Source organism: Heterocephalus glaber, unplaced genomic scaffold, assembly GCF_053883595.1.
Source record: "Heterocephalus glaber isolate CG9 unplaced genomic scaffold, H.glaber_assembly_v1.0 deba00001593, whole genome shotgun sequence".
Taxonomy (NCBI): Eukaryota; Metazoa; Chordata; class Mammalia; order Rodentia; family Bathyergidae; genus Heterocephalus; species Heterocephalus glaber.
The window spans coordinates 9,852,055-9,923,663 of NW_028258368.1; the positions used below are offsets into that span (position 1 = coordinate 9,852,055).

Genomic DNA, 71,609 nt, shown 5'->3' on the forward strand with positions numbered 1-71,609 from the left:
AGCTTCCTTATCAGTCAGCCTCACAATAAAGCTCTTCCATTTTGTAAAGTCTGATCACCAACTATGGCTCAGTGGGTGTCCACAGCAGCCCTTACAGAGTAGAGTAGCCAGAGTGCCTTGAAATTCAGAATAAAAAGCCAGAGAACCAGCATGATATTGGGCTCAGGCCAACCGACCTGCCCTGGACATAGACCTGTGTGGGTTGTGTACCTTTAGGCTATGGCCCAGACAGCTATATATTCACCAAATCCATGTCCCTTCCCTCCCGACTGCCAGGCAAGGCTGCATCCCCAGCTTTTCTTGGCACAGCCCTGGATGTGAGCAGTGCTCAGTGCTCCATGAAAGTTGCTTCTAGAACTTTTCAGTTGGTCATCAAGCCTCTCTTTCTCATTCGCCATTCCCCACCCGAATGGGAAGAATGCTGGAAAGTGGGAGATACAGAACAGGGACCCGGAAGGGTCTGCAGAGAGTTGCTTTGTAATCAGGAACATGAATGTAAAAAAAGTGAACTCAGTGAAGTGAACTTTTTCTGAGCAAAAGTTAACTTCTTGGGCAACTTAGTGACTTATGGAGGCCCTGTCTCAAAATAAGTTTTTTAAAAAAGCCTGCAGATGTAACTCAGCACAAAAACCCTGGGTTCAATGCCTAGTAATTCTTTAGGATCAGGTCAGTGAAAATTAGAGTCCAGGAGCCACTGGAGGCCTGGATACTGCATATCTGCCTGGGGTCCAGGAGTGACACGTACTTTCTGCACTCAGGTCAGGACTGAAAGACCTGAGGTTTGTAGGTGCTGATAGGCCATGTCCTCAGTAGGTGCTGAATAAATATTTTTCTCTTCTCCTTTAATGCAACCTTCCATCTCTGACCTCCTTTGCTGCCTATCTCATTTCCCTGAGATAACAGTCACTGTAACTGCCCAGAATGCTACAGCCATGGTGGTGCCAGAACTGAGCATTGGGTCATACCTTTCTTCGGCCATTATAATTTTTCTGTAACATTCTGTCCTCTGGGTCAGAGCACCAGGGTGAACAGATCTGTCCATCAAACTTCTACCAATAACAGAAGAGCTCAAGTCCCATAATTACCAGGTTGGTGAACTCTCTCCTGGTTGGAATAGACTGAAATTATGCTCTAAAAACTCCTAATTATACATCTCTGCCTCTGTTCAACCAGCTAGGAGCATGCTGGGTGCCAGCTCCTTGGAGGAAGCAAAGACTCCTACTGGGAACGGACAGCCCTGATACCCAAGATGGCTGTGTGCAGTCCCTGTTCCTGCGACATGTCAGATACAGGAGACTCCGTGTGCCAGCCACAGCTGGGTCCCCTGGTACAAGGCTTTGAGTGAATGTACAGAGCAGGCACAGAGGTCTGTCCTTGAAAACAGAGCACCCTGGAAGCCGAGTGCTCCCTTTCATGGCAGGAACCGGGGGAGAACTCCAGGCCCAGTGAGCTCCAGGACCACACTTGGCAAGTGATCACTAACAAAATGGAGTTGTGTGAACACTCACACACACACCTGTTATTAATCATGCACTATGTGCCAGGGCCGTGCCACACAGTGTATGCCACCTTGTTGCACACTGCCACAGCCAGCTCAAAGATGAGAACCTACTGAATCTCAGTGACTGGTCATAGGTGGAGTGGGAAGCTGAACATGGGTCTGATCCACAGTCACACCCCGTCCCATCCACGCTGTGGGTGCAGCACTGGATAGAACTGCATAGATAGTTCAGGTCTCAGGATGGCTCAGAGAGAAGCCAAACTTGTTGACACAGCCATTATGGGGACCTGAAAGCAGTGACATCTAGTCAGTGAATGTTGGTACTTAGCAACTGCTGTTCACAAGGGGCTTTCCCCTGCAAAAGCCAGGCTGGGCAGAAGTCCACCTCTCTGGGGTCAGTGTGAATTTATGGGAAAAAGTAAGCAATTTAAGTGTGGAGTTTAACTAACTGGATGTTTGCAAAAACACCATGAATCCTTGGTGGCTGATTTGGAGACCAGGACAGGCTGGTTAGAGGCCCCAACATGTCCTGAGTGAGTACCACGTGGCCTGACAGAGTGGCATGCCTGTAGTCCCAGCTGTCTGGTAGGGACACTGAAAGCAGGAGTTCAAGAACAGCTGGAAAAATAGCAAGTCTTTGGCTCAAGAAAAAAGTGGGCACAAAGCAGTCAATTAAGAAGCTGAAGGGGAAGCAGGCTGGAAATGTTCAGAAAGACATGAACCCTACAGAGGTGCCCACTAGAGATGGGAGGGTGAGGGCAAGGTGGATCATCAGGGGACCTGATGAGGGAGGATGGACCTGTTCAGGTCAGAGTGAACATCCAGGCCTCTGTACTTTAGGCCCCAGAGACCATGGCCGAAGGGACCAACTTCCTTGTGACCAGGATGGGCTGATTGCTGTGACCAGGCTGGGGGCTGGAGAAGGCACAGCAGAAGGAGTTGATATCACAGGGTCCATTGTGCATCCCTCTGCCCCTGATGGAAAGGCCGCTCATTTGGCTTGACGCCCTGCTACTACCTTCAAGCTCCTTTCACCTTTTCTTTTTTGATCAGTATTAGAGATTGAACTTAGGATCTTTGCACTGAGCTACATCCCCAGATTTTTTATTTTTTTATTTTGAGATAGGGTCTCACCAAGTCACTAAATTGTGCAGGCTGGGCTAGAACTTGCAATCCTCCTGCCCTAGCCCCCGAATGCTAGGATTATTAGCATGAGCCCCCATACTCAGCTTCACTTCATCTTTGTCTTGTGTTCTATAAGTGACATCAGCTGGGACAGTGATGCACACGGGGGAAGAGGAGGTAGATGCCACCCCCTCCCCCATGCGTGGCTACTACAGCTCTTGCTACCCCATCCCCAGGGCGATGCTGGTGCCCGTGAGCATAGATCCAACCAGCTCACAGAGAGGGCCCAAGACAAGTGGAGGGCAGCCAGCTGTGGCCCCTAAGTCCATGCTGCATGAGGAGGATGTCCAGAGGAGGCCAGTGAGATGCAGCTTTTGGAAGGAAAGCTCTGTCCTTCCTCTGAAGGATACTCACTGGTAAAGGAGGGACAGAAGTCACTTGCCAGAGACAACTCTGGACCCTTTCCATCCTGACACAGCATCAGAGGAGGCCCCTATAGCAAGGGTCATTCAGAACCATCCCCATGTGTCCCTCCTCATAGCTCCCACCCCAGGTCCTCACCGTTTCCCCTTGGTCCTGTCACTTTCCAGGGCACGTGGTGCTTCATAATGAACTGATATGAACCCAGGTTCTCCCCACCTGGGGCCATCCTCATCGCTGAGTGCTCCCCTGGGTGTGGGCAGCACATCTGGTGATGAACTTGTTTGTTTCTCTCCCATTAACCTGTCTATTGTGGGTCAAGGGTGCCAGGTGCCAATCAAGGAGGCTGCATGGGAAGAAGAAAGGAGATGTGTGGGTCGCCTGTGGCTAAGAAATGAGGGCACAGATGCCTTGAAAGAACAACTTCCCACCTGAGCCACAACTTCCTAGGATCATAGACTGGAAACACAGACAGCTAAGGACTCTACCTAGGCCTGCCTGGCTCACAATACTCCCTCATTGGCCATGTCACTAGCACCAAGTACCATACACAGGAAGGACGGAGAGAGTGGCCCAGGGTTCCTTTGCCTCAGTTTCTCCTGACTGCCAGTGAGAGACACAGGTGTCTAGTATTGGTAGAGTGCACATTTCAGGCCTCAGGAGAAATAGCTGAGTCAGTAGTGTTTCACATGCTGATCAGAAAATAAATTATGTATGTATGTATGAGCTACAAAATACACACGGAGGGATTTGGACGATATTGCATTTAAAATTCGCATTGCACAAAATAAAGTTGACTGATAATTTTTAATTTTTCTCCTTGGGATGACTTTAAACAACCAATGAAAGAATACAGTGACAGGCAAGATCAACTACAAGAAGGGTGAAAGGCTTTACATCCTAGATCTTTAGTGGCACGTTTTCCCTGAATTTTAGACAAGGAGTCCCACATTTTTAGTTGGCCCTGGGACTGTAAATTTTGCAGTTGGCTGTAAGGACAAGGGACTCCCTACTGGCGGCCACACAGCAGGACATACATGTGATCCTGAAATCTGATATGCCTGCTGGGTTTCTTGATATGGCACTTAGGGATCTGTGGGATCTGGGACAGATGACTGCATCAGCTTGTGCCTCCCTGTTCCCATCTACAAAGTGGAGACAATTCTAGGACACTGCTCCAAAGTGGCTGCTGAGGTTTGTGTCAGTTCTTAACATAGAACTTGTCACAGTCAGTCCACTCCTTAAACTCCAGGTGATGGAGTCATCAATGTGGGGACAGGGTCTCCCTATGTAAATCAGACTGGCCTTGAACTTCTAGTCCTCCAGTCTGAGCCTCTCGAGTGCTGGGATTACAGGCACTCACCGGCATGTCCGGCTCTGGGGCAGTCATTTAACCACATGTCGCCCTCGCTCTGCGAGCAGAGAGTGTAATGCCATGGGTCCTGAGAACACAAAGAGGAACAAGACACAATCCTGCCCCTCAGGAAGCCACAGTCTAATGGTGGGGGAAGATGATGTCATGGATCCTGGAGGCTGTGGGAGCTCTCCAGGAGGGAGTTCCTTCCCATTTGGGGGACTTAGGGAAGACTTCATGAATGAAAGGAATTGTGGGGTGAGTTGTACTCCCTCCCAAAAGATACACTGAAGCCTTGAGCCCAATAATTGAGAATGATTTTATTTACAGACATGATCAAGTTATGATGAGGTCATGCTTGTATATAGTAGGGGGAGCCTTAAACCCTACATGATTGGTATCCTCATAAGATGAGGAGACCTCCAGGGAGATGGCCAATTAGGTGACAAAGGCAGAGACTGGGCTGAAGTCCTACAAACCAAGAATGGCCAAGGATGGTCCCCAAATGTCACTAGCAAGAGAAGGCATTGTGCTACCTGGCAGTCACTAACCTGCCACTACTGGAACTGAAGTCCCATGGGCTGTTGTGTCTGTGTCTGCAGGCAATTGGGATGCAGACTGGAATTGGACACCAGCAGTAAGCAGAGGACAGTGTCCCCAGTGTGGTGTCTACCAAGAGGAACGGTGGACAGAACTGAGAGCAGTAGGGCTGGAGGAAATCACAGAAGCCTGGAAACCCCACTAAGGAATCAGTACCTTACAAGATGGGAAAGAAAGAGTCAGGCAGGCTGGAAGACCAGTGACAGTGAGGGACCTATCAGAAGCAGAAGGGACAGAGGGGAGCAGTTTGCAGGGGTGAGGCAGAACCCACAAGCTACAGGCAGGGACAGGAGGTGATGGCTTCAGGGGCCCCTTGGAGATGGATGCTGGAACAACAAAGCCTTAGAATGACCTGGGGAGGGGAGGACAGTCAGTTTTTTGATTAGCCTCAGTGACTCTCTTGGCTGACCTGTAGCCAGCTAGAAAAAGGTTCAAACCCAGATCCCACTGTGGGCCAGCAGTGTGACATGGGACTCTTTGTGGCCTTGCTGAACTTTGTCTCATCCTTTCAAACAGTAGCCATAGCCACCCCAGCAGGCACAGCATTCCCACAGTGCTGCTGTGCCTCACACAAAGGCCAGTAAGGCAGGAAGCAGAATGTGAGCTGTCACTGTCTGTGAACTGTGCTCCTGTTGGGCTCAGATCATCCTCAGGACTGCTCCTGTCAGCTTCCCTGATCGGAGCATTCCCTTTACTCCTGAGAAGCCAGCATCTCCTAGATGGGGAGAGAAAGCCAGTCTTTCACACAGTGACTGGTGCTACCTTACATGGCCATTGCATCTGAGGACTCGGCCCTGAGTGTGGCCAGCTCAGTGCACAGAGGCCACAAGAATGCTCAGTGCCTGAGCAGGCAGCCTGAGTGCTTGCTCGGGGCATGGGCAGGAGCACACAGGAGATGTGAGGTCTGGCATCTCCCTTTTCTCTCTTGGCCACTCTGTCATACTTCTGTGGAGGAGGCATTGAAACTCCCAGTCTCAGGATTCCTGTTGGACTGGTTGAGCCTGTCACTTGCTGCCACCTCCTCCTTACCTGTTGGAAAGCTTTCTGGGAATCCTGTACTCAACTCACCTATCAGCAGGGTGAGTGACACTAAGGAGCTGTATAACTTGGCTTTCTTAGGCACTCTTTGCCAGCCAGTGAGGTGACATGCTGAAATGTCCACACAAACATGACAGGGTATTTACCGCCAGCACATTACACCCACAGGGCACAGCCTAGCTCTGCAGGAGGCACTTGTGCATGCCAACCACACAAACAGCTGGGCACCACCAGCTCCCAGATCCATCCCACCTGTCCCTGAGAACCAGGAGCTGCTTCTGCTCAGGGCCAACATAACGCGCTGTTCCAGTCCTCTGTAGCTTGTTCCTCTGCTTGCGTTCATGGTCAGCTCTGACACAAACGGTATGCTCCTCTTGGGTCCCATTATGCCATGTTCCTCATGAAGATCCAGAAAATGAGACTCCTTTTAGATTTGGGGCTGAGCTAAATTCTCTCACTTTAGGAATAAGGGGAAGAAGTATGAATCCTAAGCATATTCAGGTTGGAAGGAGAAAAGAGTATGAGCGGTTGCAGGGAAGAACTTTTGCAAAACTCACTCAACAGGGCTTTTCCCTATGCTGTTGAAAACCTCTTAACCTGGGCAGAAACCTTGGGGGAACCTGGGCAGTTTGTTTAAGGAGTTCTGTCTGGTCAGCTGGCTGGTGTAACTAGTTACCATAGCCTGGATGCTTAAAAACAACAGGCATTTGTGACTTGTGGTTGGGGACTATGGGTAGCTTAGGGTTGGTTCTTGTGAGGACCCTCTCTGAGTTTGCTGACTGCTGCCCACTGTGTCTGCACTTGGCAACGAGGGAGCTGTCTGGTTCCTAAAATAAGGGCACTAAGGCCACTCATGAAGGTCCTAATGGTTGACCTAATTAGGTTGACCTAATCAATCCTCAGGGCCCAATCACTGGAGATTGTCACTCACCCCAGGTGAGTATTTCAGCACGAATTTGGAGGACACAGACATGCAGCCTGTTGCAAATTCCCAAATGACAGTGGTCAGTTCAGGCTTCTCCCAGGCTGAAAGTCTCAACTAAGGAACAGGGCCCACAGCTCAACCTCCTGTCAGGGGAGAGAGGAAGGTGGAGAAGGCAGGACCAGGGCAGGGTTTCACATTTGGGACCGGGGGACAGCTGCTGTCAGATCCCCTGGGATGTTATTACTGTGCATTCTCCATATGCACCCTGTGGGTCTGGAGCTGCTGGAGGGAGCTGGGGAGGATGTGCCTTTTGGGGAGTCCTCCTTAGGGACACACAGAGCCACACATCTGAGGACAACCATAGCAAAAAGGCCACGAAAGGGCGGTGTTCTTCTAATTGTCATTAACTTTTGTTTCCAAGGGAATGTTGTATTCAAATTAGGAAAATGGAGGAAGGAAAATGAGTAAAATGAGGATGTTTTAATGCTGAGGGCACTATTACTTTTTAAATCAATAAGTTGCAGTTTTCATACTGGAGCTTCATGATGGGGACAATGGTGAGGGCCGAGACCCACCCCCGCCCGGCAAGGCAGCAGCCCCCTTCCGGGTCAGGGCGGTGTCCAGTGCCACCAGCCAAAAACCAGCACAAAAAGAGGTCCCAGTAGCTTCGGGGCAACACCCAGCGAGGATGGTATACATGTTGGGGACAAGCTGGGAGCCACACTGAGGCATGTTTTTGGGGGAAAACACATTAAGAGGATAGTCTCTTTCCAATGATTCTTCATGAGGCAACATGCTCAGGCTTTGTGAGTGATCCTTTGTTCTTCTTCAGAATGTAGTGCTCTGAAAAGAGGTTAGACTCAGTGATAATGCAAACGGAGGAAAACAGTATCGTTATTCTACTGTGTGTACTTATTTGTTTGGATTTTTTGTCACTGTTGTTACTTGGGATTGAATTTAGAGCCTTTTCACTAGCTACACCCTCATCTCTTTTTATTTTTAAACTGTCCAGACTGGGCTTCAGCTTGCAATCCTCCTGCCTCGGCTTCCCAGAGTACTGGGATTGCAAACACATGCCATCTTGCCCAACTTTGTTTGGATTTTCAACAGTTCAGCTCAGCTGTATCAGTGTTTAGCACTTCCTACTCCAAAGGGAAAGATAACTTCTTTCACTAGATCCTCTGCAGAAGTCATGCTTGGCCCGGGGTCCCTTTCCTTGTGAGGCCCCTCTCTGTTGGTGACTCAGACTTTCCTCAGGACGAGACCAAAACTTGTCCATCCCTACAGGCCTCTCTTCTCTGCTCATCCACACCTCACTGCACCTTGGATCTCAAAGAAAAGACTTGCTTCTCCTCATAGATTGAGGAAGAAGAAGCCTTTGTCCTGCCCCTGGATTCTCTGCAGTGACCCTGCAAAACAGACTGACCTGGCACAGGTGAAGGAGAGAGGACCAAACAGAAGTTCATTACCAGGAGCATCGAGCACTCCCAGAGGAGCGACCAGTGGTAAGGGACTGAAGGGGCTTGGACTTGGCCTACACAGCCTCTTAACAAGGAGTGATGAATTCCAGGCAGTGACAGCACAAAGGAAAAGGCCTCGGACTCTCCAGGGCAGCAACTGAGCAGGCGTCACCCTGGAACAAAACCAACCTTGTTGAGAACAAAGCAAGTCACATCATTTGGGGCTAATTAGGATTGCAATCAGCTAAAGCAGGTTCAAGCAGTCTTGGGAATGTGCTCTGTGTTTTCCCAAAGTGCCAGCTGCATGCATAGCTCTGTACCACAAGGGGAGGGAGCTGTGCCGCCTGTTGGGCAGGAATGATGGCTGTGCTGGCAAAAGGTGAAAGCGGAGCCTCCATTAAGAAAGGGACCTGGTGCAGCCTTGGTCTCTGAATGGTCAGGGGAGGAAACTGGTTTGGCCCAGTCTCAAGGTCAGCCTGCACCCAGGTGGGAGGCATCTGTGGCTGTGTGTGATATCTGATTGGCTACGGTCTCCCAGCTCTGTGTTGAGTGTCCTGATCCAATGCCACTGTACTCTGAGTTGAGTTTCTTCAAAAAGATAACACATGGGGAACCATGGAAAATAAGGGCAGCTAGTAAGTTCTGACCATGTAGGCTCTGTCCTGCTGCCTTGCCACCTACCTTCATGGCATAGCTGTTATCCTTTCCTGGCTCAGGAAGCGGGGCTGGAAGGACTTGTTCACGGGTGAGTTCATACTGCCTGTTCACTCGGATGGAGGAGGGCAGAGGACCTTCCTGGATGCACTTTGTCTCATTGACCATCGGCTCTGAACAACCTCTACTCCAGAGTGGGATGTCTTAGAAGGCGTATTCCGAGCCCGCTCAGGAGCAAGAGTGTCTCATAGGAATGTCCTTAGTTACAAGTATCTCCAGCCTAACCAGGAGAGATCTTGAAACACAGGGCCTTGTTTCTCACCTGTAACATGAAGATGGTTGTGTGTGTGTGTGTGTGTGCGCGCGCGCACGTGCGCACACACACACACACACACACACTGCCTCTGGAATGTCCCCAAGTATCACCAAGAACCTTGGCTACTCCTCCCTTTCTGCTCTGGGATCCGGTGTGGCTTTGGCCTAACGGTCATCAGAAGAGGAAGGGGAAGGGCAGGAGGCAAGGAACATGCTAGTCCAACGTCCCTGCTGCTATTGGTCCTGGGCACCCCAGCTGGAAGTCAGCTGAGACTGGTGCACCTGTCCTCTGGCCCATTCCTGCTTCAGCTTTGAGGTTCTGTGGGGCAGGGAATGAGAGAATGGGCTTGAGAAGGCAGAGAGCACTGTTTAGCAGGGGACAGGGACTCACAACAGCCAGTGCAGCCTCACAGTCTCTGCCCTTCCCAGGGTCCCTGCTCCTCTGATGCCATTGGCAAACTTGAGGTTACACAGTGGCAGAGTTCCCCAATGTCTGTTCCATTTGGACCCTACCTGTCACTCAGGTGATGGCACAGGAACCTTCGACCCCAAGGTTTCGTTGCTCTCAAGTGTTAAGGGTCACTTCCTGAAAGACACTGCTTTATCTACAATTTCTGTGACCTTGCCCAGACTATTATTCTTCCCATTTTATAACAAGGGAATCAAGACTCAGACACTTAAGGAATTCACTGCTGAAAGCACTGTTCAAATACTGGCTGACTAAACTTGCCCCAGTCCAGGAGCTTTCAGAGCCATCGTTCCCCTGGTTATGTTCTCTCTCTGATCAGACCCCGAGGTTCAGTCTACTCCCCTCCTCTCACATGTTAAAGGTTCACAGCACAAAATTTTGATTATTTCTCCTCCCTTTCCAAGTTGAAGTGAAAGATTCCAGGAATAGCTTCCTCTGGAAATTGGACATGCAAACGATAAGAAGTTAGACTCTGTCAGTTTCAAAGAAGAAAAGATTACAGAGTCAGGATGGTTCCCCTGGGCTGTCTGGCTGGTGGGTCAGACAGACGGGCTGTGGGAGCCTCTGGACCATTTATGGCTCAGTGAGGCTGCCTGATCCGTGTCGTGACATTCAGTCACTCCGCCCAGGCTGCATGGCACAGAGACTGTGGAGATGCAGTGCGATCTCTGATCACGAGGGGAGACAGTCCTTTTCCATCCCCCTCTTTTTAGCAGAGTTACATCATCAACAACAGGTGTGTTACCCTGAGAGTTATCAGCTCCAGGCAAAGTTGAGATTGGTGGAAGTTGCTCATTTGGGTTTTGGTGTTCGATTTTTAGTCATTTCCAGGGAACATAATTTAATGAAAATCTTTTGATATTTTTTAAAACGTAGACAAGTTTTAACATACAGGGATATTATCAGTTAAAGGAAGTTAAAGATAATCTCCTAGTGAGTTAAGATAATTATTAGATATGTAGAAAAAATCTTTGTATTTTAGTTGAAAACTATAGCAGACACATCTTCTGATACTGTCTTTGAAGTATTCTGCAGCTCTGTGCATCGCATACGTGGCCCTGACCAACAGAGGTTTACTTCCCTTCCTTCCCTCAAGGAAAACTCAGCCTTGCCTGCATTTGTAGTACATTTCAAATTCCTTTCCTCACACATTTGTGTCATTTTCACCTTTCCTTTGAAGCAAGTCTAGCATCTACCTGATGTCCTCCTATCATATACATACATTTTTAAACACATGCTCTTTTTTTATATCTGGAGGCAAATCATGATTTAACCTGATTCTGAAAGTTACTTTTCAGATAATATCCAGGTATGATATACAGAATGTGTCATGCTGCTCAGTTTTTCAATCTTTTGCTAATATTCTGTGGTGTGCAGATGACCACTCATTCTTTGGCTTCAGGGTGTCAGGAGACAACCCCTCCCCCAACCAGCACTGCATAAGCAGCACCAGGCCACATCCACAGAAAATACATAGATGTGGTGCTGCCTCAGGCAACACAATGCAACAGGAAAATCAAGGGCAGACATTCAGCTACCAGTGACTGTGTGTCCAGAGCGGTAAAGGGTAGTAGAACCACAGCCCCATCCTTGGAGTTGTTGGACTCAGAGAATGACTTTCCTACTATGTCCCTTTTGCATGCTGAGCAACTGGACCTCAAGAGAATTAGTGGTGTGAAGAGCAGGCTCAGAACCAGGCTGCTCTGAACTTATCTGCCCTCCCACTAAGTCCAGACAGAGCCTCTCTCTGTGAGCCCCTGGTCAGCATTAAGAACCTGCAGGCCAAGGGAATACTGCCTCTCTCACACCCAGAGACCCTGTGCTGTCCAGGGAGGATGGAGAGCTCTGTCCACGCCTGTAGGGACCTCTTCCCAGGATATTGTTGTCACTTGGGCTCCTGCAGACTCCACAGAGAATTGTTCTGCAAGCTGATTTCTGGCTACAGAACCATTCATTCCCCTAATAAACATTCACAAGCCCTTAAAATTGTCTATACTTTCCATTCTCTGCCTCCTCCATGGAAAGACAGGGTGGTGCTTTGAATAATCTTGGATGGTTGGTAATTGCAGTTTATTCCATTGAAACCTTAGAGAGAGGAGAGGACATTTTCTTTTGTCTCTACACCTGTCATATGGTGCTCAGTGATCAGTGAAGATGTTCTTCACTTCAGCAGGAGTGAAAATCATCTCACCTGGGAATAAGTACAGTCATAAAATGCTATCCTTTACTAAACAATTAAAACGGTAAAATCTGTCTTCATATTAACAGTTAGAAGATAAATTTTATTCATCAACTGAACTTTGATGTGCACTCTGCCTATCCAGAAATCTGTTTTTGTGGCATACTAAGTTAATACGTAAATTCATACACTCTCAGTAAAAATATCAGCAGGCCTTTCAGCATAAAATTCTATAATAAATTAGATAACAAAAATGAGAAATGTTTAAAACATTTGCACACTCCAGCTCAGTATTGCTGTCTACTACCCTTCAGGAAGAATAATCAAAGTCCAATTAATGTAGGGCACTGTCGCAGCCATGGTGCTTTGCCACGGTCCCCTTCTGAACAGGAAGACCTGTTCACTCAGCTCTGAGAGTGCTGTGGTGGCCAGTCAGTCATGGCCCCAATACTGACCTGGGCTGGATCCCTTCTTGGTCACTCTGAAGAGCCACCCAGAGGCAGGCAGAGCCTTGTGTAATTGGCTGAGGCATCTGTGAGGGGCATTTTTGTGACAATTCTAGAGTTACCTCCCCAGACCAGTCTACGAAGAAAGGTTGAATAAGCCCTAAGAAAGGTCCTGGAGAAGACCTTAGTCAGTCCTTCTTGGAGGGAGACATGGAGAAAGGCAAATGTTATATTTATTTGAATATTTTTTATTGGAAGAGCCCGTTGGTGATTACTTCCCAGGATTCTCACCTGTGGGATCCACTTGGACTGAGTCTCTCAATGTCAATGTCAACCTGGGGCAGGACCCTCAGGGCTAGAAGCCCTGTGATGCTAGGATGAGTAAGGTCCCCACAGGCTCACTCTGAGTGACCTCAGCAGGACAACAGGGTCACAGGCTGCAGCCTCCTTTCTGACCACCTGTATGTGGTATTTCTGTTTCTCCTTCCCTTTTCGCTTCTTTTGTTTCCCTTTTGCCCAGGCCTGTGTCTACCCTTCTCCTCCCAGGTGATAATCTTGACAGTTCCTGAGAAAACTTCCTGCTCTCTGGTCTCTATCTAGGCTACTTCTGGAAACCCTGAACAATAAGGACATTGAGAAGATTGTGCCTTTCAAGATACTAGGCTAAACTGTATGACACTGCTGTGGGAACAGAAAGGACATGTAAATAAAATAGAATCCAGAAGTTTATTCTGAGCATAAAAGTATATGTATTAATGCAATGCATGATAAATCGACATTGCAAAATGATGTGAAAAGATCAGGCTACTCAATATATCATGTTGAAGCAAAAGTCTAATGATTTTAAAAAATAAAGTTGGCCCAGAGTCCTTCTGCTTTTAGCAACATAAGTTCCATGTTGGTCAAAGATTTAAAAGTTTAAAAAAATTACAGGGTAAGGGACAGGAGTGCCCCTCACACCATCCAGCTGAGCAGACCCAATGGCTGAGTCACAGGGACACACAGGGTGATGTCATGTCATCAAGCACGCTGGCTGGGACAAGCATGGGGTGCTCCAGCCTTCAGAAGGCCGATGAGCCCAGTGGGTGTTGCCAAACCTCAGCTGTTTGAGAGCATTCAGAGGTGTCACCACTGAGGCTCTGGGGGGCTCACTTTGGGCAGGTGCATGCGGGAACAGCTGGTGGGACCCAGGGCTCTTGCCCAGTCCTCCTGTAGCTTCACACTGGGACCACAGAACTGTCATTCCTTGTAAGTCACAATCCCGCCTGACCTCTCAGAGTCATCAGCCTGACCATCTCCTTAGTGAGCAGCACCAGGCTCCCTGTCCCCTGGCCATCTCGGCCTTAGGGCCAGCTGGACAGGACACCAGTAGAGAGCAGGATTGAGCAGGTGGACAGTTATGTAGCACCTCTCAGAGGGAGGGCACGGACAGTGCTGGTGGCCACCCCAGGCAGCCTCAAAGCCAAGCATTAAGTCAAGGAGAGGGGGCCGCAGCTTCTCTTTGCACCATCCCTGTCCACTTGGCTCTTCTGGGGGCTCGCCCAGTGTCCCAGCCACACTCCTGGCTTCTTTTCAGTCTATCATGAACAGGCCAGGCTGAAAGTTGTTGTCTATCTGCAGGGGAAGCAAGCTGGCACCCAAAGGAGCCCTGAGCAGTGGAGAGCCTGTAGCACCACCTACCCGAGGGTGGCCTCAGCCTGCCTTGAGAATAAAAGAGGAAGGCCAAGCAGGATCTGAAGCATAGGGTCCCTGCTCCCTCTGCCACCTCCACTCTCAGGGGCTGAAGGACCTCAGAGGGGAAACAGGTGAACCTGAAAACAGGTGGCCCAGGAGGAAGTTGGTGTTCAACGTCTAGAGTTCTTTGTAAGAAAATTTCTCTAGAAAATTATCTTTAACTTTAAAAATTTTTACCCTTTTAAAATTAGATGCTTCTGCTACATGTATGGAAATAGTATACAGGTGAGACAAATGCTACATATGTCTCTTTCCTCCCACAAATTATATTATCCAGAGAACTTTTGTGTGAATGTACTTAGACCGACTGTGTGTCGGCATGTACACATACACACAGTGTGGATGTTCACACAGGCATATACACTTACCTACAAGGAGTCTATGATGTAATATGGATATGTTTATGTGTATGTGTATGTATATGGATCTAGTATAAACAGGTACACATAGACACATATATGTGATTTTTCATAAAAATAAATTGGTCCTGCTTTTTAAAAAATTTTATTAGTGTAGTTTAGATATACATAATGATCACATTCATCGAAGGGAGTTTGTACCTATACATGATATATCTTGATTCCTCTTTTTTCCCCATTCCCCTCCCCTCCCTTCTTATACTTAAGAGTATAGTCTCAAAGTGCACCCATTTAGCTATAAATTTCTCAAGTTTATCTTACTTTATGGCTGAGTAGTACTCCATTTTATATCAAAAAAAAAAACCCTACTTGTGTCTTGATGTCCCCCAAAGCCTCATGCAGTTATAGGTAGGGCTTTTTCTGGAATTGATTTATTGGTGCAATGCTAGGATTGAGGGTGTAAGTGTTATCTGTCCCAAGTAATCTACATAAGATAAAAAGGGCAGAAAGGTGTTGTGGGCCCCTCCCTTGCTCCCTTGTTGCTTTTGTTACTTTCTAGCTGCCTTGAACTGTTTCTCTTCTGCAAGGCCTGTCTGCCACCCCACCCTACCTTGGAGCCATCGGATTATGCACTGAAACCTCTATGAACTGTAAGCTAAATAAACCTTTCCCCCTTTAACTTTGGGTGTCAGGTATTTTGTCTCAGCAGTGAGAGAAAAGTAACTAAGACAGTATCTATTTATAATAGATCCATATACATACACACATATATGTGATTTTTTCATGAAAATAAATTGATCCTGCTCTTTTAAGAACTTTTTAGTATAGTTTAGATATACATAACAATCACATTCATCATAGGGAGTTTATACCTGTACGTGATATAACTTGATTCCTCTTTTTTCCCCCTTCCCCTCCCCTCCCTTCAACCCCTCTTCCCCTCCTTATTTACAAAAACTTTCTATTTTTTCTTCCTTTTTGATTTTTCTTTCTTTCTCCCCCCCCACCCATTAAGTTTATTGGTACATTTTCAGTATAAAATACAGTTACATTCATCATTGGGATCTTGTACCATTACATGAGTCTCTTGGTTCTTATATTTTTCCCTTTCCCCTGCCCTCCCTTCACCCCTTCCACCCTTCCCTATTTGCAAAGACCTTGTTTCCATTTTTTTCCTCTTCTCATATTTTTTCCTTTCCCCTACCCCTCACAATTCCCCTGCTCTTTAAGACCTTTTCTTCCTGTTACACAATATCAGTTATACATTTTTTAAATTACAATATTAAGATCTAGGAGACATTACCACAGATTTTGCAGAATTTAAAAGCATATAGAAAGCATATTACAAAAGTCTGTTTTGAAATAAATTTGACAACTTCTAAGAAGTACCTTGGAAGACAAATTAATGACACTAACTGTGGAGGAAATATAAAATTTGAATAGCACCTATTAAAGAAAGTATATTCCTAGCTTGAAAATCTACCTATGTGACAACAGCAGGCTCATATACATTTTAACTGATAAATTATATCAAACAATTAAAGCAGAACAAAGAAGGAACACTTCTCCCCTCATTTTAGGAAATCAACATTGTGCTAATCCTAAAACTGGATAAAGATAACAGAAGAAAAAAGTATGAACATAGATAGAAATTTGCTTAACAAAACAAACTATTGGAAGTCAGATCTAGCAGAATGTAGAAAGTGGTTTTGTTATAGGGATGGCAGTGTTGGTTCAGCATTGGAAGATCCACTCCCAAAAGTCATCATTTAAACAGAGGAAAGGAAAAAGCCATATGATCCTGTCACTAGTTGGAGAAAAAGTATTGGACTAAATTCTACAGCTGTTCATGGTAAAAGCTATCAGGAGACTAGAAGTAGAACAGAACCTTCTCAACAGATTAAAGACATGTACTCCATACTTCCAGCGAGAACACCTTGTATAAATGGAGACGATACAATGTTTTCTCCTTAAGGTGGGAAACAAGGGCAGATATGCTTACTCTTCATCTGTCCATTAAACTTTGAAACCTAGTCCCCATCAAAATAGTCTGGCAATAAAATGACACAACTAGGATAGGATTGGCACAGCAGAAGCAAAATCTTTATATGTAGATGAAATGATCATCTACAGAGAAAATACTAAGAAATCTCTAGGAGCCCCTAGAACTTGTATTTGAATTTAGCAGGATTAGAAAACACAAGGTATATATAAAAAGTTCAGGTCTGTGTATACTTGCTATAAATGAAGAATTGGATATTGAAATTTAAAAGTTATGTAGGAGTACAAAGGACCTAGAAAAATTAAAAACAAAAACAAAAACAAAAACAGTGTTGTAAGACATTTAGTACCTAATTTTAAGACTTCTTCTAAAGCTACAGTAATCAAGGCAGTGTTGGTGTAAGGAAAGACATATAGATCATTGGAATAAAACAGAGAATCTAGAAATAGAACCACACATATATGGCCCATAGAGTTTTGAAAGATTATTTAACATTAGCATTTTATAGAATATAAACTCAATTCAAGAGCCGGGGAAGAGATAGTGTTTTCAGCAAATGGCACTAGAACACCTGGTATCCATATATAAAACATTAACCTCAACCCTTTTTTTCCATACATGAAAATAACTTGAAGGGATCTATGAACCTAAATAAGAAAGCCTAAAAGTACAAAACTTTCAGAAGAAATTATAAGGGAAAATATTTATGAATTCAGGATAGGCAAGAACTATCTAGGATACAAAAAACATGATGTATAAAAGAAAAAACTTGATAATTGAGATTCCATCAAAATTTAGAACTTTAAATGACATCATTAAAATGAAAAGTAGTCCTTAAACAGACCATATTTACAATGCATATAACCCATGACGAGAATATGTAAAGAATTCTTAGAGCTCATTAATAGACAACCCAATTAAAATGTAGACATAAGAAGATGATAAATAGCCAGTATAGTACAAGCAATGGTGTGCAATTCTAGAATCAGAAAAATAATAATCAGTGCAATAATAAGATTGAATTATACATTCATTAGGGAGATGAAGTTCAAAGTTTTAAAAGCCTTGTCATGACTTTTTCTTTTTGTTGGATTCTCCCCCTTTGCATTTAATTTGTCACGCTCAATGGATTCATTCTGCTGGGTTTCCTGGGGTCATGATCCTCATTGTCTTTTCCTAAGGTATTGTCTAAAATTTTTTGGAGTGCCGGTTTGGTATTCATGAAGTTCCTGAGGTGCTCTTTATCATGAAAGTATCTTATTTCTCCATCAATTTTGAAAGAGAGTTTTGCAGGGTACATCAGTCTGGGTTGGAGGCTGTTTTCCTTTAGGGCTTGAAATACATCACTCTAAGCTCTTCTTGCCTTGAGGGTTTGCATTGAGAAGTCTGCTGTGATTCTGATGGGCTTTCCTTTGTATGTGATTTGTTTCTTTTCTCTCACTGCTTGTAGAATTTTGTTCTTCTGTTGGATTTCTGGAATCCTAACTATTATATGCCTATGTGTAGATTTTTTTTTGATCAACGCTAGCTGGAGTCCTATATGCCTCACTTATCTGTATGTCAAGTTCTTTTCCCCTCTTTTAGAAGTTTTCTGCCATCACTTCTGTGAACAGTTTTTTTATGTCATCTGCACTCTCTCCTCTTTCTTCATTGACTCTAATCAGTCTTATGTTATTCTTTTATGCATCGTCTAGCAGCTGCTGGATTGATTTCTCGTGTTCCCTTACAATTTTAAAGCAATTTTTCTTTTCCTCCTCACTAATTGTAATCTTATGTTCTATATGTGAAATTCTATCCTCACATTGGTTCATTCTGCTGTGCACACTTTCAATGGAGTTTTTAATGTCTTGGAAATCTGTTTATATCTGTTTTATGGATTCCATTTGTTTCCTATGTTGGAATTCCATCATGTTCCTCAGATCCTCAATTTTTTTTATCTGTGTCCTCTCTAGATTTATTAATCATGTCTTGAACCATGAACAAAATCTTTGCTGCTATCTGAGTAATTATTTCTGATTTCATTTTTCCCAGATCCTCTTTTGTTGCCAGTTCAGAGAGTCCAGGTGGTTGAGTATCACATTGTTCCATCTCATTTCCCTTTGGGGTTGCTATAGGTGATCTGGAACTCTGTTTTTGAGGCTCGCTTAGGTGTTTTCTCATTTCCACAGGGCAGGGGGTGCTTCTGGCACCCACGTGACTCACCTTCTCTGCCCTAGGAGCTTGGGAAGGCAGCGGGGGAGCTTTCTTCTGGGTGCTGGGACTGGCTGAGCTTCTCTGCCCCAGGAGCCTGGGATAGAGGTGGGCAGCTTCCTTCTAGGTGCTGGGACCGGCTCACCTTCTCTGCCCTAGGAGACTGGGATGGTAGCGGGGGAGCTTCCTTCCTGGTCCTGGGACTGGCTGAGCTTCTCTGCCCTAGGAGCCTGGGATGGAGGCAGGGAGCTTCCTTCTGGGTTCTGGGACCTGCTCTGATTTTTCTTTCTTTTCCCTTCTTTCCTTTCTCCTTCCCCCCTCCCTAGTACCCTTTTCCTTGGAATAATTTCTTCATATTTCTCATTATCTATTATACATTTTGGTCCTTATTTACACTTTCAGTTTCTCACACCTTGGGGAGAATGTGATATTTACACATGTGTCTAATATATTTCACTTAAGTGTATAGTCTCAAAGTGCATCCATTTAGCTACACATGTCTCAAGTTTATCCTTTATGGCTGAGTAGTACTCCATCATATAAAAAAACCCACATCTTTTTTATACATTCATCAGTTGATGGGATTTGGGATGTTTCCAAGATTAGGTATTATAAACTGTGCTGTTATGAATATGGATATGCATTTATCACTGTGGTATGATACTTTTAATTATTTTGGGAAGATACCCAGAAGAGAAAAAGCTGGGTCAAATGCAACCTCTATTCCTAGTTTTTTGAGGAATTTCCACAGTGGTTGCACCAGTCTACACTCGCACCAACAGTGGAGAAGGGTTCATTTTTTTCCACTGCCCGCCAACATTTGTTGTTGTTCGATTTCTTGATAATAGCCATTCTTTCTGGAGTGAGATGGAATCTCAATGTTGTTTTAATTTGCATCTCTTAAATGACCAGTGATGTTGAATGTTTTTGCATATATTTGTTTGCCATTTGTATTTCTTTATCTGAGAAGTGTCTGTTAATTTCAGAGGCCCATTTCTGGATTGAGTCTTTAAATTTGGGAGGGGGTCTGATGTTTTTCAATTCTCTCTATTTCTAGATATTAGTTCTCTGTCTGAAGAACAATTGGCTACAATTTTTTCTAACTCTATAGTTGTCTCTTCACTCTGTTGGTGATTTCCTTTGCTTTGCAAAAGCTTTTTAACAGGATAAGATCCCAGATTTTGATTCTTTGTATTATTTCCCTTGGGATTGCGGTTTTGTTGATGAAGTCTTTGCCTACATGTATGTCCTCAAGAGTTCTACCTAGTCTCTTTTCCAGTAGATTTACTGTTTCTGTTTTAATATTCAGATCTTTGATTGTTTTTTATTTTAGTTTAGTGCGTGGTGAGAGACATGAGTCTAATTTTAATCTTCAGCATGTAGAAAGCAAGTTTTCCAGCACCACTTATTAAAAAGGCTTTCTTCCAGTGAACATGTTTGGCCTCTTTGTCAAAGATAAGGTAGCTGAATGTGTTTGGGGGTTATTTCTTCATCTTCTATTCTGTTCCATTGATCCTTGGGTCTATTTTTCTTTTCTTTACTTTTTTTTTTCTTTGCCAGTACCATGCTATTTTTATCACAGTGGCTCTGTAGTATAATTTCAAGTCAGGAATTGTGATGCTTCCCACCTTACCTTTGTGGTACAGAATTGTTTTTGCAATTCTAGGTTTCTTTTGATTCCAAATGAATTTTAGGATTGTTTTCTCTAGTTCTTTGAGGTTTGCTAATGGTATTTTGATTGGGATTGCATTAAATTTGTATAACAATTTTGGGAGTATGACCATTTTCACTATGTTGGTTCTTCCTACGCAAGAGTAGGGGATATCTTTCCATTTTCTGACATCCTCTTCGATCTCCTTTTTCACAGTACTGCAGTTTTCAATGTAAAGATCCTTTACTTCCTTTGTTAGATTGATTCCTAAATATTTAATTTTTTTCAATGCTTTTGTGAAAGGTATTGTTTCCCTGATTTCTTTCTCAGTGAGTTTGTTATTTGTGTACAGGAATGGTATTGATTTTTGAGTGTTGACCTTGTATCCAGCTATGCTACTGAATTTGGTTATTAAATTTAGAAGTCTTTCAGTAGAGTTTTTGGGGTCTTCTTTGTAGAGAATCATGTCATTTGCAAATAATGATAATTTAACTTCTTCCTTTTCTATCCTTATTCCATTTATTTCTTTCTCTTGTCTGATTGCTCCGGCTAATGTTTCCAGAACTATATTGAATAGGAGTGGTGATAGTGAATATCTATGTCTTGTTCTTGATTTTAGAGTGAAAGCTTTCAGTTTTGACCATTTAGTATAATATTGGCTATTGGTTAGTTATAGATGGTTTTTATCAGATTGAAATAAAACCCATCTGTTCCAACTTTCCATAGGGTTTTTATTTTATCATAAATGGGTATTGAACTTTGTCAAATGCTTTTTCTGCACCTACTGAGATAATCAAGTGATTTTTGTCTTTGGCTCTGTTCATATGGTGTATTACATTATTGACTTGTGTATGTTGAACCATCCCTGAATCCCTGGGATGAATCCTACTTGGTCATGGTATATAATCTTCTTGATGACACTCTGCATTCTGTTTGCCAGTATCTTATTGAGAATTTCTGCTTCTATGTTCATTAGGGAGATTGATTTGTTGTTTTCTTTTTTTATTGGGTCCCTCTCTGGTTTTTGTATCAGGATAATACTTGCTTCCACAAATGATTTTGGGAGTATAGCTTCCTTTTCTATTTCATTGAAGAGTTTGAGGAGAATTGTCATTAGACCTTCTCTAAACTTCTTATAGAATTCAGCAGTAAAACCATCAGTGCCTGGGATTTTCATTGTTGGTAAGTTTTCAATTATACTTTCAATTTCATTAGACTGATATTGGATTATTTAGAATTTTAATATCTTCTTGATTCAGCTTAGGTAAGTCATATTTGTCTAAAAATCTGTCCATTTCTTCTGTGTGTTCCATCTTAACTAGAGTACAGGTTCTCAAAGTAGGTATTGATAATCTTCTGAATTTCCATAGGATCTGTTGTGATTTTACCCTTTTCATTCTTAATTGCATGAATTTGAGTCTTTTCTTTTTTTGATAAGATTGGCTAAGGATTTATCAGTTTTATTTAATGTTTCAAAGAACCAACTCTTCAATTCACTGATTCTTTGTATTGTTTTCTTGGTCTCAATTGCATTAATTTCTGTTCTGAGCCTTATAATTTCTTCCCTTGTACTAAGTTTGGGCTTGACGTGTTCTTTTTTAGAAGATTGAGGTTCAATGTTAGGTTGTTTATTTGAGCTCCTTCTGTTTTCCTGATGTGAGAGTTCACCGCTATAAATTTCCCTGTTAGGATTGCTTTTATTGCATCCAATAGGTTTTGGTATGTTGTATTGGGATCATCATTTAATTGTAAATACTATTTAATTTCCTCTTTAGTTTCATCTGTGACCCATTGTTTGTTCAGGAGGGTGTTATTTAATTTCCATATGTTTATGGAGTTTTTGTGGTTTCTTTTGCCATTGATTTCCATTTCATTGCACTATGGTCAGATAACAGGGATGGGATAATTTTGATTCTTTTTATTATTCAAAAATTAAGCACTGATTTTTAATAGAAACTTTTAAAAAATGTGTTCACTTAATCACATTAAGTACTTTTCCGATCTGTTTCTCCACAGTTTGCTCCAAGCTTTGCTGAAAGGCTGTTCTGCAGTCTCAGTGTGACATTCCCTTTGCAGACAGGCCTGCCACTAGCTGAAGCAGAAACATAAGGTGGGTCACTGTTGTCTGGTAGATGATGGAAATTAGCTGAAAGGCCTGGGCTGGGAACTTTGGCTCTGCCTCTGCCTCTGCTGAGGAAGAATGCTGGGTCCAGGCACGTCCCTCACACACTCAAGAGGCCATCAAGCCATGAGTTATAGTCACTGCTGCACAGCCCACTGTGGGTCTTTCCAGGTTGGCAGTCTATTCCAAGATTGTGAATATTGAAATTCGCGCTAAGAGAAAACCTTTTCTCAAGCCATAGTTGTGCTGATACAAATTACTCTTCATTAAAAGAAAAAAAAAAGCACCAAATACATTTATTTTCAAAGTGTAAGAATTCCTAACGAAGACAATAATTTGTTTCATTCCTTGTGTATAGAATTTTTATCTTCCTATAGTTAAAAATGTAGCTGATGAATAGGATATACGTGAATTTATTTGGTACTGCTCTTAGATTTTAGGTGTAAATATCAAGAAAACTAATATTAATTTGCTTCCATGAGTACTGTCTTTAAAAAAGCAAACCACTGACTAGAATTCCCTTAAATCAAGAGCTCCTCTAGCTTCTTAGGCAGAAGTTTATTGATTTGAAACATGGCTTTGCAGCTCTCAAAACCCTCAGAGCTGCAAACAAAGTAGATTTCAAACCAAAGCTAATTAAGAGAGACAAAGATGGTCACTACATCCTTGAGAAGGGAACAATCCAAAAGGAAGAGATGCCAATCCTAAATATACATGCACCAAATACGAATGCCCCCAACTATATAAAACAAATATTAATGGACATGAAAAATCAAATAAGAATACAATTATAGTGGGGGACTTCAATACCCCACTATCATAAATAGACAGATCATCTATACAAACAATTAACAACAAAATTCTAGAACTGAATCAAGCTATTGAACAAATGGACTTAATATATGTTTACAGAGTGTTCCACCCTACAAATCCAGAATACACATTCTTTTCAGCAGCACATAGGTCATTATCCAAAATAGACCACATGCTAGCTTATAGGACATGTCTAAGTAAATGTAAAAGAACTGAAGTTACTATATATTATCAGACCAGAGTGCAATAAAATTGGAGGTCAATAACATAAGAAACTGCAAAACTCCGACAAACACATGGAAATTGAATAATACCCTCCTGAACAACCAATGGGTCACAGAGGAAATTAAAGAAGAAATCAGACAGTTTCTACAAGTAAATGATAATGCCAGTACATCATACAGTAATCTATGGGACACAATGAAAGCAGTTCTATGTGGGAAATTCGTAGCAGTAAATGCCCATATTAGGAAAACAGAGAGAACTCAGATAAATAACCTAATGCAGAACCTCAAGGTCCTAGAAGAAGAAGAGCATAACAAACCTAAAACTTGTACAAGAGAGGAAATTATAAAGATCAGATCAGAAATCAATGCAATGGAGACTAAGAGAATGATACAAAAAATTAATGAATCAAAGGGTTGGTTTTTCAAAAGAATAAATAAAATCGATAAACCTTTAGCCAACCTTATCAAAAAAAGGAAAGAAAAGGCTCAAATCCATGCAATTAAGAATGAAAAAGGTGAAGTCACAACAGACCCAGCAGAAATCCAGAGGATCATCAATACCTACTTTGAGAACCTGTACTCTAATAAAATGAAAAACACTGAAGAAATGGACAGATTCCTAGATACATATAAATTGCCAAAGTTAAATGAAGAAGATATAGAGATTCTAAACACCCCAATTACAATGAGTGAAATTGAAAATGTAATAAAAAATTTACCAACAAAGAAAAGCCCAGGTCCTGATGGCTTCACTGCTGAATTCTACAAGACATTTAAAGAAGGACTATTGCCATTAATCTTTAAACTCATCAAGGAAATTGAAAGGGAAGCAAGGCTTCCAAATTCATTCCTGGAAGCAAGTGTTACTTTGATTCCAAAACCAGGGAAAGACCCAACCCAAAAAGAGAACTACAAGCCAATCTCCCTAATGAACATAGATACAGAAATCCTCAACAAGATACTGGCCAACAGAATACAGAGGGTCATCAAGAAGATCATACACCCTGACCAAGTTGAATTTATCCCAGGGATGAGAGGATCATTCAACATTCATAAATCAATAAATGTAATACACTATATTAACAGAGTCAGGGACAAAAACTATATGATCATCTCAATAGATGCAGAAAAGGCATTTGACAAAATCTAACACCCATTCATGATAAAAACCCTACAGAAAATTGAAATAGAAGGTCTTTTTCTCAATTTGATTAAGGCTATCTATGAAAAACCAACAACCAAGATCATACTAAATGGTCAAAAACTGAAAACTTTCATGCTAAAATCAGGAACAAGATAAGGATGCCCACGATCACCACTCCTGTTCAATATAGTTCTGGAAACATTAGCCATAGCAATTAGAAAAGAGAAAGAAATAAAAAGAATAAAGATAGGAAAGGAAGAAGTTAAATTGTCATTATTTGCTGATGATATAATTCTTTACATAGAAGACCTAAAAAACTCGGCCGAAAGACTTCTAGACCTAATTGACAGATTCAGTAGAGTAGCTGAATGTAAGGTCAACATTAAAAAAAAAAGAGCCTTCATATAAACAAATAGCAGACTCACTGAGAGAGAAATTTGGGAAACAATTCCTTTTACAATAGCATCCAAAAAAAGAGAAATGTATAGGAATCACCCTAACAAAGGAAGCAAAAGGCCTCTACACTGAAAACTACAGCACTCTGAAAAAGGAGATGCAGGAGAATACAAGAAAATGGAAAGATATCCCTTGCTTCTGGGTAGGAAGAACCAATATGGTGAAAATGGCCATACTTCCAAAACTACTATATAGATTTAATGCAATGCTGATTGAAATTCCAACAATATACTTCACAGAACTACAGAAAACAATCCAAAAATTTATTTTGAACCAGAAGAGACCTAGAATAGCAAAAGCAATTCTAGGCAACAGAGACATGGCTGGGGGTATCACAATCCCCGACTTGTAACTATACTACAAAGCTATTGTGATAAAATCAGCATGGTACTAGCAAAGAAACAGACCCAAGGATCAGTGGAATAGATTAGAAGATGCAGAAACAACTTCAGACATACTGAGCCACCTCATCTTTGACAAAGGAGCCAACCACCCTCATTGGAGGAAAGATAGCCTATTTAATAAATGGTGTTGGAAAAACTGGATTTCAACCTGCCAAAGATTAAAACTAGACCCATACCTATCACCATGCACTAAACTAAGATTAAAGTGGATTAAAGATATAAATAGTAAGACAGAAACACTAAACTTGCTAGAAGATAAGTTAGGTAGAACTCTTGAAGATATTGGCATAGGAAAAGACTTTATGAACAAAACCTCAGTAGCATGGGAACTAGCACAAAGAATCAACAACTGGATTTCAACCTGCCAAAGATTAAAACTAGACCCATACCTATCACCATGCAGTAAACTAAGATTGAAATGGATTAAAGATCTAAATATTAAAATAGAAATGTTGAATTGGCTGGAACAGAGGTTAGGTAGAACTCTTGAAGATATTGGCATAGGAGAAGACTTTATGAAAAAAACCTCAGTAGCATGGGAACTAGGACAAAGAATCAACAAGTGGGATCTCATCTTATTAAAAAGCTTCTGTACTGCAAGAGAAACCACCAACAGAGCTAAGAGACAACCTACAACGTGGGAGAAAATTTTTACCAGTTGTACCTCAGACAAAGGTCTACTATCTAGAATATATCAAGAATTGAAAAAAATCAGACCCCCCAAATTCAAAGGCCTGATTCAAAAATAGCCATCTGAAATGAAGAGATATTTCTCAAACAAAGAAGTAAAAGCAGCAAATAAATATATGAAAAAATGTTCAAAATCACTGGTCATTCAAGAGATGCAGATGAAAACAACACTGAGATTCCACCTCACCACAGAAAGAATGGCTGCTATCAAGAAATCAACAAATAACAAATGCTGGCAGGGGGGTAGGGAGAAAAGAACCCTTCTTCATTGTTGGTGGGAGTGCGGACTGGTGCAACCACTGTGGAAATCAGTATGGAGATACCTCAAAGAACAAGGGCTGGAGGTCCCATTTGAGCCAGCTATTCCCCTGCTGAGTATCTTCCCCAAAGAATTAAAAGAATCATACCACAGTGATATATGTGCACCCATGTTTATAGCCTCAAGTTTGTAATAGCTAAAGCTTGGAAACAGGCGAAGTGCCCATCAACTGGAGACTGGATAAAGAAGATGTGGGTTTTTTTTTTTATAAAATGGAGTACTACTCAGCCATAAAGAATGAGAAACTATAAACATTTATAGCTAAATAGATGCATATTGAGGCCATACTCTTAAGTGAAATAAATAGGACACACATGTGTAAATACTGAATAGTTTCTCTAGTGTGAGAAACTGAAAGTGTAAATAAGGATTAAAATGATTAAAACAAATAATTGATAATTTGAAATAGGAAAAGGTCCAAAGGTGTAGGGGTGGTGGGACGGGACGGGGAAAGGAAGGAAGGGAAAGGAAAAATTATGAGAAAAGGGAAAAAATGGAAACAAAATCTATGTAAATAAGGAAGAGTGGAGAGGGTGAGGGGCACACAGGTAATTCAGAAAAAAATAAGAACCAAGATACATCATGTACAGGTACAAGCACCCAATGATAAATGTAAACATATTGTATACCTCAAATGTACCAATAAAAGAATTTAAAAAAAACCCAAAAAACCCTCAGAGCATCCCTGGGTGGTGGCAGAACAGCATAATCTAGTGGCTGATGAAGTCATTGCAGTGTCCAAGGTCCTGGGATCTCCAGGAGATTCTTCCAGCTCCACACCAGGCACTGGCTCTTTCACTTCAGTAGCAGTAAGGGACCTTTAGCACTAATCAGATGCACCAAACCATCTCTTTCCTCAAGCTGATATGATTTGGTTGCTACTTTTAAGGAACAAAATGCTTATTGCTGCTTTTCAGTCATTTCTATCTACAGCCCTGCTCCAGGTTCCTGGCTCCAGGACACGCACTACCAAATAACTGAAGCCAACTTTAAAAGTCTGGATGGCTCTGGCTGTCTAGGGTTTGCCCTTCTCCTGCCTCATTGAATCACATGTCTGAAGGAATGTGCCAGGGTCTGAGGACATAAGAATGTTCTTTGGGCTATATGGAAACTATTGGGTGACTATCTAAATCCCATCTTCACATTACTGATTTGAGATAATGCTCGTAGGTATCTCTTGTAAGAGGCATCTTCTACTAGAGATCAAGGTGGATTATAAATGACACTGCTCATTCTTAAAATCCCTCTTAACCTAGACAAAGCAGGACCTGGGAGGGAGAGGGAGAGAAAGCAGACACGATCAAAGCCATTATGTCAGACACCCATCACCAACTAGAAAGGGGACAGCTAATGGGACAAGGAAGACTTGCAAAAGTGGTGTCAGATCTCCTGGGCACTTCATGCAGCCATAATCTCCCCTGCTGTGGGCATCTGGGCTGGAAGCTACTGGAAGCTGCTCCCAGAGTCAGCTGCAACTCCCTGAGGATGATCCTGGTAAGTTTAAGCAGCCAAGAGAGAAACAGTAGCAGATAGTAGAAGAAAACAGCACAAGCTGTTCTAATATAAAAATAAAATACAAATCATTTATAGATACTTACAAACAGGCCAGGGTTGAAGTGCACTAAAGTGTCACCAAAAAAATGAAAAAGGAAATCAAAGTTTAAAATCAAAGTTTACTGATAACAAGGTTAATGTTAAAGTCCATATTATGCTAAACATGGTATTTCTTTAAGTATTTCTCTACTTCTTACTTTCTCTGGCAGTCGAAATAACATCTTAGCTGACATTTTGGTGATCACTATGTTGAGGTTCCAGGGGACTTCAAAGCTTTTAGCTTTTTGAATTTTTGCAATGTGCCCACCGCCTTAAGAAGGATCTGATTTAGAGTGCCATGAGATCACCCTGCTTTAAGTGGATTAGGATGCCACCCTGTCTCTATAGTTGGTAGCTCTCATTAGACACTTGCTCTCACAACTGTATAAGCATGATAATCCATGCTTAGGCAATATACAAAGCCATTACGTTTATTAAGCTTTTATTTTCATAGGGCTAAATTGATCTACAAGAACTTTATCTCCATACGGTTGGTCAGGCTACTCCATTTGTGTGCCCTGCTTCCCTGAACAATGGTGCCACCATGTGTCAAATTAACAGTGCTGTAAGATGGATCCTAGCTTGGTCAAAATTACCAATGTCACAGAACTTTGGGAGCACTCTGCAAACATCAAGTTTTACTAACAACTGATCAAAAAAGGGAACTTTCTTGCTTATTAGCTATGAGGTTTGGATTAAGTTGTTTAGAGCTCTAGATCTATATAGCTGCCACTTCCATATGGATCTCTTTAAATTTCTTTCATTAATTCATTCATTCTTTCATTTTATGATACTAGGGATTGAAGCCAGGGCCTTTGCACTGAGCTACATTCTTTTTCTTTTCTTTGATGTTTTTCTTTTCTTTCTTTCCTATTTTCTTTTTACTTTGAGGCAGGGTCTAGCTAAGTGGCTAAATTGCCCAGGCTAGACTTGGACTTGCAATCCTCCCTCCTCAGCCTCCAAGAGTATTGGGATTATGTCCATGTTTCCTCATGCTTGGCAAATTTTAATGCTAAGTAACAAAATGAATGCAATTATGAATTCAGTTCCACAGTAGCAGGAACTGTGTTTCAAGAGCTCAATTGCTATGTGTAGCCAAGTCTGCTGAATTGGATGGCACTGTTCTGGACCTGTAATACTGGGTGACATGGGCTTTTGAGGCTCAGTGTCCCATCCTCTACTGGTCTAAGGTTTCTAGTGATGCTTGTCACAGAGCTTCTGTGGACCACATGAAATGATGCCTGAGGAAGTACCATTCTCATGTCATTTAAAAAAATTATTGCAGAATTGGGAAATCACTAGTCTTTGGAACACTAAGAGTTTAGCTCTGGGATCTTACAAACCTGTTAGCTGTTTCTCACAAGTTGAACTATGGTATGAAGTTAACCTTCATGCTTGTTCTTCAGGACTCATGAACATTCCATGATATGCACCATTGACAACTTCCCAGGACATGGAACGTACTGTTATACATACATGAAATTCATTACTTTTCTATATCTACCTGAAATTCATAGGAAAGAAGTGCTCTAACATACAAATTGATAAGAGTTGTAATCTTTGCCCAGACAGTGTCTAAAGTGGATTAGAAAAAGTGAATGAGTAACACGTAGCCTTGTGTTGCATTAATTACCAGCAGCCTGAATGACTAACATACTTCTAACCCAGATGGGGGAGAATCAAGGGCTTCCTTGATGGAAATCCCTCTCCAGTGTCCCAACTGGTTTCTTTCAGTGAGCTAGTTGCACATGTACGTGTCCATGGGCAGTTGGACATTAGCCAGCATCATGGAAAGAAGTCTGAAGAATGTCCTTGTGGTGTCCTTTGGCTTCCTTCTCCTCTTCACTGCCTATGGAAGCCTGCAGAATCTACAGGTAAATGCGTATCCTGGCCCCTGATCTTAACTTCTGTGTTTCTCTTGGCTTCCAAAATCTCTGTGGTCACCAAAAAGAGTGAAAGGAGATTTCTTTTATATTGATACACTCTAATTGTTTGATCTCCTTTCCAGAGTCTCTAAAAGAAACAATGGTCTTCATGTACTATCCTATAACATTCAGTTCCTGCTTACGTTCAAACAGGTCTGCACACCAGCATAGCTTGTTTTACCCTTGGAAAGGAGAGCAACAGTCTTGAGTGGTGGTTCAATAACATGCTCTTCATCTTTGGGTAGTTAAAAGAAATGAGAAAAATCATTGTGAATTTTATGTTCCATGATTTTGGATTTGTCATCACAGAAGAAGTGTGAGTTATCAAATCTCACTAGAACTTTTAGATTCTAAGCCTGCTTTAAGCAAAATTGTGAAATTTGATGAAATAATTGGTATTTTGAATTATTTATGGCATTTTCTTCCATGGGTCTATGAGCTTAGAACTGGAAGTAAAACTTTCAGGGAAGTCCAGGGTTCAGCTGGCAAGCAGGGCCATCACTGTCCCCTGCTGCTTTCACTGGCTTAGCATTGTACCCTGGGGCTGGGATGTCACATAATGAAACATTTCTAGAGCTCCTGGTGACCAGTGAGTGCAGCCTCACAGTTTGTCAGAGAACAGGAAGTAGGAACCTACTGCACGGACAGTATTGAGTTAGAAACGCCCACCCACAGGCTCAGGATCAAAGCCTCTTCCTTACGTGTACTCTGCAAGCACTCTGGTCCTCCTCCTGGGTCCTGCGTCAGACGAGGCAGAGCATGAGAGGACAGCAATGGTGATTCTCAAAATCGAGGAAGGTATGCATAATCTCCTTTCTCACTGTAAAGAGTCCGACATTTGGAGTCCTCACCCTCCCAGCCCATGCCTTGTGATGTCATCTGCAAGTGTCAATCTGTTTAGAGTGCCTGCTTTGTGTGGAGTTGAACTCAGCTCATGCTGAAAGTGGTCAGGGAGCAGCCTGCTCATGCTGAATCTTGTCAGGGAGCAGCCTGTGAGAGGAGAATGCGGTCAGGGGGCACCCGCTGGTCAGAGGATTCAGCAGGGTGTGGACAGCCAGCAATATTTTCCCTCCGAAACACTTGTACACAGAAGGTCATCCTGTGATGACGTCACCGGCAGGCAGGACAGCTCCCCGGGGATTGGGGACTGGCCACAATGGGTCACAAGTCTTAAATCTGGCAGCAGTTCAGCTGACTGACTGCAATTGGCCCCTGCACTTGGAAGCCAGAGGAAGAGTTTGGCAAGTAGAACCTTAGAAGCTGCTGATGGCTCCTGTTCACAAGCGTGGCAGACAGTCATAGCCTCTGTGGCCCAGCTCCTGGACAGCCTGTGGTCAGGAACTCTCTATGACAGCATCTGGCTGCACTCCAGCTTCGAGCAGCTGCACTATGTACGTCTAGCACTGGCATGATCCAAGGGGCAAGGATCAGTCTCATCCACTCACCTGCTGTACCTGTGGTCCCAACCCTAACCTGGCCACATCGCCCTGCTCGTTGACTCAGACTACACTGTGCATGAACATGTTTGAATTAAGACAGCGGTTCCTACTATTCAGAATGGGCCAAAGCAAAAATGATATATGGACAGACATGACCTCAGGTATGCTGGACCCCAACCCCATCTTAGGAACTGCCTCCACCCCTCACTCAGACAGCTCTCATACCATCAGCTCCATCCTTAGCACTTCAGGTCCTCCCCACTCCAAGCCCAGTAACCTTGCAAGAATGAGGGGCCTGCTCTTCAGGACCCTGACCTGGCCTGGATTAGGTCAGCATTCGCACCATAGCAGCACTGTCTTCTCAGCCTCTTTGGCACCAGCCTCCTCTTTGTCATTCATATCTCAGCTTCCTCTAAGTCACATCCATCTCACCTCCTGATGATGCCCTGGAGAGGAGGTCTGCCCAGCCAAGGGGCAAATGCCACAAAATTGATCCCTTTCTGTCAGCAGCCAGCAGTCTGTGACGACCCAGATTCAAGGACTGTGTCCGTGGGCATTGCCACCCAGGCCAAGGGCAGCATGTTACCTTCAGACAGTACTGAATGGATATGTGGTGAAGGAGGAGGTCATTACTGCTTGGAACACTTTGGAGACTCTCTATGGGCTTCCAAATCCACACAGGACCAGGAGGTAGAGCTTCCCATGGCCTAGTGCTGGTAAATGCTCCAGAATTTCTGGGAGCTCTGTTGAGTGCAGCTAATGACCCATGCTATCTCATACCAGGTGGGGATCCTGGCAGGCATGTCATGTACTGTGTGCCCTCCTGCACCCAGTTGGCTTCCTTCTAGAGGGCCTCATTCCCTCAGTGGGGCTGGCCTGATGCCCCTACCAGGCAGTGGCAGCCCAATGGCAATGGCTTACTAGCTGGTTTTGCTGTCAGCTTCTGTAGGTCTATCTGCTCCTTAAGGCAGTGACTGTTTTGACTTCTTTGTGTCACTAGTCCTCATGGAGCCTCCAGTGGTAAATGCCTCCACCTTCCTGTTGATCAGGTGGAAGGAATGTCACATTGCTTATGCAATAGGTCTTATGACATTCAACAGGCATGCACACTCATCTTCACACACATATTCCATAGGTAGGCTTGCTTGGGACTCACAAGCCCAGGTACACAGGTATTCACAAAACTCAGGCAGGGACAGTCACACAGAGAAAGGCATTTGCTTTTAAATCTGGTTCCTACTTTGAGTATTGACATCTGCCTTCCTTTTTGGCAGTTTGCAATCAGAACTGATCATAAATGACAAATGTCACTTGCTGATTTGCAGCACCCTGTGGTTGGTAAAGAAATTCCAGTACCATGAGCTTTTCCTTGAGACATGCATAGGAAGGCAAGGGACATCTCTTAACACGGGCCAGGCAGAACTAATTTTCCTGTGCCATGCCCCTGGCAACGTGTGTTATCAATAGACATTTCCAGAGAACCTCACTCCAGAGGAAAGCCTGCAATTCCCATCTTCCAACAGAATTTGAAGGTTTTATGAGACTAGGCACTTTTACCTTTGGATTTAATTAATCAAAAAATATCATTGGGTACCTGCTTTGAGCCAAACATTGGGAGAGATTTTTTTTTTTTAAGCAATGTATTTCTTCTGTCTTGAAAGGAATTGTGGTCTGACTGGAGCAGCCCAGAAGGTGACCAGGAGCTGAGCAGAGAGGCCAGGGGACTGGGTGAGAAAGGAACCCTAGGACTGAGTCTCCAGCCTCTGAGGACGCTTGAAGAGGAGTAGAGTCTAGAAAGGGAGGAGGGCTCACACCCAGCATGTGGAGGGCTTACACCCAGCATGTGGAGGGCTTGGGCAGCTCATGGAGGTTACGGAAGCAGAGATCCTGGGTGTAGGGATCCTTATAAATGTGGAGTCTGGTAGCATCACTCTGAGGCTGCTACAAGGCATCTTTCTTGTCAGGAAACTAGGTAGGAATGAATTTTAATAGTGCTCTGGGCTGATTGTGTCTCCATCCTCCGGATTTCGTATGTAGGATTTCTAGCCCCCAGGCCTTAAGGCCTCAGGATGTGACCCCTGGAGTCAGGATCTTGAGAGAGGTGCTGAGCAAGGCGAGGTCCTATAGGTGAGCTCTAATCCCAGGTGATAGGTGTCCCTGTGAGCAGAGGAGATCAGGACACAGGCATACAGCTGAGGACCATGCTGGACACAGGGAGAAGACAGTATCTGCAAGCCAAGGACAGAGGTTCAGTAGGGGTCAGCCCTAAGGACACTTTGGCTTTAGACTTCCAACCTCCAGAGCCCAGAAAATGAACTCTTTCTGTTTAAGCCACTCAGTGTCCTATTAGGGCAGCTCAAGCAGACTCACATGCTGACTCTGGCTGAGTCCTGCTGCCTCGCTAACTGGCTGTGTGTCTGACAACATGAGTCACTTCCCATCTCCTTCCTCATCTTCCCATAGAGGCAAGAAGAGTCTCAGCCTTCAAAGGACAGTGGATACAGAGCTCTTAATTCAGTATCTGGCACATGGCATCTTCAGTGCAGGAGGCTCTCGGAGGTGGGTTCCAGCCTCGGCAGGGACCAGGCCCTGGAGGCCCCACTTTTTCTCTGGTGGTATCCAACTAGCTCTGGAGATCCCCAGATCTGCCCCACAACATATCTATGCAGTACAGAGAACTGAGTACAAGGGGCAAAGAAATCGGGTGGGGTGGCAGGGAACTGTTAGAGGAACCAGCCCCTCCCTCTTCTGCCTCACCTCTTTTTCTTTCTGTCCCTTCCTCTCACCTTTCTCCTCTTCCTCCTCCTCATTACAAGGGAAACAGGAAGAAACAATTTCTTTTTCTTTTTTTTTTTAGTTTTTTTTCACTTTATTAAATTCTTTTATTGGTACATTGTAGGTGTACAACACAATTACATTTCTCATTGGGAATTGTACCTTTACATTATGCATCTTGGTTCTCATTTTTTCCCCATTCCTAGCCCTCCCTTCACCCCCTCCACCCTTCCCTATTTACAAAGACTTTATTTCCATTTTTTCCATTTCTCATCATTTTTCCTTTCCCTTCTTTCCTTTCCCCTGCCCCTCCCACTACCCCTACCCCTTTGGACCTTTTCTTCCTATTTTGCATTATCGATTATTCATTCTAATCATTGGTACATTTTAGGTATACAATATAATGACATTCATAATTGGAAATTTGCACCTTTACATAGTGTCTCTTGGTTCTTATTTTTCACCCTTGCCCAGCCCTCCCTTCAACCCCTCCAGTCCTCCCTATTTACAAAGATTTTGTTCCTATTTTTCCATTTTCTCATATTAATCCCACTCCCTTCTATCCTTTCCCCTAGCCCTCCCACTTCCTTCCCCTTTGCCCCTTTTAGGAAGAAACAGTTTCACTGGGTTTCTCTTAGGCAGAAGCCAGACATTGTCCTGTGATTGCTCTTACCAGTCTGGCTCTGGTGACCTCTTTGACCTTTGGGTCACTACACACCTGAACTATGACAGATTTTCTGTAAAGACAACATTAAGAAGTGTGTGATTTCACTGCACATTGCTGCCAGAAGTGCTACCTGCTTGGCTCAGAGAGAGTGTTCCCTGCAACTCCCAGTAGCTCCTCCCTGCTGGTCCTCAGCCAGGCAGATGTCCCCAGAGGGCCGAGGACCTCGTGGTATGTACCCCACCATCTAGCACTCTAAGGGCTGGGGTATCCATCCAAACACTTAGAGCCAGGTGGCTGTCCCTGTCCTATCCACCCTTAGCAGCCCCGATGCAGGATAGCCTGATGCTTGTGATTCAGGACTTGAGGTGGCCTTGAGCCCTTGGGACTCCAAGCACTTGACCATGCTCTGGGTGGCCCCTTATCCCACAATCCCTGTGCCTGTCTCCTGCTCTGATGGGCTGACCTTGTTTCCACAGAGTAGCCTTCACAGTGAAGGTGGCCTGGGAGTGGCGACACTCAGTGCACTCTTTGGTGCCGTTCTCCTGTCCTCCATGTTCTTCCCACCCATCTTCATCAAGAGGTTCGGCTGCAAGTGGACCATCATTGGTGCCATGAGCTGCTATGTGGCCTTCTCCCTGGGCAACTTCAAAAGCAGCTGGTATGGCTCTCCCCTTCCCTGCTTCCAGCTTTCTCCCAGTTGCCATGCATCCATCTGAGTCTTCTGTCCAGTGCTCTGCATCTTGGATTCCCCATGGTTTCCATGGCAGGACTGACATGCAACATCCTTCCCAGCTTTCTACCTCGATTCTCACCTTCACTGCTGGCTCCCGACTTTCCCGATTCCTAGGCTGACCTCTTCCTGGGATCTGTCCTGGCCTCAGCTTCCATGCACACTGGGTGCTTTCATGACCCCAAGAACCACAAGGAGGGTCTAATTTAGACTGAAGGGTGAGACTCAGGGAGACAAGAAGGGACTTGACTGATGATCAGACTGATGACCTTTGAGGGCAGGACAGAGATGCCCACACCAGCCTTCTTTCAGGTACACCCTAGTCCCTACCTCGGTGCTGCTGGGGCTGGGCGCTGCACTGCTGTGGTCAGCACAGTGCACCTACCTCACAGTCCTGGGGAACTCGCAAGCCAGGAAGGTGGGCAAGCTCGGCAAGGATGTGGTGAACAAGTACTTCGGCATCTTCTTCTTCATCTTCCAGTCCTCGGGCATGTGGGGCAACCTCATCTCCTCTCTGGTGTTTGACCAGACTCCCAATAAAGGTAAAGGGAAGAGGGAGAGCAGTGGTTTTGAGGAGGAGCAGGATCTCCATGGTGACCACCAAGAGAGTTTGGACTCTGTGTATCCACCCGTCTTTATTCCAAAGCCCCTCGGCCTGCCTGTGCTGCAGAGTCAGGTGACTTTTGCTCCCCTGGAGACAGCTGGGATCTGAAGACAAGTCTCTTCCATAGGTGTCCCCAGAGGGGAGGGGAATCCTTTCATCAGGGTGTTGTGGCCAAGGCAGGAGCCCTGCAGTGGGACCTGGGTCCATGGAGTTGCTGCTGTCCCTTTGAGGCTGCAGGAGAAGAGCTGCTTGATTTATCTGTACAGATTTTACCCACTGACCAGGATTTACACATGTGTTAGACTCTTATCCCTAACTGGGAGAGCATTTGTTGGCCGATCCCTGCCTTCCTGATCTGGCACAGTCTCAGATTTAAAGAGGATGCATGTGTCCCACCTGTACCCTTTGGGACTGTGTTGAGGATTTAAGCCAGGGTCAGAGGAAGCCAGTCCCTCAGGTATTAGGGAGACCTTCACAGTGGAAAGGTTAAGTTGTTCCTTTCCTTCCTGGCCCTGTTCTATGCCTTCTAGGTAAAGCCCCACCTTCAGGACACTCTCCAGCCAAACCTTCCTACTCTCCTTTGTGCTGGATAGTTTTACTCTACAATGATCCTACAGGGGTGCCACAGGGCTCACACGTACTGATCCTGCTTGTCACATCAAACTCTGAATAATCTCTCTCATGATGTCCTTCCTTTCTCCAAGGCTGAAGACATTATATTGACTTACAGGCATTAGCAGTTCAAACTTTATTCTTCTAACACATAAGGAAACTGGCATTTATTTTTCAGAAAAGGTTTAAAGTCACCTGCCCAAAGCTGTAGAACTGTTTTCAGTTGAGTCTAGAAAAGAACCCAGTGTTCCTGGCACCTAATGTAATGCACTTTTTCTTTCTGACTAATTTTGAAAACTTGAAAAATTTTAGTTGTGTCAAAAAAGTAGTATAACAAATAGCATTAAATTCCATCTTTATTCTCCTCTGCTTCTTTTCAAAATACTTATTTGATTCTTACTGCTCAGACTAAGGGTCTTACAGCCAGTCTTCAGGGTGTGCCTAAGGGTGAATGACCCAGCTATACTGGGTCACCTTGACCTTTGCAACATCTTCCAGAGGACTCCCCATCCTTTACACTATTACTTCTGACCTATCAAACCCGCTGTGTCCCACTTAGCCTGTTTGCTTCTAGCTTCACAGAATTCATCTCAGACTATCAGCTCATGTCCTGCAGGGCCAAAGCCTGCCTGATGTCCACAGCGGCCTCCGACACCACCACACAACCTTCCCAGAAGCTGGTCTACACCCTGCTGGGCATCTACACAGGTATGTGACCACAGCTTCCCTTCCTGTGCTGGAGAGGACTGGCTCCCCAGCCCTGAGTATGCTGTCTTCATCTCTAGCCCCTGCCAGGCCATAGCCCTGGGCCATCCACAAGTACTCCCTGTGAAAGCCAACACAGAGACCCAGGGCTGTCGAACACAGAGATTTATGATAGTGTCAGCATTTCACATCTCTAGAGTCAAGGACAATTGCTTTTAAATTATTAGGTTAAAAATTCTTCTCCTAAGTCGTCCCAGCCACACTTCAAGTGCTCAGTGGCTGCCATGACAGACACTGTCATGTATCCTGGCCCAGAGGAGGCCGGGATGTTGGTAGCTTTTGCAAGTGACTGAAAATCCAGTCTCTGAAATGTCTTTTTCCTCTGAGGAAAGTATTTGAGTGATTTGGGTCAAAGGATAATAAGGCCTGTGGTTGCCCACCTTTGGCGGTCACCCAGTGTCTGAAGGTATGAGCTTTGCGAGTCCATGAAAATAAGGTGGCCTGAAGGAACTTAATTGTTACAATAATTCTTATTCTTGGAGGTTCATTTTAATGAAAAAAACTATGTTGATAGCTTCACGCATGACTTTACTTACATTCATAGCTTCATTTCTACTTTAAAGGGTATATACATTTAGGTTTTTTAACTTGTTGTAAAAGGTGTTTAAATTGATTGTCATTTTTGAGTGTTGGAATTCATGAAGGCTTGGATATGTCCCCTTGAAGAGCAAAGGTCTGAAATCTGTCAAGTTTCTAGAGTAGGCCCAGCTCCATGAGAGAAGTGGTCAGGAAGGTTGATATGTGTGCAGAGTTTTGTTTTCATTCTGGGATGCAAGATCCCCAGCACTCAGGTCCCTGTGCAGTCACCCCAAGTCAGAGGTACTGCACATGCTTATGAACAGTGATTTTAGGCTCACAGAGGACAATGAGGCCCTTGCCTGTGCTTTTGAGAAATGGGCTAAGCCCCTTGTGGCCCCAGAAACAAGAGCCAAAGAACCTTTCACACCTTCAACAAGCTCAGAGTCCAGATGTGGAGGCAGAGCTGCATGCAGCTAATTGAGGAGGTTCCTGAGCTCCCAACAGAGGGCCCAGCTGGGGAAGCACAGCAGGTGCAACATGGGGAGGACAGAAAGTAACACAGAGCCTAGAAGCCAAGAATGCATAGAACACACCTGTCTGTGGCCTGTGCTGTTCCTCTAGAACTAGGGTAGACACTGGGGCCAAATCCTGACCCTCACTGGCCTTTGTAAAGAAAGCTTTATTAGAACTTGGTTGCACTCATCCATTCACACATTGTCTGTGATTTCCCACTATAAAGATAAGATGGAGCAGTTCCACCAAGACCATACCATGCCAAAGGCTGGAACCATTTCCAGCTGGCCCTCTTTTACAGCCTTCCCACTTCTAGAGCACTATAGGTTCAGTCAGGGAAGTCTCTGTGGCTGTATGGCCAGAAGCGATGGGGCTGGGCCTTGATGCATTGTAAAAGGGATGGGGTCGGGAAACACTGAGGTCAGGGTGACTTCTCTCTGTCCCCGTGGCCACATCCATGGAAATGTGAGACCTGCTAGGAAAACACACAGGTGTCAGCACACAGAACATTTAGAGACAGCTGGAGGTCAACCACAGCTGCCTCCTCACTGTCTCCCTTCTGCGTGTACCTCAAGCCACTCCCTTGGGACTTCACACACCCACTCTGCCAACCTACAGTGACCGGGCCACCTTGGGTTCCTCTTGCCATATGTTCTTTAGTGTCCCAGCTCTGTGTATATACTAGGTAATCCTCAATTCCTGGGGAACCCAGAAGCTTAATTAAGAGAAATCTGGAGGCACAGATAAATCAGACCATGCTGGTGTAAAATGGAAAAATGTCCTATTCTGATCGTAGCTTCCATGGGGCATCTTATGTGGCTCTCTCTTTTAAGCAAGGTCATGTTATCATAAAGAAAAAAATCAGAATGGAAGAAAATGAAGGAACCAGAACACCACCACTGTGGAGCACTTTCTCAGGATCTCTGGGCACTGAACCCAGAAATAAGTTTCTTGCAGAGTCCCTGTCTTTAGAAGAGTATAGTAGTCTTAGGCTGTCACTCAGTTCGCACCCCTGGTAGGTTCTGGGTGACATGGAACCTGGACACACATGTCATGATGACAGACACGTGTGGCTTCTGTAACCTCTCAGAGGCTCCCTCTCTTCTGCTTCCTGCCACAGGGACTGCTCCTATTGGACTGCTCCAAATTTGAAGTTCATGTCTAAAGGGCAAAGGTGAAGAAAGGGCTGTCTGTGCTCAGGGAAGTAGACACATGCCTTTCCCATGGGGTCTACACACAACCACGTTGTGTGGTTGGTGTGGGAGGCACTGAACAGCTGGGAATGCACACAGTCCCCTTGAGCCTGCACAGTCACTTTTTCATTTGGTTGAAGGGAATAAGGGGAGACCTGGAAATGACTACAGTAGGAGCTGTTCAAGCCTCTCAGAATTTAGTGAACCTCATTCAAATCCTGCTTTATAATGACAGAGAGAGAGGGTGTGTGTGGGTGGGGCGGTGTTTAGCCAAGAGGGGAAGTGACTGAGTTACTGAAAATAAAGCTTGGAAGTAGATTAGGCCTTCTCTTGGTGGGGATGCACTAATGAGGAGGTGTGTGAGATGGTACCAGTACTGGATTTACCATTTTGCAATATATCTGAACAAGAGCTGGCTTTGTAAAAAGGGTCACAGATTTAGGAACACTCAGCCACTGTGGTGGTGACACAGCAAGTCTGCCATGATGGTTCCACAGAGGAGTCTAGGCCACACAAGATGAAGCAGAGGTTAAGCATAGCGAGTGAGAGGAGAGAGAAAATCAATCATGTTTTCTTAAAAAATAGAAGTGCAAACTATTCATACTGGGATTGAGTCATTGAAAACCAACCTGTGCAACTCCGACCAGGGTCAGAAGAGGAAAGGACCCAAACTGTCTATAGTGAGTCTGTAACACCTGAAGCCAGGTAACCACTGTTGCCAGAGAGGAGAGAAACAACAGAAATCTGAAGACATCTCAAAAAGCACTTAGAAGCTATTGGACAACAAAAAGGGAAAAACTTAGATAAACATTAGTTCTCCACGTACAGAAGTGAAGGTGAGTCAAATAAAAAAGTGGGTGGATGGTGAAGAAGAGTTGGTCTTTACATTTTGGAATTATGCAAGTACAGAACAAGGTGAAATGATTGCACAGACAATCCATTCACATGAGAGGGCAAAGTCCCCTTTCAGGGCTATCTCTTGGACACCTTGCTGTGCCCCACAGACCACATGTGTCTGCTGTGTCTTCAGCATATCTGATGCACATATGGACAACCCTCCACACCCCACCTTGTTAAGAGCAAATGGTGGCACCTTGTTGCTCTTCCTCTTTCTATTACTTGTTTTGAGGGAGGGGCTTTACCATCTTAGGATATAAAGGACATTTGTTTTGTTTTTATTTTCTTCAAGTGTACAATATTCTACCGCAGTTGGGATATACCCAACTGAGATATACCAGGACCCTTAGACAAATAGATCTGGGATAAATAAAAAATATAGCAAATGGTACCTGCATGAAACTCATTATCAAAAGAAAAATAGAAAGAAGGATAGGGGTAAAAAGGAGAAAGAAAGGGAAAGGAAAGGAAAGGAAAGGAAAGGGAAGGGAAGGGGAGGGAAGGAAAGGGAAGGGAAGGAAAGGGAAGGAAAGAAAAGGGAAAAGGAAAAGGAAAAAGGAAAGGAAAAAGGAAGAACAGCTACATCTTGGTAGAAATTGCTTCAAAGAATAGGATAAGAGAACTAGAGCCAGTGGCCAAGGACACCAAGCACCTTTGGGGTCTCTTGTGCCAATGAAGGCAGCACTGGCCTGCTGTACCCCATGAGAACGTAGATGTCAGAGTTACTGGCAGAACACATGTAGGGTCAATAACTGTGACTTGCTATTTGAGCTCAAAGGCTGCAGCCAGGCATGGTGGGTCTTACATCGTCTTAGTCTGGGAGGGAGAAGGGACTGGGGCAAATCAGTGAGGGCCCTACTGCCCTGGGTCCTGCTTCCACTGGAGCCTGTGCCTCTGCATTCCCTGCAGCGAGTGGTGTGCTGGCGATCCTGCTCATAGTCATGTTCCTTGAGCCCATAGAAGACAACTTGCCAAACAGTGAAGGGGAGGAGAAGTCACCGCCATTCTGGTCCATACTACTATCAACCTTTATGCTGCTCCGAGACAAACGTCTGTGTCTCCTAAATCTGCTGCCACTATACAATGGATTGCAACAAGGATTCATGTCTGGTGAATACACAAGGGTAGGAGAGAAGCAGAAATTGGTGGCTTACCCAATGTACCACATGGCTTCTGTACCACCTCACCCCACACCTGTAGGAACCCCCAGGTGTCTGGAGGCTACCTGTCTACCTCCTGCCTAGCTGGTGGGAATGGGTCCTGGTTCCCAGGCTACACTGGCTGAGTCTGTGATTCAAGATGTCAGCTCCTCAGTGTCTTCTACCTCCCATGATTTCTCATGTTGTGCTTGGTGGCATCTTCCTGGGAGATGGTCCAGCTAGGAAAGGCAGAGCTGTCATTGGTTCACTGCTTGTGACACTCACAGGCCCGTCTCTCCTTGCATTCTTATTGCAGTTAAAAACACAGGGGACTCTAAATCATGGGTGACATTGACATTCCTTTCTACTCTCCTTTTCAAATTAGATGTTACAGTCTAGGAATCTACCCCCTATCTACTCGGACATCTTTTCCCCTGATGGCTGCCTTCCCCATGTACTTCCTGACCTAATTGTTATAGTGACCAGCTGTCTCTTGGCTGGGAAACATGAACTCATGGGAACTTGACAGCCACTACTTCAGGGGCCACATAGCCAGAACTCCATGGCCAGCTCCCATCACAGGCCTGTCCCTGGCTTCTGTCTCCCCAGCCCATGGCCAAGGTAGCGTCTGTTCAAAGGACCCTTCATGCTATGGACCCCTGGCCCGGAGGCCTCAGCCCTCTGTCAGAGTTAAGATTCTTGCTCCCAGCTCCCAACAGGCATGAGACAGCTTTGAGGCAGCCACAGAACAGGTGTAGGCTGGGCAAACCACTTGTGTCCCCCTGGCCCTGGGTCTTGCTCCCTCCCTCCCTTGTAGAGGAAACTTCCTGCCACATCCTACCCACTCTCAGATAGAGCACCAACTTAGTACAGTAAAAGACAGGCGGCCCAGTCCAATTCAAACTGCACATCAACCCCAAGTATCATTTCAGACAGGTGTGCCCTGTGCCATATTTGGGTGTCTTGGATTTTATCTGGCAGTGCTACTCTGAGGACAGCATTGACCGAGAGTCTTGAGGATTGAAAGGGGTAAACACAGATGACCAAAAAGTTTGGTAGCTATTTCGGACACCTCCTTCCATTAGACAGGTCCTGAGACTCCTGCCATAGCCAGCTGTCCAGACCTGCTCAGCTTCCTGCTCCTCAGCCTTATTCTGGGGCCTGCTGGATGAGGGGGAACCTGGAACTGAGGCTGCTGGGAACTTATGTGGCTGTCAGCGTGCATTTTTTGGCTTATTGTCTCTATGATGGAGACCCCTCATTCTCAGTTCATCATCTTTTAACTGTCTTTAGTCCTAGGAAATGAGAAAGCCATCAAGAACAGCTTGAAGGCATGTCCAACTGAAATGAGTGAAGAGAAATTGCCTTGGGCTTCATCTAAAATATATAATCTAGTTAATATAGAGCAATGAAACTTCCTTTCTTTGTGTGTGGTACTGGGAATTGAACCCAGGGCCTTTGTACTGAGATACAGCCCCAGCCCTTCTTATTTTTTGAAACAGAGTCTCACTAAGTTGCTATATTGCCCAAGCTGAACTGGAACTTGTAATTCCCCTGCCTCAGCCTCCCAGAATGCTGAGATTACATGTGAGCATATTTTTATTATAACACAGGTGCACCCAACCCACCTGTGCCATACCGGAAAATAATACACATATCACAACGTACGGCAAAGAATACACGGAGAATTTTGTCTGGATTATCTGTCCAAACTGTGTCTTTTCTGTTCTGACCCCAGAGAGTGTTTCCTTGCAAACATCAGCATTGCTGTCCTGTGCTGGGAGCTGTAGGGCTGGACAAAGCCTGCAGGCCAAATGATGGGCCAGCTGTCACGTGGTCCATTTTCCTGCGCACCAAACAGCAGCTTCAGATTTGAGCCCCAGCGAGGACAGTTGTGCCACTAACCTGTTCTATGCTTCTCCCCAGTCCTATGCCACCTGCACACTGGGAATCCACTTTGTGGATTATGTGATGATCTGCTTCTCAGCTGCCTCCTCACTGTGCTCCCTGCTATACGGAAAGATCTCCCAGTACACTGGCCGGGCCGTGCTCTATGTGCTGGGTAGGTAGATGGTGCCCACTAGGTCGGCCACACAGGGTCTGCTGTCAGAAGGCAGCAGGGCCCAGATGAGGTGCCAAAAGCCTTACCAGTTCACTCTCTGGGGTCCTGGGGGCTGTGGAATGAGAGGAGAAGTGTGCAGTTGGCTGGGCACACACATATCTGTGCCTACTTACAGATAAATGCCAGAGCTGCACCTGTGTCATCCTCTCTTGGGGCACACAAAGGGAGCCATCCTTATCTGAGCAGGAAGCAAATGAGCAAAAGATGGTTTTTGCAATGTGGGGGGCTGGGGCACTGGCCATTGCAGGCAGAGTGACCATCACTGCTCACTGTCCCTCTTCCTCCTTCTGGTCCAGGCACAGTGACACACCTCTCCTGCACTGTCACCCTCCTGCTGTGGCAGCCGCACCCTGCCCAGATGGTCATGTTCTTCATCCTCCCTGGCCTGTGGGGTGTGTCAGATGCTGTGTGGCAGACACAGAACTGCGGTGAGTGCCCAGCACAGGCGGGGGCGGGAGCTGTTCAGCAGGCAGTCATCAGTGTGGGTGCCAGGCCCTGGCCAGCCAACTTGCTCTCAGAGGCTGAGGTGCAGAGGCAGAACTTGGGCAGATTGAGTGCTGTATAGGAAGTGTATCCTCCAAAGGCTCTTTCAGATTCGTGATGCAGAGGGGCAGTGTGTTTCCAGGGGCCCAAACTGGGCCTGACTTTCTGAATTCATTCATCCATCAAGAGAGCACGAAAAGCCCATAAAAATGGAGAAATGAGTTTATTCACAATTTGGCCAAATTGGGGAGAGAAGCTACTCCATCCCCCTTGAATGCTCAACTCACAGGAGGGGTGGAGTAAAAGCCAGGAAATGTGCAGTGTAGATTCATCCTGGGTCTGGCCCACCATTTGGAGGGCATAGGAAATGTTGAAAATTTATTTCTCTTGGTACCTTCTGGGGCCAGGGCTGAATGATAACCTCACCCTCCATAGGAGAAAGCCAGAAAACCTGTCCAGCTCAAAAAAATCTTAATTTTTTTTTTTTTTTTTGTATTGGGGATCAAACTTGGTTCCTTGAGCTTTCGAGGCAGGCGGTGGCACCACTGAGCTAGATCCCACCCCTAAAAAGATCTTAATCTTTAAAGGTCCATTTCAACTCTTGTTTTCAACTTGGGGATGAGGGTGTCTAAAGCATGGGGTGGAGGAGAAGTGGGATTCACAGAGTGGACCAGGAGGCAGGTCATCCCATGTCCTCTGGGACATGAAGTCACTGGAGAGGGTGAAGGGACACGGGTGAGGGGCACCATGGGAACAAAGGTCAGTGCTCCTGGTACTGGGGCAGGACATTTGGATTCCAAAGTGGAGGTAGCAAAGCCAGGCACAGCCCATGACTGAGCTCTGCAGAGGGAGTGAGCCCCCTTACGCTGCACTTGGGGAATCAGCCCAGAGGAAGTTAAAATCACCATGATAATGGCAGGAGTCCCATGCTGGAATTGTTACCTGCTGAAGTGGCACCAGGAAGGCAAGGGAGACTAGCAGTAAGGGGTGGGGTGTAGCTAGAGGACAAGAAGGGGGACATGTAAGGAGCACTGTCATTCCTAGACCTGAAGAACCCACTGCTAGAAGTAGAATGGAGAGGGCTGGTAGCAGCAGTGCAGTGACTTGTGGTGGGTGCTTGGCTGTTGTCTACAATGACAGTAGCTCAGAGGGCCCTGAAGGAGGGCACTGGGGGAAAAGGAAGTGGCCATAACGTGTGTGGCATCTGTGGGAGGACAGGTGTCAGGGATGTGCATGTGGATAGCGATTGAAAATGACAGGGAATCTCATAGATCCCATTAGACCTCAAAGGTATCTGTCTGAGGACTAGGCAGGCAAATGCTCTGCAGCTGACAGGTCTTTGTAGGATAGGATTGGGAGTCCCCTTGGGCTTTCAGAGGTCCCCCTGAGGTGGCCGTAGCTCAGAAGAGACCCTCTTCCCTAAAACAGAACCGCTGAGTCTTTACCCAGGGATCACTTAGTGGTTAGAAATTGAATAAAGTCCACAAACTAGATACACGATAGTGTCACAAAGAATGGGTGGCTTTATTGCTTCCCCTATACTTGAGTATAAAAAAGCACATATTACCTCATAGATCATGGACTAAATTCTCCAGGAATCACTTACAATTCTAATGTGCTGTCTATTTGTAGTACAGCTGAAAACAATATCTTTAAGATTTAAGAGGTTTGGGTTTCATAATCATTTCTATTGCCTCAGTAATGCAGGTGGCTTTAGTGAAGGCTGTACTAAAATGATGAGTATGTGTTTGGGCTGGTGCCAGAGACTCCTACAGGAAGTCCCTAGCCCCCACCTGCCCAGTGTTCAATGTAGGCCTGAGAAAAAAACCACACTAAGAGACAGAACTAAGAGAGAGAAAGTAGGGTGCCAGGATGACCAATGCCAGTGCAGTCCACAAAGGCACTGGCCAGTCCCAGGCACTGACTTTTATTGGAAATCAATTGGGGTAAAAGTGACATGTGGTTTCTATGGAAATTAATGTAAACAAGGCTCATAAAGGATAAGACAATGCATTCTTGAATTAGGAACAGAATAAATAAAACATATGATTGTAATTAGAACATTGTCATTGTAGTCAGATGGTTTTAGTTGTGGGAATGGAATTTGGGTGCAAGTTACTCTGACCTCGGCACGTAGGCTTCAGCCAGACTCACTTCTATAAACAAGCCAACTGTGGGGTTAACCCTTCACAGCCTGCTTTGGGCATAATCAGCATTGTGGCTCTCTGCAGGTTGGTGTTGTAATCTGGTTTATTTGAATCCAGGTTGATAGCCTGAAATGAATAGGCTGGACCTATTTATAGGCTGGGCTGCAATACTGCTTAATGGAACAAACATTGCTTTAGCAGGAGAGATAACCAGACATTCACTTTAGCTTTTCTTAGCAGTCCAGAATTATAAGCTACAGGTACAACATGTCACCCAGGAATCATAAGCACTTTACCCAATTAAGTCAGAGAGGATTTATTTCAGCAACCCACAGAGGTCTGAGATACCCAGTATTTTGGCTAACATTCCAAACCCATATGGCACCCCACAACCTGTGATATAAACTGACTTCTCTGAACACATTTGAAATATCCAAAGTATTTATAAAAGTAAGGAAAGGAACTGGGATAAACGGCCCCATAATGCCTCATAAAATAGTTCTCTAGATGTTTAAGATGATTGCAATAAAAAATTGTTTTCTTTCTCCCTGAGATATGAATAATTGTTTTAACTCTCTCTTTCTTTATATGGGCATAAAGTATTCTAAAGGAAGAAAAGCCTTTGTTGACAATGTTACCTAAGATCCAATAAAAACGAATATTCAAGCCTGATGAAGGACTTCAACAAAGAATCCCTTGAATAAGAAATAAGGGATGCTAATTTTAAAAGAAATTATTTCTGTTTTTTTGTACAGATACAAGTGAATTTTTGTCAAAGATTTGAAAACATGAGTAGGCAAAAATAGTGATTTTCATACATCTGAGACTCTTTTGGAGTGTATGCTGTCTTAGTGACAGTGATGTTGAATTCCCCAGGCTGGCTCTACTGCTCCCTAGGAATTCACACCCTGTACTCTGGCACATCAGTAAGGTCTCTATGCTGTATTTAAAAAACAAAACTGGAAATTTTGTGGATCTTTGGCTATCTCAAAAATTCTCCTCTTTCATTTTCATCTTTTTAAATAGCCAGTTGGATTTCTAGCCCTCAGCTATGTGCCAAACAATGTATGAAAAGCCAATGACCCTGGTGGTAAAGGAATTTACCAATAGTCAAGGAATACAGAGAAGATAAGAGTTTATTCCGATCAGAGGACACCGTCAGAGGTGAACAGAGTGACCGTCAGAGGTGACCAGAGTGACCGTCAGAGAATTTCCAGGAGAGGAACAGTACTGTTAGGGCAGGGGATTTGTATCTGTATAAAGGATAGGACATGGGGAAAGGGGTCTGAGCCGCAGATCTAGGTATCTTAGGAATGCTTCTTCCAGGAAGCCTGTTTCTGCTGACCCTTCAAGAGCACCTTTACTATTTCCAAACTTGTACTCTAAAGTTGCAAACTGTCAAGGCCTCTCTCTTGGGCTGCACAAAAGGCCCTTCAGACTTAGATAAGGCTATCTGTGTGCTTTAACTCTGGAAAAGATGTGCCATTAGCTCATTGGAAGGGCAGAATGGTTCAGGTATTTGTTATTATCTTGTGCTGTTGGCAGTCAGCACTAGTGTGGTGCCTCATGACTTCCAGTGTCTGCTGGGCAGGACTGTGTCAGCAGGGAAATTTGGATGCTAAGAATTTCAACCCTTTGCCACAACACCCTCTTCTCCCTGAGTGTATGTTCTTCTTTAAGAAAACACGTGACCACATACTTTCCTGCTTAAGAGACCTGAAAAACCTTGGAGTAGAGTGACCTTCCCTTTCAGTCATCAAAGCAAGGTGTCATGACGGCACATGTACCCCTCCCTCCTGGGGCAGGACTGTGATGTCACTGCTTGATGCTCCCCTTCCCTAGGTCTGTGTGGCAGCAGATTTGTGAAAAAGACTCATCTGTACTCATCTGCTCATTCACTCCACAGCTCACTGAGGAGGGGCACAGTTGCCATAGCAACCCTCACATGCCAATGTACTGCATCTAAGATTGAGAATGTCTGGTCTAAAAATAGCCTTGCCCTATGAGCTGCTGAAGGGCCTGTGTCAGGCTCATAAGCACAGAAAGTCTGGCCTCTCCTGAATGCGCTTTTGCTTAGCCCACTTTTCCCAGCCAGCCCTGCCAGCCTGTTCTTCCAGGTGCCCTTATTCAAGGACTGGAGTCAGCATTTGGTCACCTCGACCCTGTGCTGCCTGGCAGGATGAGGCAGGTGGGGGAGACTGAGAGCAAGGCTGTTTTCTTTCTAAATAGCATTTTAGCTTGGAACAGTAGATTCACAGAAAGTTGCAGGGACAGTGCAGAGTCCCATAAAGCCCTTGCTCTGTCCCCCAACACCATGAATCTTATACAGGTAAGGAATCTCTAAGGTGGAGAAGTATCTGCAGTGGCAGCTCAGGGCTCAAAGGTGGTCTTCGTGAGGAGGGAAGGGGTGGTGGGAGAAGGAGCCAGCTGTGGCTGGCACAGGGGCCAGGGATGCTGGGGAAGTTCCTTGGGAATAGGTAATCGTCTTCCTAGGGCCGGAGACACCTGCTACTCTATTATGTCATGGAGATAGGATTCTTGAAGCCTTCATCTAGGCCTATCAAAAATGTTACCACCCACTCAGCCATAAAAAATGAGAAGTTAGAGACATTTATTGCTAAATGGATGCACATTGAGGCAATGCTCTTAAGTGAAATAAATAGGACACACGTGTAAATACCAAATAGTTTCTCTGGTGTGAGAAACTGAAAGTGAATAAGGACTAAAAGGTGTAATAGATCATGTGAAATAGGAAGAAAAGGGGCAAAGTGGAGGGGGAAGTGGGAGGGCTAGGGGAAAGGAAAGAAGGGAATGGAACTAATACGAGAAAATGAAAAAATGAAAACAAAGTCTTTGTAAATAGGGAGGGATGGAGGGGTTGAAGGAACGGCAGGGGAATGAGGAAAAAATAAGAACCAAGAGAGATTATGTAAAAGTGCAAATTTCCAATGATGAATGTCATTATATTGTATAGCTAAAAGCTACCAATAAAATAGAAATTTTTTAAAACTTAAAAAAAAATGTTACCACCCAGCAACAAGAAGCAAAAAATAATTTACTTTCATCTAGATGCATTTATCAGACTGTATGAGTTTGCTAAAGCTGCCAAACAAATGCTACAGCCTGGGAAACTTAAACAACATGTACTTTCTCACAGTCTGGAGGCTGGATGTCTGAAACCAAGGTGCTGGCAGGATTAGCTTGTTTTGAGGCACTCTCCTTGGCTTTCAGACAACCATCTTCTCTTGTGTCATCACACGGTCCTCTCTCTGTGAGTCCTCATCCTCTCTGCATATGAGAGTCCTACTCATATCTAATTGGGGCCATGTTTAACTTAATGACCTCTCCAAAGAACCTGTCTCCAACTACAGGACATGCTGAACTACCAGGGTCAGGACTTCACTGTAGGAATTGGAAGATGAGGCAGGGGAGTGGTGGTATGATTCAGCTCATCACACAGCCACAGGTCATTTCTCTCCCAGACTTTCACACAACCACCTGACAGGTCTCTAATTAATCTGTCCTTTAACACCAGTTTAATCAGGTCCAGTCCTGTAGGGCCAGTTTAATCAGTACCAGTCCTGTAAAACTAGTTTAATCAGTACCAATCTCATAAGGCTAGGTTAATCAGTGCCAGTCCTCTGAGGCCAGTTTAATTAGTACTAGTCCTGTAAGACTAGTTTAATCAGTAGCTGTCATGGCTTGTATCTAGATGTCACCACAAAGCCTCATGGGCTCATAGATAGGGGTTTTTGGAGGTGGCTGGATCTAGGGAGTGTGCATGTGGATTAAGACTGTGTGGATATGGATTAAGTTGTGATGCACTGATTGGTTTAGCATAGTTCTGGATGTGGACTATTGGAAGGCCTACCCTGGGTGTAGATGGCACCACTGGAAATGCTTGTAGCCTGGCTAGGATAAAAGGAAAAGAGAGACTTGCTGCTACTCCTGCTGTTTGGTGCTTGCTGCTTCCTGTCTACCCTGTTATAGACTGTTTCTCCTCTGCCATGCCCTTCTGCCATGCCATCCTGCCTTGAAGCCAGCCGACTATGGACTGAAACCTTTACAAACTGTGAGCTGAAATGAAGTTTTCCTCCTTTAAATTGTGGGTGTTGGTTTGTCTTAGCAACAAGAACAGTAACTAAGACAGTACTAATCCTGTTAGAACAATTTAATCAGTTCTAGTCCTGTAAAGACACTTTAACCATTACTAGTCCTATAAGGACAATTTAATCAATACCAATCCTTTCTCGGAGTCAAAGGTAGGAGGTCTTTGACCTTGATACCCAGCTTGGTTGAACTCTTTTGCTCTAAGACCTCAGGATGACCTTCAAAATATGTATAATTACTATGTATCAGTTAAGAATGAAAATATTTTTAAAACTGAAACAATAAAAATTTTTAAAAACACTTGAAACACTAAAGAAAAAAAGATGTTCCCAGATAGGAATGAAAGTCCCAAACATCAGCAATAGCCTGGCCCTGTGGCCATCTGAGCAGAGATTTCAGTCACTCACCTGATAGGCCCAGTACATGTTTCTGCAATATCCCCTAAACTGAAAAATAAATGTCTCCAACAACTATCACTCTCTCATATCTTTGTTCATGGCTCTAGAGAGTGGCCAATCTCCATCTTATGCAAGCTGCATCTCTTTGGTTCCTTAATCTGCACAGGCAGAGGCTCCTTCACTAAATGCCATTTCTGCTCTGATAATGGTGTTTCACTGCCAGAGCATGGCACATGGTTGGTGTCAACTGAAACATGAAATAACTCTGTGCTTTTTCCAGTTCTGGGATGGAACCCAGGGCCTTCACATGGAGCTACATCCCTATTTAAAAAAATTTTTTGTTCTGAGACAGTCTCTCTAAATTGCAGACTGGGCTCAAACTTGCATTCCTTCTACCTTGACCTCCTAGTACTGGGACTATAGGGATGTGCCACCATACCTGGCTTAATTCTGTGCTTTTTAAAGAGAAAAGTTTCTTGATTTTGTTGAGAAAAATGAGCAGTAGCAAAGCTACACTATGTTGAGCAATAACAATTTACCAGGTCACACTGGAGGTTTTGTGTAACATTCTCCTGCTGGTGTCTCCTCCGCAGTGCTCTATGGTGTTCTTTTTGAAAAGAACAAAGAAGCAGCCTTTGCCAACTACCGCCTCTGGGAAGCCCTGGAGTTTGTCATCGCCTTTGGGTACAGCACCTTTTTATGTGTCAGCACCAAGCTCTACATTCTGGCAGGAGTCCTGATGCTGGCCATGGTGGCTTATGGGACTGTGGAGTACATGGAATCCAGGAGCCTCACCCAGCTGTCTGCTGCAGGAGGCAGAAGTCAAGCAGTGGAAGGGGAAACTCAAACACAAATGTGAAAGAAACCCACACCGAGGACCCTCAGAAAGTATTAGCAAAGGGGTTTTATTTGAAGATGCCTCAAGTATATACTTGATTCTTCACATCTATCTCAGCAAGTCATTTTATTTCACTTTTTATGTAACTTTTTTCTACGCCAATTAATTTTCAGCTGACTACTCTATCAATAAAGATCTAGAGTATACATAAAAGTTTCAGTTAATTTAATTTCAGATGTGAAAGAAACACATTGAAATTTGCCTGGAAACATGGACTTACCTTGTTGTTTGCAAGAATTGGAAAGATTGCATAAAATTATATAGTTTAACATAGTATTTTACAAAGGAGTAAAGTTCTAAGCTTCTAACACCATAAATTTTACAAACAGATCTAGACAAGTAAAGTGAATGTAACAAAGTCACAGAGTAACAAGGCCAGAATGGAGACTCCTGAAACTTAAAATCCTGTTATCCTAGAGATATACATGAACTGAATACACACATATCATCCAGTATCCAGGCATGATGATGCTCATCTATAATCCTGGCACTGAGGGAGGCTGAACCAGGAGGATTGCAATCTTGAGCCTAGCCAGGGCAACCCAACAAATTAGTGACACCTTGTCTCAAAATAAAAAATAAAAAGAATTGGAAAAAGAAAAATAAAAAGAATAGATCAGTGAGAAGGCCCTGAAATCAATCTGAAAAAAAAATTAGTGAGCAACTAAGTGACTTAGCATTTTTTAGACCCTCAGAAGTTATCAAGAATGATTTCATTTGTAATACATTCCATATTCTATCACGATGACAAGTTGAGTATATGTCACATGTCATATGCCCATCTATATTCCCTGACAGGGTCATTGTCATCCCAAACAGCCCCTTCTCATCCCTCATCTTTCTTGATGGCTCCTGTCCACAGTGATACTGTCCACATCTCTTCCTCCCATCCTGTCCTCTCTGCTCTCGGGTCCCCTGGTGCCTCTGGCCAGTCCCTGTCTCCAGTGTGTCCTTCCCCCTTCCTCCTCTATGCTCCCAAGTCTCCCTCCTGCCTTGTGTGAAGGAAGCCTTCCCTGCTGTACCTTATTATGATTACACTTGGGGGATCATGTACCCCAGCTGGAACCTGAGCTCCCTGTGTCTGACATGGCATCCTGGCAGCTGCTGATGTTCGTTGAGAGAAGAAAAGTCATCAGTAGTTCAAGGAGTTATTCCTTTTCCACCTCTCCATGCAGTCCCAGCCAAACTCTCCTCTGTTCACTCACACATGCATTCACTTCTTCCCTACAATGCATCCTGGCTTCTGTCTGGAGACACAATTGTGAGCAAACTCAGGCATGGACCTTTCTTCAGCCAGGGTCAGCCAAGAGGGGACAGGCAGGGATCAAAAAACAGAACATTGCAGCTGCCACAAAGTAATGTCTTGAAGCCTTTTAAGTCACCTTCCCAAGCTGAGCTTGGCATTTTCCCTGTCTATAGAGTTCTCCAGTGACCCTTGGTGTCAGTCACGCCAGCGTCCCTCCTCTTGTCAACTTAGGCTTACCTGTGCCTTCTCTCTCTACATGACTATCCTTCCAGGAATGGGCCCTGGAAATCTTGTTCCCATGCTCTGCCTGTGGAGCTCTCTGCTCACTCTGCCACCTGAGATACTTAGCAAGTGGAGTTTGCTAAAGCTGAGAATGGGCCATCTTGTTCCTGCAGCTTGGGTCCTTTCGGGGGGCCTTGCCTAAGAAACACACTCTGCACTCCTGACCGTGAGGTTCCAGGCTCCTTATCATTCAGCCCCAGCTGCCCCCTTATGTCAGTTTTGGCCCATTTTTACTATCCAGTATTTCCCTTAGACTCCTTTTCGTCACTGGCCCTTAGCTCCTGCTGCTCTCTTGTCCCCATCCAAATCATTTCAGCCTCTCAGACACAAATGAGGTACCATGATGTCCAGGCCCACATGAGGTAGCAGTCCCTTCTTGCAGCCTTCAGTGACCTACTTCATAAATTGGGATCATCCCATTCCATGCTTTGCACAGCATTTTCTGTCCCTGACACTTCACAGGCTGCTTAAAGTTGTCCTTATGAGAGCCTGACTGTCTTCCCACTTCCCAAAACATGCAGCTGGGGTCATTCCAGAATCAGAACTTGATAAATATTTCCATAGAAGCTGTGTTAGTTACTTTTCTCATTACTGAGACAAAATACCCAACACCCAAAGCTAAAGGAGGAAAGGTTTATTTGGCTCACAGTTTATAGAGGTTTCAGTCCATAGTTGGCTGGCTCCAAAGCAGGGTGGCATGGCAGAGGGGCGCCACAGAGAAACCATCCACAGTAAGGCAGACAAGAAGCAGCAAACAGCAACGGCAGGCCTGCCTCTTTTCTGTCCCTTTATGTTCCATCTAGGCTACAAACCTATGGATTGGTGCCCCCCATACTCAGGGTGGGGCTTCCATTATCCACACCCTTTATCCCATTACCACCCCCTTAAGCCACATTCACACACCCTAATTCAGCCACCTTCAAAATGCTCCACTGATAACCACATAAGGCTTTGGGGGACTTCCAGGTGCAAGCCATAACAGAAGGTCTTCATCAAGACAGATGACTTGCAATGTCCCCTCCGACTCAGAGGTTAGAATTTGGAAGCAATGTGCTCCTGGATGCCAGTGGTGTAAGATGAGCCTGATTCTCTTTGGACACACACACTCTGCTCTGGCATGTTAAGCCTAGAGCACCCCCTTATCCAACCACCTTCATGCCACTGGCAGGACCTTGCAGGATGGCCTAGAATGAGCCAGACCTGACCCTGAGACAGGGAAGGCAGTAAGGAGTGGCTTACAGGAAAGAGCTGCAAGGGGAGTCAGGAAGTTCACATGTGAGCTGAGGAGACTGCTAAAGAGGTGTGTGCAAAGCAGTGTGGGTCCTGGGCTGCAGAGCCCAGAGACAAGGTGCTCAACCAGCCCGGATTTTTATTTCATTTTATTTTTTGTGGGAGGCTAAGCAGAGCCTAAATTACACCGACATTACTGGATGCTCCTGGTGACTTGTGGTCAGCTGTCTGAGTGAGCCAAATAGATGAAATGACCTGGCACAGAAGGCCAGGGTGAGAGCCATCACCTCTGTTGTTGGGCATACTTATTCCTCCACAAGGCTGGCAGATATGGACAGAGCTCTGGCCCATGGCCTACCATGTGTGAGAGCCTGTGTTCACTCTTCAGTACCACAACAAAAGGAGGATTTAATTCTGGGTACTAAAATGTAAGATTTTCACCTGGGTCCCTAATCTGGGAATATGTACCAAACACAATGGGCACTATCTTTGATGGGTGTTTTGTGCATTTTCATGGCAGCTGGATAATCAATCTTGGATTCCAGCTATGGACTCATCCCTGGAACATGATTCTGGGGGCACGCTCAGGAAGACTGATTGCAGAAGGGCAGCTCCTACATGCGTTGGGTGGGCCATTTTCTGCCACATCCTCCTGGAGGTAGGATCTCACAGAGCTTGCCCCAACCTTCATCTGTCTGTACAGTGAGGTGAAGTCCTCAAGCTATTTCACTATACTGAAGGAGATGAAAACAGAATATGTAATACACAATGAGTTTCAAAGGACTGTATTCATCATTTTCCATTGCTAGGACAGAGTACATGACACACACAACTTTAAGAAGAAAGGCTTATTTTACAGTTTCAAGATTTCGGTCCATGGTGGGCTGGCTCCAAGGCAGAAACATCATGGTGTGGATGTGGCTGAGTAAAGCTGCTCAACCCATGGCAGCCAAGAAGTAGAGAGAGCAAGAAAAGAGCTGGAGACAAAGGAAGGAGCATGGGACAGAACACACCTTCTGTGGTTATGCCCGGTGACCCACTTCCAACTAGACCCCACCTCCCAGCAGCAGATTCAGCTGAGAACTCACCAATGGATTAATCCACTAGTGAGGTTTATGCCCTTGTGATTCAATCACTTCTAAAAGCCCCATCTTTGATCACAGAAGACTTTTGGGGGACTTGTAGATCTAAACCATATCAAGAACTAAGGTGTTTGAGAAGATTTCGTAGTCTTAAGACCAAACCAAAAACAAATTACTTTTTCTTACCAGTGCTATTTCCAGGCCCAAGTCTAAAGTGCTTCCTTTTTGCTGCTAGACCCAAAACCACCTCCTTCCAGAATGTTCTTTCTAGGTTTCCTGTCCACCTTCTCCCAAGCCCCAGGGGGCAGAACACACAGTTGGAAGAGGATCTGAGTCCCGAGTTGAAAGAAATTTTCCTTTTCCATCCTCTTTTCTCTCTCTTCCCACTGTAGTTAGCACCTTGGATGGGCCAGAGAATCCAGAAACACAGTTGTGTTTGCTATGGAATGCGAGCCTGGGAAGGTGGCTCTCCAGGGGCCAATCGCACACCCATGTCCCTGAGGCCCTAAGGCCAGTCTCTGCCCTGTCAGCTCTAGAGGAAGAAGAAAGACTGGTTACAAATGCCCCCTTGGCTGGCAGGGGTGATCACTACAGCATCAACCAATGTGTGCTGGAAACAGTGTCCTGCTGGGGAGTACAGATCCCCATGCTTGTTTCACCTGGTGTTTTGAAAGCAAGCACTGACATTGGAAGTCATCACCATAGAGATGGCAGGAAAGAGACCAGCTCTGCAAGATGAGGTGGGAGAAAGTAGGGCTCTGAGGTTGGCATCCTTGGATCTCACACACTTGGGGAGGGGAAGCAAGAAAAAAATGAATGAGAGAAGTAAAAATCTGAGAGACAAGGACATTCCAGAGTGAAGTTACTGACAGTGTTCTGAGAAGGACTATTTAGCCATGGTGTCTGGCCAGACAGGGACTAAAGACAGATCATCAGGTTGGGAAGGACCACATCACCGGCATTGTGGCCAGAGCAGCTTGATGAAGCTTTGGGAATGAAGACCTGAACTAAGATGCTCAAAGATAGTAAAGAAGTATACATGGTGAGGCTTTCCAGCTCTTCCAGGAGGGTTTCTCCAGAAATGAGAAGAGTCTGATGTGGAGTCAGGCATGGCCACATAGTGGAAATACTCAGGGCTTGGGATGGGTGGGCACTGGGTTATTCTAGCTCAAGTCACTCACGTGGTATCCACAAGAAATCCAGGAAGAATGGTTAAGATAGATGTCCTGTTCTGAGTCACACAAGAGCAACGCCCTGGTTTCACCTTCCTGGTCTAGTGCGCTCACTACTAAAATGCTCGTTAACAGAAATGAATCCAAGTCTAATCTTCAACTCTGACAGAAGCACTAATTTTTAAAAATTTTGTATTGAATTATAACACACATACAAGAAATATACAATTACACCTGTACAGTTAGGTATGTTTTCACACGTGGACACACCTACACAATTAACTCAGTTCAACAACAGAACACAGCAGCCCCACCAAAGACACCCAGGTACCCCTTCCCATCACTTTCTCAGGGGCACCAAATCGCCAAACCATAGACTCATTTTATGCACTTAATTTTCACTTGATTGATATAAAGGTACTGTTTATTATAAGTGCTGAAATGATGATAATAAAAAAGTCCTCTCGGAACAAACATCATCTTTTCCATTGATCCAGGTGCTGTGGTAGCTGTAGAGTTTCCAGTGAATGTCACCTTGTTGGGAAGATCTAAGGAGGGCAGAGATGACTTTTTAGTTCCAGTAAATTATTGGTTTTTCATGTCCTTCTCCCTTGGGCTTTACAGACAGTAGATGGTTCTTCCTCCAATTGCCTGGGATGTGAGTTCGTGTCCTTGCTTGGGATTAGGATGGAGGCACAATAAATAAAGCGGTGACAGTTTTTCTTATTGGCTCAGAGGTTCCTTGGACTTCACTCAAATTCTGGTTTAACATCATAATTCACTGAACCTCCTCTTGCTCCTGCCAGGAGAGCATATAAATGAATCATATCCTGGTGCACATTGAGGGCCTGGGGACGAGTTCTGTCACAACAGTGGACACTTGTTATGTCCAAGTAAGTGGACGTGGAGAGCCACAAAGCACGCCATTTCCTTTACGGTGAGATGGAGGCAATGCTGGAATTGAGCTGCAGGGGTCCCAGGGCTCCTCGAACTGGTGCTCAGGGACCACCAAGACCACTCCTGGGCAACTGCCACTAGAAGGTTCAGCAGTCCTCAAACTGTCCTCAAAACTTCCCGCATCTGAGAACCTGTATCACATGGAGAGTTCAGCCAGGGAGAGAAATGCATTGCATGAAATCCGGGGAAAGCGGCTGACGGGGGCTGAGCATGGACAACACGGGCTGGGAAAAGCGTGCTCCTCGCGCTCACCTGGGAAGCAGCACAGTGTTCTGGTCAGGTCAGCCGGCACTGGATTTCCCCGGAGTCCAGGGGCCCATGGCTATGCCCTCTGGCCTCTGGCCTCAGGCCTCAGGCTCGCCTTCCTTCCTCAGCCGGGCAACCAAGCACAGAGGGAGCATTGTGTCTTGGCAGCTCATGTGAACATTTCCACTGGAGGAACAAACTTTAAAATGTTGAATAAATTCAGAATTTATTGAATCACTAAACAAGGTAATGCAGACCTAGATATTACTTCCCTAGGTGCACACACTGCCCAAATGAGATAGTTGGTAAACCTACCCTTCATTTTATGCTCACAAAGACAGTCAAGGTGGAAGAATTTAATTAGACTTCATTTTTATAAAATTTACCAGCACCCAGGGCTGGAAGATAGCAATAATTAATGAGTGAACATATCAAACTGGCAAAGAAAAACACCTTCCTGATTACATTATGAGTTACATTTATTCTGGGTTTGTTAATTAGAAAATCTATGCTGCTTCCCTTTTGCCTGATTAGAACTTGACAGCCTCCTCCACTGGGGGATCGTGCAGTCCTCACATCTTTTCCCGAAGCTGCCTGTTGTTCTTGTGTGGCTGTGACAATACCTGTAATCACACAGACACCAAAGCAAACTTTTTGTTTTGTTTTGTTTTGTTTTGTTTTGTTTGTTTGTTTTTTGGTACCAGGGATCGAACTCGGGTCCTTGCACTTGCGAGGCAGGCAGAGAAACCACCAAAGCAAACTTTAACACTAATCCGCCAGCCAGGAGGCAGGAGCCCAGTGAGCTGCCAACAGCTTTGGCTGAGGGAGGGGTCCTGCTGTTATTTATGGAGCAAACTTTGCTTAAACAAAGAAGATTTATTTTGGAAATTCAACTGCTTTTGTGAATTTAAGATGCCATTAAGGAAAAACAAAAAGAGATCGCAGGAAGAGATCCTGTTCCCTCTTGCCCCTAAGTCTCTGTCCTCAAGAACTGGGGGACCGAGAAGCCAGACCCCCCATGAAGGATGGGATGGCCTCCCTTCGTGAAGACAGCAGGCTGAGCATTGTAAACAACCCACACTTCTGTATGCTGCCCATGTGGCCTGCCCGGCAGGTGCTGAAGAGAGGCACATGGCAACCACCCTCTGAACCAGGGCCCCACAAGAGCCATTCCCGCCTCAGCGACCCAAGCCTGGTTGAGAATGACATCAGTGAAAATGACAGCCAGAATTGGGGTACAGTATGACCAGGAACAATGAGTACAGCCCTGACCAGGAGGGGCACAGCAGAGCCTCCTTAAGGGACCACAGGAGTCTCTGACTTTTGTCCAGGCTTCCCTATGGGCTGGATGATGATTGTACAAGAGTGAAGGAGAGAGACACCGTTTCCTGCCTAACTCAAATGGGTGAAGGAATTCCACTGACTTCAGCCTACACCCCACTGAGCAGCCAGCATTTTGAGACCAGTGGTAGATGAAAGAGTGTGAGGGGCTGTGAAAAGTGGTGTGTGGGGACACAGAGGGCTGAGACACAGGAAAGCTCCTGCGGTCTCCCGGAAGGAAGGTGACTGTGACCTGAGGGGAAAGAATCCACAGCCGGGGAAAGGCAGACCCAGAGGGGAGGGGGCTCTCTATCGGCCACCATAGGTAGGAGCACCGTGATGACAGAACACTGAGCCTGATGCCTCTGAGTCCGAAGGATGAGGCTGGCGATATCCTCTGGAGGCATCAGCCAAGTAAGGCCGAAGGCCAGGCCAGATGTATGGACCTCACACCACCAGCTAAAGCAAACCTGTGTCCTTCCTGTGTCTCTTTGTGGCGGGGTGGACCAGCTTGGCACTTGCTGGGACTGTGGTGCCATTTGTACTTCATGTCAGTTCATCAGCCAGGCTGACAGAGTTGAGCTCAGGGGCAGGAGTGCTCAGCGCTTTCCCCAGGGACTGACTTTCCTCATACTTAACAAAAAACTGTTCCTGGACTATGATTTTGCCAACAAAATAGTTATGCTGAAATAAGATGCTTTACAGCTGAACTATACCCTGGAACAATTGCTCTGGGTTTAAAGCAATATAAACTTTTATTCAAAAGAACGCCAATGCAGGAACTCTTAAATTGGCCAACTAAAAGATGGAGAAAACTATATCAGATATATATTTACTGAGAGAAGCATTCTATCTTCCCACGTGAGCTATAAAACACAACTATAAACTTTACACTGCACCAGGGAAGCAGGCAAACAAGACAAGGACCATTCCTAAGCCAAAGGTTCCAGGGTGATTGCCCTCCCTGGCTGGGAAAGTCTTGCTTGAAACACAACTACTGTATGTTCCTATTCAATAAAGATAGAATATTTTGAGTCTCTAAACAACTAACTTCTAAATTTAAAACCTGCTGTGCTGGGCAGTAAGGTGAGGCTAGAGCTGTGTGCAGTTTATGGTCCTAGCAAGATGACCTATGGGTTTTTCTATCTTTTTAAATTTTATTGGTACATTTTAGATACACATAATGATCACATTCATCATAGGGAATTTGTACCTGTTTGAACATCATATATCTTGTTTCTTTTTTTTCCCCATTCTCTTCTCCTCCCCTTCAACCCTTCCTCCCCTCCTTAGTTACAGAAGCTTTGTTTCCATTTTTTTCCTTCTATTCTTTTTTTTTTTTGTCCTGAGTTTTTACAGTACTGCAGCGTGGCTGGTGTGGAGGCTGTTAATAGAAAAGCACTTAGGAAAACCTGATCACAAGAGAAGTGAAAACACAAGCTACATTAAGCAAATCCCAGAATACCCAATAAAGGCAGGGGAACTTTCAGAATTGATTTTTGAAACTCTGAGACTGGAAGTTTTTTAATAGAAGAATGTATAATAATGTTTATGTCTTTCATCTTTTGCACATGCCAAGTGCAAAGAACAGCACAGTTCATGTTCACAGGCCGGTGTTCTCATAGAGAAAATGGTTACCTACACTGGGAGAAACAGCTTTGTTAGTATCTGGTGTCATGGTCCCCTAAAAGGAGGCCTCTCTCTGACCCCCAAATATTTCTACATCAGATCAGTGATGACTCAGGTGGGTAGTGATAAATACTGTTGAAAACTTGAACTTGAACCCAGGCTAGTGGAACATCACCTAGGGTTGTCTGTCTTGTCAGCACTGAATGTGCTAAAAAGACACAGTGTAAACAAAAAAATGGATACTCTTGAGTTATTTGTAGGAAAATGGATGCACCTTGAGACCAAAATGTTAAGTGAAGTAACTCAGACACACGAGCTTAAATATCGCATGGTTTCTCTTATATGAACAACAAATATAAACACATATATAAACATAAACACATAGTTTTATTTGCAGTTGAGTTAAATGGTGGCTATTTAAACCATGGTTGATGTTTTCCTAGAGGTGGTAACTTGCACCTTACTAATTTCTCATGGGGGCAACATTCTGTAGTAACCAGGTCCAAAGTACCCAATAAGGTTCACTGCTTTGACTCCAGGCAGCAACAGGTAACTGCCCTGCTTAGCCCCTGGACCTGGTCAGTCTTGTCCCACTAGATACTTTGCCTGCTCCAGGCTTCATGAAGAGCCCTTGTGGGACTTTCACCAAGGGAAACACTGTGGTGACATCACGCTTCTGCCCCTGTCTACTTCCCGGGCATTGACTGGGGGGACAGCTAGCTACGTGTGATGCGGTCTCCTTTCAATGCCATGTGTGTGATGGTATTGCCTCAGCCTTTTGGCCTCATGATAAGTGAGCTGTCAGTGCTTGCAGGCCAAAGGGACCAACCTTCTTTGTGTCCTCTACCCCTCATTAGGAGTCTGCTCCTAAGCCCCACTCACAGACCACCGTCAAAAAAGTCAGACTTCCTCATGAGGAAATAGCTAGAAGTGAAAGATGGAAATCATGAAGTTACTAATGTAACTGCGTATCTGTAACTTGTTCTGCTTTGAACTTTGGTCGTTTACATATTGTTAATTATACAACACTTAAAGTCAATGAGACTTCCTAGCAAGACTGAGAACCATAACTCCAAACCTAGTTTTTCTCAGGTGTAAAGGAATGTTTCAGAATGAAGCTGGTGGCCCTGGCGACTCTCCCTATTGGCCAGTCCATCCAAGCTCAGGTGTGAGGTTGAGGAGGTTCAGTGACAAGGGCCTCACCTGCTGCCTGCAAAAGAGCTAAATATTGGTGACTAGTTAAGTCTCATGTTTGTAATGATATATTTGCATGTTATATTTATAGCATATTATACATCCCTGTGCCTTTTTAGTCTATGTAGTGTGAACCAAATTTAATCTCCTTGGATAATTTAAGATATTGTTATTATTTATTGTCAATTAATGTAAAATTATGCCTTCAGGGCCTGGCCAGGGTTCTCAGCCCTTTCAGTTAAGTGCACCAAGCTGTTACGTCATGGTGAGTTATTTGTATCTTTCATTAATTGCATGATGTCAGCAGACATTTTTGTCCATTCTAGCATCATTTTTACAATTTCTCACCAATACATTGTAAGTGTTGTAGGCTAAGAGGTCAAATATCTGAATACGTTTCACATACATGTACACACACAGATACTGACTTAAACATTTAGGGTAAAAGTCTAGCTCTTATTCTATTTTGTAACATGATGTCAGCTTCTGTGATGACTTTTCATTGAGAATGGAAATTTCCAGTGATTTTTGGGTTTGGGTGTTGAATTAACTTTAACACTCCTGGTTTCTTACCTAAAAATGGGATGTATACAAAAGTGAGGTGTGATGGCTTATATCTAGATGCCCTCCCAAAGCTGCAAGCACTCATAGGTGGGGCTTTGGGGAGTGATTGGATCATAGGTGTGTGATAGTAGATTAATCCACTAATTACTTGAGCATAGTTCTGAGTGTGGGTGATGGACTTAGTGAAGAGGGAAGACCCACCCTGTATGTGCATGGCACCAACCAATAGGATTGTAGCCTGGAGAGAATAAATAGGGAAAGAAGGAAGACTCTTTACTTCCTGCCTGCCATGCCATGGACTATTTCTCCATTGCCATGCCTCTCTGCCATGCCTCTCTGCCTTGGAGCCAGCTCACTATGAACTGAAACCTGTACAAACTGTGAGCTAAAATAAACCTTTCCTCTTTTAACTTGTGGGTGTCAGGTAGGTAGTGTTGTCTGAGTCTTTTTGGCAGATGAACTGGCTAGATGAGTTCACCATGTCTGAGCCTTTGCCAGCTGCATAGACCTTGCATCTTTGCTGACTTGGCCTCTAGTCTGACCCTAGCAGGTGGCCTGTAATTGGGAGAACAGGTGTGAGGTCAGGTACAGGAGTAGGCCTGCCTCCACCTCACAGGTCTGATTTGCCTGTACCAGTCAACACAGATGAGTAATTTCTTGGGCAGAGCTGTTTGAACTGGAAATTGTTGTATAGTGAATGTAAGGGCATAAAAGCCTGAGGCTGGGCTGTAGCTCAGTGGCACGGCGCTTAGTTCATATGCACAAATTGCTGGGTTCCATCCCCAACACCACACACAAAACAGCATGATTTCTTTGTCATTATAAAAGGCACATGATTCTGCTCCACTGAAAGAAATTGTACCCCCTTAGCCCACCCCACAGGCCACCTTGAACTCTCAAGGGCACTACTAGATGATGTTCCCTCCATTCACACCAGTGCAACCCCAGCAATTTGGAGTCACTCACATGGCTGGAGACCAGCCCCTACCAAGTAGAACCCAGTGTTTGCACACGTGGACAGCTATTATAAAGGGCTAACTCCATGCTCAATCACTTCTCGTGAAGCAACACAGCTAACAGGTGAGTACAGGCCAAGGGGAGGGCATTGTCAATCAAAAGGAAAACAAGGAAACACAGCTCTCTAGGGCAGTTTTCACGAGGCCTCATGGTTTCCAGAGTGTCCGCTGAGTGGCAGTGGCCTTTCCTGGGGAGACAGAGACCCTTTGTCTCAGACCCTGTGCTCAAGGTCATGCTCCAGATGCCTGGTGGAATCCTTGCCCCTCCCTGCCCTGGTAGCCCTAGGTGTACCTCACTTGCCCAGCTTGGACACGAAGTCCAGGAAAGGGTGCCGCCCACCCGGAGGTTCTAGTCTGTGGCCTGGCTTACATCTCATCCTCTAACCACTGAGATTCAGTGAAACTGGAGGGCGAGAGGGAAGGAGGGCAAGGGGGACTCATAGAAAGGTAGCGAATATTTTTCATAAAACTTCTGCCACTTTGTGTCACGCCTCAGGGAGAACAGGAGCCGGCTGTTTCAGGAGGTAGATGTAATTTACACAGTATGGTGCGGTGGCTCTGCAAGGGGCCTCTTGGAGCTGATCTAGCTGCCAGCACATGCCTGTCTTTCCAGGGCCCCTGCTCCCTTCCCACCTCACTACCCCATCCAGAAGTGGGGCCCAGTGCCTGCTCAGGGGACACAAGCCCTGCAGACTGCCTGCCTCCAACGACCCTTTCGTAACAGGTTAAAGGCATCGCTTCAGAGGCACATTCACCACACTGAAAGGGGAAGACAAAGCCATCCAATGTACATCATGAATAATGATGCACAGGAAATAATGATATGTGTACTGTTACTGTATAATATTACTGTTACCTCATCCTTTATTATATTACACAGTATATATTATATAGTATAATACACAATATATTATATCAATTTTAAATATCAATTAATATATTATTTAGAATACACTTATAAACTAAATATATAAATATACAATTAAACAAATTCACTGCTATAAGCAACAAGCGGCATCATCAGTCACTGTCTTCACTCCCAGGAATGGGGGCTTCCTCCCCTCAGCTCAGACCAGGGAAGGAAACACGTTATTATGAAAATATCCCTGTATAGCAGTGGCCCTTAATCATGAGCCTCTTCATAGCCAGAGGACAAAGTCCTTGCTGCCCAACTCCTTGTCCTTGGAACTTCTAATCAATGCACATTCTGCTTCCACCTCATGTACTTAATCAAAGGAACTTCTGCTATGCTCAATGTCTCTACATAGAGGAAAGAAGCTTGAAGTGGCTGCAGAACTGTCCCTGGGAAGAAAAATCCTAATCGGGCGTGTAGTTTCCCAATGATATTTTAATGGTGAAATGGGCACTTAATTCAAACGGGATTTGAGGCCAGCAGCACACTGTGTCAGCAGCTGTTGTGATGCCCAAGGTCTCCTTGGAATGTACATGTGGCTTCTCCCCAGGAGCACTAGCTGGTTTCGTTGGTCTTGTGGAAGTTCCTGGGTTCTCAGACCTGCACAGGCTCAAAGGCTGGCAGTCACTAGGAGCCCATCCTACAGAGGGACATGGCTCATGCTGCCATGCACTACTCTTTTTTGAGCCTCTAACATGTTCCTTTTCAAGGTTGGGGAGACGGTAGAGATGCCAGAAATTGTTCAATATTTAGTTTAGTTTGCTTGACTTAGTATGTCACACCCTGGTGTGTGCAGTGGTAACTGAGGTACTACAGTACTTATGATCAAATAAGTCTGGGAAATGTGGTCTCTTTCTCAGAGGCAAAAAGAGAAGCATGGGAGGGGGACTGAGGATGGAAGCCAGGGCCTTGCACAGTCCACCAAAGTGCTCCAGCACTAGCTGCACCTCACCCCAAGAAAAGCATTTTTTACTTTAATCCAGCATTCAAATTAGTTAACTCTGATCTCCCCCCATACACAAACCATGGACACACAACATATACCACACACACTATGAACATCACAAAGGACATGCATGTACTACATATACACAGATCACATACCATACAAACACAAGACACACATGTGCAAACACATACACACACATTACTGGAAATACTTGTTAATGCCACTGAATGCAATTTGAAAATACCACTGTAAATTGAGATTGAAGTTTTTAATAATAACATTAGATTTATCAATTTTGAGTATTTCTTGTCATATCAATAGGGTAACTCATTTTTTCAATACTGCTTTGTTCACAGATCTTTTGAACTACCACTCTTCGCTGTTAACCTCAATACTGTGTTGGTAGCAAACCAACCATAGCAGTGGTTCTTTAGTTTTACAACGAAGATTACTTGGAAACAAACTGTCTCCATCCCCCCACTAATGACTCCTCCCAATTTCAAAAAAGGAGGAAAAGGTAGTCGCAAGCCAGGGCTCCCTCCCTTGCTCCTTCCTTCACTCCCTTTCTCCTTCCCTCCCTCTCCAAACCCTTCTGTCCCTCTTTCCCTCCTCCCTCCTCCCTCCTTCCATCCTGCCTCTGTTACTCCTTCCCTCCCTTCTTGCCTTTTTCTCTCCCTCTCCTCCCCTCTCTCCTCAAAACTTGCTTCACTGAAAATGCAGCATCTGTCAAAACTCACCCCCTTTGCATCAGAGACTCTTAAACCCTACACCATTTCCATCCAGCAAGTTATGTATGTTGTTACGTGGTAAATTATGCATGAATGATACTAACATTGTCAAAGAAGCACATCGAAATTGCCTTAAGTTGGAATTTTTGATGAGCATATTGTCTTTGGACTTGGGAATGTCTTCGTTCTCCCTAAGAGGGCTTGACACTTTTGCTTTCTTCTCCAGTTCATAATGCAACATCATGCACCATCATCAGTTATAATTTTCTCAAAAACTAGCTTGTTCCTCTTCTTTGACATTTAGAAGAATATTTCAAATCTGCATTTTCCACTTATCTTTTAAAATATGAGACATAATTTTCACATTATCTTTGCTTTTGCTGAATAAGTTTGTTAAAGCTCCATGCTTCCCTCTCAACAATTTTATCACATTACCACCTACTTGACTGGTCCCCACCTCTGCCCACTGCACCTCCAGGGGACCTAGCCCTCAGGCAGACACCTGGGTGTCTGGCTTCTGTCATCTTTAACTTCTCAAGCCTAGAAAGCTCTCACTGATCATAGGACATCATGGTTTAAAGCTTCTTTTAACATACTTGAACTCATTTAACTATAAAAATGTTTCATTTTTGTTGCTAATTACACTGCCTTTCCAGGCCAATAGGATACTGCACAGGTGCCCATGGAGCAATGTCTGCATGTCCTCCAAAGCTTTGATGGTGTAGTCACAACCATTTAAAACCTGACACTAACAGAATGTAACAAGCAGACAGACAGGGAAAAAATGGGGTGAAAACACAGAGGGGTCTGCTCTGTGGATGTGGCAGGAAGCCCTCTAAGTGACAAGAGGTGGGTATCCATGGGGTTGTATGAGGCAAGGGAGGCACAGAGCAAGCAGCACAACCTCTCTTCTGAAAGCTCTGCTAGGTCACTATCACAGGGCCCCTCATGGAACATTTTCTTCACTGTCAATTTAGAAAACAACCCATTCCTCGACCAAAGATGAGCTTGCAGAGGGCTGGCTTCATGAGGCCTCTGTTGTTCTTTGTGGATGATGACACGCCAGACATGGTGCAGAGCATCCTGCTTGAGAGCAGCTGGGACCAGGGGCAGAAGGTGGAGAATTGGCACCTGTACAAGAGGACCTCCTCCTTCCAGATGGCAGAATGCATCAATGTCAAGACATGGCAGTGACTGAACTACCCCCTGGGCATCACCGAGCTTGCCAGGAAGAACCATCTGGACAGACACCTGGAGCACATGAAGAGGTGGTATGGTGAATCCCTTTAGGAATTCACCCTCCTGATGATTGTCATGCCCATGTCGGTTCACGGCTGAGTACTCAGGAGAAGCAGATACCAAGGACTAAGCACAACTATTGCATTTGCAAGCAGGCCAAATTATCTCACTGGAGAGGGATAATAATTTTCAGCAACATTAAAGATCTAATCTTTGATGACATATATAGAGTCCAGAAATATATCTGCAACTGTTGACTTGTTGGTAGGAGCTTTAAGCCTTTGACAACTTATATGTATCAGGAAAGGTTAGTATGGTTTGCCACAGAAGTTTGACACTCACTAATTCGCAAGACTGCTTTGCCCATCTGACTAATAGCAGTGTCTATAAATCAGGAGCCTCCTATGAGCAGATCAAAGAGGTGGTTGATCATGGGTGCAAATGGACCCTCAGCCAGTTCTTCTCCTACCTTCTTAACCAGGATGTGGATGACCTGCTGTTGTGGCATCAAATCCTCCCTGTGATTATCCTCACCATCTTCACCATGGCCCCATCAGTGTCCTTTACTGTCAATTGCTTTGAGCTCTTTTGGTTATATATTTTGACTGATGGTAACTTGAAACCATGCTTTTAGAAGTCAACCTTGTCCTTGCATTGTTCTTCACAGATACATTGGTGAAGAGGAAACTTGTCCTTGATATGACTGAATCGGTTTGCTTAAATGGTCTGAGAAATGAGGAGAAGGAATGCAGTAAAGCTACAAATGGACATTCCAATGTCTCCTTTGCCAATATTGATAATCAGCTCAGCAGAGTGCACAACTCTTCCCCCCATGAATATTCGCTGTAATTCACAGCCAGTCAAGGTGCACAGTGAGAAGTACTGTGCCATGGAGAAAGTGGTAAGAATGCATCCTACATGCACATGCACCTTCAGGCTGAGAGAAATACCATCAAGTGGGACTCACGTCTATCCTCAAGAGTGGTACCCAAAACCAAACCAAAGCTACAGGCAGGTATGTCCTACATACCTTATAGGACATTTACTCCTCACATTTCATGTATTCAGTCATGCCCCTGCAGGACAAAGCTTACCCTCAGTGTTCTGTCAGAGGCTGGCTGATCTCCAAGCAGGCAACTTTGATCATTTTTCCTTTCAATGAAATTACTTTTTGAGTTTCCACAAATGGACTAAATGTCAAAAGATAATCCAAGATCTCTAGAAACTAGTGAATAAGTAACATTCATTCCCAAGTGGCAGAAAGTAAAACAAAGAGAAGGTGATATGGCCTTTTGAAAACCAAAGATTCCTGTCCCAGAAAGAGCAACAGATCAATCCTTTAATGTGTGCCTTCAGAATTTGACCATGTCATGGGGACTAAAGGCGTGGCCGCAGATATAAAGATGGCTCTAAAGAGTGTAACTGTCCAAGTGGTGATTAATTACATTATCGCTCATGTTTATTTGATCAGATCTCTTGGAAGAACCCTACGCAGCTCTTTCCTTATATGTAAATATGCTGTATTACAATTATGCTATGTATTTATTCCAACATGAGAAAAAAGCATTATAACTGTTTTAAGAATTGTTAGGAGAAAACAGTACAAAAAAGTCTAGGAATTAACATTTTGCTTTTTAATCAAACATTTTTTGTCAGAACTATTTTGTCAACTACATGAGCAGTCATTGAAAGTAAGATAAATTACTGAAAACTCAAATGGCTGTGTCATTCATAGATCCTGGCCCCTGATCAGATCTATAGCAGGTAGCTCCCCACTAGGCATCCACCAGCCACCTTAAAGAATTCCTTATCTTGGATAGCCATGTCATGATCTCTACCCCAGCACATGGTGACAGAACCTTCCAGACTAGGCATATTATCAGTACTAACTGATTAAAAAGCATCTGAACAGTCCTGGTACATAAAGGTCACTTGAAAACATTATGCTAAGGGAAAGCAACTGGGCCCAAAAGGCCACAGAGTGCACGATTCCATTTACATAAAATGTTCAGAGATGGAAATCCACAGAAAGAATGTTTTTTTTGTTCCAGGGGTCAAGGAAGGGGAATGGGGAATGGGGAATGGGGAGTGAGGAATGGGGAATAGGCAGAAGTTTCCTTTTAGAGTGATGAAAATGTTTTGATACTAGACAGTGGTGATGATTGCATAACACTGTGAATGTTCTGTCCCTAATGGTATATGTGTATTTTACCACAATAAAAGGAATTAATAATTAAATTGCCTTTAAAATGTCAACCAAGAATAGTATACCCAGGAAAGCTGCTCTTCAGGAATGAAGGAGAATAATTAGTTTAAGTGTAAATATTTAAATTTTCCTATCAAAAAATACAGAGTAGACAGTGGATTTTTAAAAACATGCAACATGATGTAGCCTACAATGGACCCACCTTAGTCTTAAGAGCACATATAGACTGTAAGTGATGAGATAGGGAAAGATATTCCAGGCAAATGGCAGCCAAAAGAGGCAGGAGCCGTGTCTTTGCTTTCTGTGGCTGTAAGAGAATAGCTGAGACAGTGATTTACAAAGAAAAGAGGTTTATTTTGGCTCATGGTCCTAGAGACTGGGAAGTTCTAGAGACTGAGCATGTCACTGGCATCTTCTCTGCTTCTGGGGAGTCCTGTGCTGCTTCAAATCATGGCAGAAAGCAGAAGGGCAGGCAGACACGTGTGAATTCCCATGGGAGGTACACCCCTGAGGACTGCTCTACTGCACTCGGGAGACCTTCGCCCATAGTCCAAACACCTTGTGCCAGGCCCACCTCTTACAAATGCACACACATTTAACACCTAATGAATGGGCCAATGTATAAATTGAAAGGAAAATTTAAAAGTATCTTGAGATAATGAAAATTGAACCATAAAATACCAAAACTTATGAGATATAGCAAAATAAGTTCTAAGAAAGAAATTTATAGCAATATATTAGTTAGGGTTCACCAGATGAACAAAATCAATATAAATCATATGTAGAATTATACAAGGGATTTATTAGGTAGGCTTTCAGGATCAGAAGAGGAAGAGTCCGCGTCTGTCTGCAGATTCAGAGGCGGAAGGATCCAAAATGGCTGTCTGCACAGTGGCGAGCCAGATCATACTGTACTGGATACTAACCAAGGTCCAAGGCCTGGAGGTTTGCTGCAGAATCACCAGTACGAGTGTGTCAGAAAGCCAAAGAGTCTGCATTGGAAAGCTAAAGAGTGTGCACTGGAAGCTTTACTAATCTTCTTCAGGTTAAGCTGACATATTACAGTTAACGATCATAAGCAATAAACAACTACATCAAGAAAGAAGAAAGATCTCAAATAAACCTCACAGTATACCTCAAGAAAGTTTTAAAAAAAGAAACTAAGTTGATAAAATGAAGAGAATAATAAAGCTAGAGAAAAAATATATGAAATAGAGACTAGAAAAACTGTAGAAAAGAGAAACAAAATGAAGAGCTGCGTTTTTAAAACATTTATTTTATTAAAATTCCAAATATAGTTTGATGAGAAAGATAAAGCATAAAGCAGTGGCAGACATCTGACACTAAAGGTAAGCTTCCTCCCAGTATGTTCACCAGATCTTTCCTCAGCAGCAACTGCTGTTGGTTTTTGTATCAACTTGTCATGTTTTTGTGTGTACACATATAAACATATCTGAATATGTTTTTCAAACATTTTCTACTTTTTTATTCGTGCATATTAATTGTACAA

At 44.4% G+C, this 71,609-nt stretch overlaps 2 protein-coding genes and 1 long non-coding RNA gene across 7 annotated transcripts in view; all 3 read left to right on the forward strand.

Moving 5' to 3' along the window:
- The window catches only part of LOC101705707 (uncharacterized), a 7,631-nt gene extending 3,675 nt beyond the window's left edge, over positions 1-3,956 (forward strand). The window contains exon 3 of the long non-coding RNA XR_015444050.1: positions 1-3,956. This exon is cut by the window's left edge and continues 970 nt beyond it. This is a non-coding gene — a long non-coding RNA (uncharacterized LOC101705707).
- A 25,814-nt stretch (positions 3,957-29,770) lies between these two features.
- Positions 29,771-52,326, forward strand: Unc93a (unc-93 homolog A). Of its 5 annotated transcripts, XM_087193511.1 has the most exons (8): positions 29,771-30,064; positions 35,473-35,654; positions 36,039-36,268; positions 37,516-37,650; positions 41,739-41,953; positions 43,895-44,030; positions 44,387-44,518; positions 51,822-52,326. In XM_087193511.1, exons 1-8 carry the CDS (start codon positions 29,939-29,941, stop codon positions 52,085-52,087), a joined length of 1,422 nt encoding a protein of 473 aa, XP_087049637.1. In that variant the 5' UTR covers positions 29,771-29,938; the 3' UTR covers positions 52,088-52,326. The 5 variants fall into 5 exon arrangements, 2 of the variants coding, with proteins under 2 accessions (XP_087049637.1, XP_087049636.1); XM_087193510.1 differs by lacking the exons at positions 29,771-30,064; positions 36,039-36,268 and having other exon boundaries at positions 34,251-35,654; positions 37,517-37,650; positions 51,822-52,319; XR_015444052.1 differs by lacking the exons at positions 29,771-30,064; positions 35,473-35,654; positions 36,039-36,268; ... (2 more) ...; positions 43,895-44,030; positions 44,387-44,518 and adding exons at positions 47,478-49,049; positions 50,558-50,792 and having other exon boundaries at positions 51,822-52,000.
- A 15,289-nt stretch (positions 52,327-67,615) lies between these two features.
- On the forward strand, positions 67,616-68,896 carry Ttll2 (tubulin tyrosine ligase like 2). The gene is given in 5 exon segments (XM_013076680.3): positions 67,616-67,973; positions 67,975-67,995; positions 67,997-68,220; positions 68,223-68,516; positions 68,519-68,896. Coding segments are annotated over 5 exon segments (1,080 nt in total). The 5' UTR covers positions 67,616-67,656; the 3' UTR covers positions 68,743-68,896.
- Positions 68,897-71,609: the final 2,713 nt, after the last annotated feature.

Coding starts and splice junctions, on each gene's coding strand:
- Unc93a (XM_087193511.1), top strand. CDS start 29,939: ATGTACGTGTCCATGGGCAGTTGGACATTAGCCAGCATCATGGAAAGA. Junction 36,269..37,515: donor TGACCAGACTCCCAATAAAG/GTAAAGGGAAGA, acceptor TGTTTGCTTCTA/GCTTCACAGAATTCATCTCA. Junction 44,519..51,821: donor GTGGCAGACACAGAACTGCG/GTGAGTGCCCAG, acceptor TCTCCTCCGCAG/TGCTCTATGGTGTTCTTTTT.